The sequence below is a fragment of the Rhinoderma darwinii genome, chromosome 2 (assembly GCF_050947455.1).
Source record: "Rhinoderma darwinii isolate aRhiDar2 chromosome 2, aRhiDar2.hap1, whole genome shotgun sequence".
Classification (NCBI taxonomy): domain Eukaryota; kingdom Metazoa; phylum Chordata; class Amphibia; order Anura; family Rhinodermatidae; genus Rhinoderma; species Rhinoderma darwinii.
The window spans coordinates 37000610-37052536 of record NC_134688.1 but is presented as its reverse complement, the minus strand read 5'-3'; the positions used below and the strand labels follow the sequence as shown (position 1 = coordinate 37052536).

Genomic DNA, 51927 nt, shown 5'->3' with positions numbered 1-51927 from the left:
AGAGACAACTACTGCCTCCCCTACCTCGGGAGAGCATCTCAATACAGTCATTAAGATCAATTGCTGTTGAATTTTTCAATAAAACCACCACTAATGTAACAAACAGAGAGTACACATTGGAGTCTCTGGAGGTTGTACAGCACGGTGGAAATGACAGTAACAGGTTGCTCCATGACTTCATCCCACATTTTGAAACTTCAGCTTTAATGGGGTTCTCCGGGACTTTTATATTGATGGCCTATCTTTAGGATAGATCATTAATATCAGATCGGTGGCGGTTCGACATCCGGCACAACCACTGATCAGCTGACTCAAGGGGCCATAGCGATGAAAACTGCAGCCTCTTCATAGTTTACCAGGCACAGCACCGAACACTACCGTAGCGGCTGTGTCAGTAATTATATTTCCGATCCCATTTACTTGAACTGCAATCGTAAGCACAGCTGTTATGGAAGTTTACGGCGTTTCACGCTGCAGCCTCTTCAGTCAGCTGATCGTGGAGGTGCCGGGAGTCAGACCCCCACCGATCTGATAATGATGACCTATTCTAAGGATAGGTCATCAAAATAAAAGTTCTGGAGAACCCCTTTAATCCTGGTACTAAGCTCAAACCCTTATACTCTAGTTGATACAATTGTTCTTAAAGACATAACGTATTACATAAGTCCTTGGCAGTGAAATAGTTTAAGGGATTTTATGTTCTTTAACCGGTTCCTGACCGCCGGCTGTATATAGACGTCTAGCGGTTTAGGTCCTTCCGGGGACCCTGAAGAGAGGATAGAAGCAGCTTTCGCTAAGTATACCAAAGCATTATATATACGATCAGCAGATCGCATGGTGAAGCCCCCTGGACTAAAAAAATAAATGTAAAGCAGTTAAAGTTTGTGGAAAAAATTACAGTCAAAATCAAATAAAACTACTTTTTTTGCCCAAAAAGTGGTTTTATTCAGTAAAAGTGCCAAAACAAATAACACATACACATATAAGGTATCGCCGCGATCGTAACGACTTGAACAATAAAATGAACTCATTAATTAAACTGCCGGATGAACGGCGTCCAAAAAAAAAACGCCCAAAAAAAGGCAAAATTCTCTATTTTCTCTCACTCCCACAATAAAAATTAAATAAAAGTTAATCTATAAGTCCCATGTACCCCAAAATAGTACTAATGAAAACTACACCTTGGCCCGCAAAAATCAAGCCCACATACGGCCACATTTACAGGAAAATAAAAAAATCACGTCTCTTGGAATGCGGCGATGCAAAACAAGTAATTATTCTCTAAAAGGGTTTATATTCTGCAAACGTAGGAAAACATAAAACCTTTACATATTTGGTATCCCCGTAATCGTGCCGACCCATAGAATAACGTTAACATGTTATTTATGCTGCATAGTAAACGGCGTAAATTTATAACGTGAAAATCAATGCTGGAATAGCTGCTTATTTTCAATACTCTCCTAAAATAAAGTTAATAATAGTTAATCGATATATTATAAGCATCTAAAAATGGTACAATTACAAAATACAACTCGTCCCGCAAAAAACAAGCCCTTATACGGCTATGTCGACGGAATAAAAAAAAAGTTACGACTCTTGGAATGCGACCGTGAAAAAACGAAAAATAATCCTTAGTCATTAACGCGCAAAATGGCCTGGTCATTAAGGGGTTAATTTAGTTTTAATTACTATTGTAAATACTATAATATTACAAGTGCACCAGTAAAATAGACAACTAAAGACACAGACACACGAAATGAGATGTTTTGTTTCGCTCTTTTGCCCTATCTATACTGAATCATACGGTTAGTATTTATATATGAATAGACTGTGATTTAATGCTGATATATTTTTGATGTTTTTTAATTATAGAGGTAAAATAAACTTTATTACAAGTATCAGACGCTACCTAAATAGCTCTAATGACGTCATAACGTCTGGATTGGAACGCACACGTACCACGCCCTCACGTTTGCGTTTCACTGTTGACGTGCAGCAGTCACGCCCACCCGAGTCTCAGTGCGCAGTCCCGGCAGACAGAGGGCGGTGTGGATGTGCAGCACTGCTTGTGTTTTCCTCGGTTACGCGGCTGCCGGTACAAGATGAAGTTGTCTGTGGACTCCCGGCGCTGGCTGTGGACGGGACTTCTGCTCCTGGCTGCTTCTTACACGATAAAAGCGGCGGATAATTGTAAGTAGTGGTGGTGAGGCTGGTGCCGTGTTATGGAATGTCGCATTTTATAGTCTTTGGACTTGTGTTGATTGCAGCCGGGATGTCGCTGCTGTAGTCCCATGTTGGTGGAGTCACATGAAGCAGTGGCGCAAGTGTCCTGAAGTGACAACAATGCAGGAGTAGCTGAGTGAAGTAGTTTGGGCTCTGCTCAAGATACTTGAAGTGGCGGTGGCACATAAGTTGGAGCTGCAGGTGTCCTGAAGTGGCGGCGGTGGCGCACGTTAGGTGTCCTATAGTGTTGTAGGTGGCGTTTCCTGAAGTGGCTTGTCCTGTCCTATAGTAGCGGTGGTGCAGGTGGCGTGTCCTATAGTGGCTGTGGTGCAGGTGGGGTGTCCTATAGTAGCGGTACTGCAGGTGGCGTGTCCTTTAGTAGCGGTGGTGCAGGTGCCGTGTCCTATTGTAGCGGTGGTGCAGGTGCCGTGTCCTATTGTAGCGGTGGTGCAGGTGGTGTGTCCTGTCCTATAGTGGCTGTGGTGCAGGTGGCGTGTCCTTTAGTAGCTGTGGTGTAGGTGGCGTGTCCTTTATTAGCGGTGGTGCAGGTGGCGTGTCCTGTAGTGGCGGTGGTGCAGGTGGCGCGTCCTATAGTGGCTGTGGTGCAGGTGGGGTGTCCTATAGTAGCGGTACTGCAGGTGGCGTGTCCTTTAGTAGCGGTGGTGCAGGTGCCGTGTCCTATTGTAGCGGTGGTGCAGGTGCCGTGTCCTATTGTAGCGGTGGTGCAGGTGCCGTGTCCTATTGTAGCGGTGGTGCAGGTGGTGTGTCCTGTCCTATAGTGGCTGTGGTGCAGGTGGCGTGTCCTTTAGTAGCTGTGGTGTAGGTGGCGTGTCCTTTAGTAGCGGTGGTGCAGGTGGCGTGTCCTGTAGTGGCGGTGGCGCGTCCTATAGTAGCGGTGGTGCAGGTGGGGGTGTCCTTTAGTGGCGGTGGTGCAGGTGGCGTGTCCTATAGTAGCGGTGGTGCAGGTGCCGTGTCCTGTAATGGCGGTGGTGCAGGTGGCGTGTCTTGTAGTGGCGGTGGTGCAGGTGGCGCGCCCTGTAGTGGCGGTGGCGCAGGTGGTGCGCCCTATAGTGGCGGTGGTGCAGGTGGCGTGCCCTATAGTAGCGGTGGTGCAGGTGGCGCGCCCTATAGTAGCGGTACTGCAGGTGGCGCGTCCTATAGTGGCGGTGGTGCAGGGGGCGTGTCCCGTAGTGGCGGTGGTGCAGGGGGCGTGTCCCGTAGTGGCGGTGGTGCAGGGGGCGTGTCCCGTAGTGGCGGTGGTGCAGGGGGCGTGTCCCGTAGTGGCGGTGGTTCAGGGGGCGTGTCCCATAGTGGCAGGGGGCGTGTCCCATAGTAGCGGTGGTGCAGGGGGCGTGTCCCGTAGTAGCGGTGGTGCGGGGGGCGTGTCCGGAGGCAGCGGAGGCATAATATTCGGTGATTCTTAGAGCAGAAGCACAGGCGGTGTGTCCTATTGTAGTGACGTAGGTGGCATGTCCTGAATTGAAGGTGGTGTGTCCTATAGTGGCATTGTAGGTGGCGTGTCTTGAAGCGGTGGCACAGGTGGTGTGTCCTGAAGTGGCGACAGTGTTGCTAGTGGGCGTGAAGGCTTAGCGTCTCCGTAGCGTGGCCTTGGCATTGCCCAAGTTACTGGAAATGGCTTGTGCAGCTGTTCAGTTGTGTGACGCGGCAGTTAGCGGGTCTGGTCGAGACTTGTCACTTATGTCAAGGTCACCCGGGAGACGACTTCATGGCGGACATTTCATCAGATCCTTTTCTTAGGGCCAGCTTTTCTGCCTTGTGATGTTTTTTCCTGTAAACTACCAGAGCGTCAACTATAGAGGTGCAGAAACACCAGGAGGATTGTAGCAGTCGCCCATAGCGACCAATCACGTTATGCCCATAGTGCAGTACATAAGCCGCGCTTCATGGCGCCTGTTGCAAACCGGTTTTTGGTTTTTTTCTCCAACTTTTTCCCAGTTTCTTTTTTACCCCTGAGGAATGTCTGTCGTTACATTTCCTGAGCGGTCTCTGAGTTTAAGGCCTGAGGTGAAAATGTAGAGAGGAAGTGACAGAACTGCACCCCAACCCCCGCCAGCTGAAAAGGAAATAAACGTTGAGATTGGCGTTGGGGGTTTCCCATCTCAGACATTCGGGCTACACCAGTTGTTTCACATAGAGGAAGATTTAGGTCCGTTTCTGATATAACCGGGTGACGACATTCGTTGGCACCGAGCCTTCACTGACGCCGGATATGCAAAGTGTCCCCTCTCCTGACTAGGTGATCTGTAAGATGGGGCTGATGCAGCTGCACCCTTGAAACATTGTCTTAAAGTCATATTAGGGGATGACGGGGCTGAGTATAGTCCAGGTTATGAGCCCCCCTGGCCCTCACCTTGAGGGGTTACTTGACACCTTGCCCGAGTGAGGGTCCTCTCCACACACTGTACTATTCTCAGCTCCGCCCGATCAGGATGTTTCAGCTTTTCCTGTGGCTTATTCCATTGTACATCATTTTGAAAGATCCCTTTAAAATACCGTATTACCTGTACTTTATGCTGCAAGCTTCATTGTGGTGCGGCTTACGGCTATACCGCTGCCAGCACATGAGAGCGTGCGCCTACTGTACATGTGAAAAAGCTCAATGATTAATAGTCGCAGCCCCCCTTCCCCACACACCTGTCCCTAAGGCCTCATGAACACAGCCGTAAAAATTGTCCGTAACTGCGGACTGTGTCGGAAGGTGTCCAGGCTGTAGAAGTGTTCCCGGCCGTAGGAAGGTGTCCGGACTGTAGAAGTGTTCCCGGCCGTAGGAAGGTGTCCGGACTGTAGAAGTGTTCCCGGCCGTAGGAAGGTGTCCGGACTGTAGAAGTGTTCCCGGCCGTAGGAAGGTGTCCGGGCTGTAGAAGTGTTCCCGGCCGTAGGAAGGTGTCCGGGCTGTAGAAGTGTTCCCGGCCGTAGGAAGGTGTCCGGGCTGTAGAAGTGTTCCCGGCCGTAGGAAGGTGTCCGGGCTGTAGAAGTGTTCCCGGCCGTAGGAAGGTGTCCGGGCTGTAGAAGTGTTCCCGGCCGTAGGAAGGTGTCCGGGCTGTAGAAGTGTTCCCGGCCGTAGGAAGGTGTCCGGGCTGTAGAAGTGTTCCCGGCCGTAGGAAGGTGTCCGGGCTGTAGAAGTGTACCGCAAAAGATAATGTCCATTCTTTTGCTTTTAACAGGCATGGGAGCACGGGCCGAAAACGTGGGCGGCTGTCGTCGGCCGGCCGTTCCCGCGATCGTGGCCTGTGATCACGGGCACGGCCGTGTGCGTGAGGTCATAAAGGTCCTTATACACCTGCCTATTTAGGCTATAGTAATGAGCCCCGATCAATGAGACAGCTTGTTCATCGGCACTCGTTTGCTTCTTTCGCAAGGAGCAATGATCAGTAATGTACGGGGACCAGTGATTATTACGATGATCGTTGGTCCCCATACATTATTATCATGTCGGCAGCACGTCTCTGTTTACCCTAGAGATGCGCTGCCGACAACGATAATATTTTCAGCTGCATAAATGATGCGATCAGTGTTTGTTCGGCTGATCGTTGCCCTGGTTATACACAGCAATGATCGGGAACGAGCGTTCACATGACTGCTCGTTTGTCCAATCGTTGGCCCATGTAAAAGGGCCTTAAGGCTTCATTCACACGTATTATATTTTTCTGCCGTTTTTGGTGGCTTCTTTATTCAGTGTCATTTTGTGCATGCTTTTTTTTTTGGGCGCTTTTGAATTCCTATAGAGAAGCCTTTCTCTGGGATCTGTTCTTAAAAATGCTCTCTCTCTCGGCGCTCTCTCGCTCGCTCTCTCGCTCGCTCTCTCTCTCTGGCTCTCGCTCGCTCTCTCGGCTCTCGCTCGCTCTCTCGGCTCTCGCTCGCTCTCTCGGCTCTCGCTCGCTCTCTCGGCTCTCGCTCGCTCTCTCGGCTCTCGCTCGCTCTCTCGGCGCTCGCTCGCTCTCTCGCCGCTCTCTCGGCTCTCGGCTCGCTCTCTCGGCTCTCGGCTCGCTCTCTCGGCTCGCTCTCTCGCCGCTCGCTCGCTCTCCCGGCTCGCTCTCTCGGCTCTCGCTCGCTCTCCCGGCTCGCTCTCCCGGCTCGCTCTCCCGGCTCGCTCTCCCGGCTCGCTCTCCCGGCTCGCTCTCCCGGCTCGCTCTCCCGGCTCGCTCTCCCGGCTCGCTCTCCCGGCTCGCTCTCCCGGCTCGCTCTCCCGGCTCGCTCTCCCGGCTCGCTCTCCCGGCTCGCTCTCCCGGCTCGCTCTCTCGGCTCTCGCTCGCTCTCTCGGCTCTCGCTCGCTCTCTCGGCTCTCGCTCGCTCTCTCGGCTCTCGCTCGCTCTCTCGGCGCTCGCTCGCTCTCTCGCCGCTCGCTCGCTCTCTCGGCTCTCGGCTCGCTCTCTCGGCTCTCGGCTCGCTCTCTCGGCTCTCGGCTCGCTCTCTCGGCTCGCTCTCTCGCCGCTCGCTCGCTCTCCCGGCTCGCTCTCTCGGCTCTCGCTCGCTCTCCCGGCTCGCTCTCCCGGCTCGCTCTCCCGGCTCGCTCTCCCGGCTCGCTCTCCCGGCTCGCTCTCCCGGCTCGCTCTCCCGGCTCGCTCTCCCGGCTCGCTCTCCCGGCTCGCTCTCCCGGCTCGCTCTCTCGGCTCGCTCTCTCGGCTCTCGCTCGCTCTCTCGGCTCTCGCTCGCTCTCTCGGCTCTCGCTCGCTCTCTCGGCTCTCGCTCGCTCTCTCGGCTCTCGCTCGCTCTCTCGGCTCTCGCTCGCTCTCTCGGCTCTCGCTCGCTCTCTCGGCTCTCGCTCGCTCTCTCGGCTCTCGCTCGCTCTCTCGGCTCTCGCTCGCTCTCTCGGCTCTCGCTCGCTCTCTCGGCTCTCGCTCGCTCTCTCGGCTCTCGCTCGCTCTCTCGGCTCTCGCTCGCTCTCTCGGCTCTCGCTCGCTCTCTCGGCTCTCGCTCGCTCTCTCGGCTCTCGCTCGCTCTCTCGGCTCTCGCTCGCTCTCTCGGCTCTCGCTCGCTCTCTCGGCTCTCGCTCGCTCTCTCGGCTCTCGCTCGCTCTCTCGGCTCTCGCTCGCTCTCTCGGCTCTCGCTCGCTCTCTCGGCTCTCGCTCGCTCGCTCTCCCGGCTCGCTCTCTCCTCATTGGTCTCTTTGATTATTGCTGTCAGTAGTCACAGCCCGCATGTTACTACAGTAATAGACACACATCTGCTTGCTGCACTGTTTCTCGTGGATGTGATCTTACTGCTCCTGAGTAATGACTGTATTCGGGGAAAGTATATAAACTTTGGTGAACAGTGCTGGGAGCAGCGTGGGTTGTAGCGTGCAGGAAACCCAGTGATCAATCTCAGGCTTCTCAGTAGGAAGTCATTTCTCAGCGCTCAGTGAGGGGAGGATTACACGTTATACAGCAGCTCTGAATATAAGGTCTGGTTACAGCTTTCTCTGGGATCAGAGTTCTTGTGGATCCTATCCGCTATGTACAGAATAGCTGAAGAGTAAAAACCTCTACATGGAGCTCTGTCAGAGCTCTGCTGCATTCGTTGTGATGCACATCCTAGCCAAAAATGAATACTAATACCCATATAAGTTACTTTTTTAAATCCCTCATGTTACAAGGTGAAGTTCGGTTGCGGTAAAGTTTCCTAGAAGTCCCATTACAGGGGGTGACCATCGCAGCTTATAAATATTGTAATTTCAGACCATTAGGCCGGGTTCCCATGGGACAGATACTCTGAGTAAAAACCATGCAGCGTATCCGACCTGGAACCCAAAGTACGTTCCGTCCGAAAATGGACGGAATTTCTGTTGCGCAAAGCAGCAGCAAAAACCGCTCATACTTACGTAGGTCGTTTGTTATGGCGACGCGCCTCTCCATCACAGTCCGGTCCCGCCTGCCTGGATGATGGAGCAGCCCATGTGACCGCTGCAGCCTGTGATTGCAGCAGTCACACGGGATGCAACGTCCTCCCAGGAGGCCGGACTGCAGCAAGGAGGAGGACGTGCTGGGTAAGCATCTGGTGACTGGTAACTACATGAAGAGCCAGCTCTGCGGGTAGAAGTGGTCACAGACCGCTCATTCTGGGCACACGGCTCACGGTAGCAGGCTACTCGCTACCTGCATCACGAGGTGCATCACTGGATCATGTTAAAGAGGAGGGGTTGCTGTGACTATTGAGAGGAGGGGTACTGTTGTGAAAACCTGTTGAAGTAGGCTTGTGTGTTTGTACGGGGTCCTGCTGTGAATTCTGGGAATGTGTGGGGATGCCGCGACTACTAGGGGGGGAATTGCATGACTACTGAAAAAGTGACGGGGACTGCTGTGATAGCTGGGGGTATAGGGGGCATGCGGCTGTGACAACTGGGGAGTCCAATTTTTGTTATGGGGGGGACTCAATTCCGCATAGTGTGGAGGCAGAGCTCCAAGTCACATGAAAGGTCAGACTTGCAAATATCAGGTTGCTACATGTTTAAAAAAAATAAAAATAAATGTCTATCAGCTACTTGTCAACCCTACAACGCGTCATTGCTGGCTCCTAGATCTGACGAAGATTTGTTCAGACTTGACTTTTGGGATTTTCCCCTATAGGACCAGAGTAAAAAGGACTGAATTATTTATTTTTTTACCCAAAACTCGTGCTTCACTGATTTATTAACTGGTCACAATTAGGATGAAACGGGTGAACTCAAAGAATACGCAAACTTATTCTCCCCTTGTATTCTACGAGCTGGTGAATCCGTCAAAAAATTGTCATATTGACAAGGGACTGATCGGAGAATAAACCAAATATCCAACTGATGCTAAGCAACCACCATGACGCTTCAGCAGAAGAAAAAATTCCATACTATTGGCACCATATATATGCAAAGGACTGACTCCTAACCATGGACTGAACAAATGGCCCCCTGCATGGCTCCGGGCACGGGAACGGCTTGTTTTCGAGGTTATCTCTGTAGGTATCTCATGAGGCTCGGTAAATATTTGAGACCGGGCTGTCCTCTCGTTCCCACAGGTATTTTATCACTTTGTTTTGTAGGCAATTATTCACAGGGCTGTAACGTGGAGGATAATCCGGAGGTGAAGCGTTCCTAACGTGACTGTTTTATTGCACAAGATTTGACATACACAGGAGGTTTATAGAGGACTTATCACCAGCGTGTGATCCTGTCCTTACATTCCTGGTTTAGCAGTAACTGAAAAATATTGTGGAGCAATTTACAGTACAATTCAAGAGGACGGGGTTTTCAAAACGCCATCCACACATAGTGGAAAAATTCTGCATGAAAATCAGAACACGCTGTGGATTTTCAAATCCAACGCGTGGCTCTGTCTGTTGTGGAAATGCCGCAGATTTTTTGTGGACGTGCAAAATCAGCAGGTAACACATGGCCTTGTACCGGTGTCCATCTCGTGACCAGACATATTGGCTACTTGGCTTATGAGGGTCGTCCAAGTTTTGTATTAAATCTATATCTGTTGGGAAAATTGGGTGCCCACCAAGGCTGTATTATATCCCGGTTCGTGATTACGGCCGTGGACAATCACCCACATTTGCGGGCCTTGCTCTTATTATAAAGTATGGGAGCACTGTCTGTAAAATAAAAAAATAGGACATGTCCTATTTTTTGCGGAGCCTCTCTACAGCCTGGACACCTTCCCGTAAGTATACGGGAAGGTGTCCGTGGGAAATAGAAATGAATGGGTCCGTACTTTGATCTGAAATTTTATGAAATGGGGATTTTTAGATGTGACGGCTTTACTAATCAGGGAGGATATGTACTCTCTCTCTGACATTTAGGGGTGAGACGACTTGTAGTTGCACAAGTTATCACCCCCTGTGCGTGCCGAATTGAGACATTTGTAAACTCTGACTGAAACGTTTACTATCCTCTGGCTCGCAGAGATTTTTGGTCTTCAGTTTTGTGAAGACGTCCTGTATGAGCTCTGCACAACGTTAACTTTTATTATCAGGAGGTGTTGTGCGTCTCCAGCTCTGCTTGTCAGACTCTTCGCTGCAAAACATAAGTTTTTATGCGGTTTTTACTAAACGTTACGCTTTGATGCAAAATTGCATGAGGGCGCCCTTAAAGTGTGAAGTGCCGGGTAGCATTTTTACAATGTGGCAGGCTTTTACTTTCAGTAAATATATGGGTACGGGGTATATTATATTTTTGATTATCAATTTGTATAGTGTGAAAATTGGCCCAAAATCCCCGGCAAAGGTTAACGGAGAGCTGCGTTTGTGTATGGCCAGCTGTCTTATTTTATCTCTCCTGTTTTTCAGGGGACCCCAGATCTGATAATTGGGGGCCCTAGTGAAGTGGACTCGTCTCTGACATTTATGGCAAATACTTTGGATATGCCATAACTGTCTGGAGTGGAAATACCCCTTTAATAAATTGTGAGGCGCAAGTCGTACTCATCTATGCTCCAATCTCTGGTGACCACTTTGCTTGTTGGTTTCTGTTCTCTATTATTGAAGGCCGTCCTCTCCGTTTCATCCCCGGGTTGCTATATGGAAAGTTTCTCCCACATGTCCGCTCTTCAGATTGTATCTTGAGGCTTCTTAGGACAAAGTTTGTAGCGTCACATAGCCGTAACCTACATTTAGTCAAGAAGATCCTTGTTCCTTGTGACTGTTGATGCTTGGCAGGATCTTGTGATAGTTGTGCTTGCTTTGTGGTCTACATGAGGTTTACATCATTGCTGCACGTCACGTTTTTTTTTTATTGCATTTATTAACTTTTGTCATATGATGCAGTGTAAATACAATTTTGTTTTCATGAGATAGACAGAAAATGGAGTTTATTTTGAAGGATGTACTGACCCCTTTGGCCCTGTTCACAAAGAGTTTTTTTGCAGCTGTTCCTCTAATTTCATACTTTCTGAAGGTGCTTTCCAGCCTTTTAACAGTATCTGCACTTCCATCAAACTTTTGATATGTCATAGAGACGTTTCACATGTTTGGATCAGTGGGGGTCCGGGTGCTGAGACCCCATCCGTTGCTAAAATGAAGGTGCAGAAGCGCTTGTCTGTGCTTTGCACCTTTGGCTGTAGACATAGAACGTCGGAGAGCCGTCTTCAGGCTGTCGAGGAGCGCTGATCACAGCCGAAGGTGCAAAGCACCCAGATACGCGCTTCTGCACCTTCATTTTAGCAACGGTCTCTATGACCAATCAAACTTTTGATAAATATATAGTTACCCTTTTAATTCCACATTTGGGCAATTTTTGGCCATTATATAACCTACGTGTGCCTCTTGGGCTTGGTGTACTCTGGGGTTGACAGCGAGAACATCTTCCTAATTGGGATGTATTCACATGTGGCAGATGTTGTTGCAGAAATTTCTGCCACTGAACATCTATTCCATTCAGCTGAATGGAACGTGCAGCAAACCATGCACCTTCTGCAGAAATAAGACCAGTTAGACGAACGAAACTGATTTGCAGTTGCAAAATTTCCTGCAACAAAATCTGCTGTATGTGATTTCACCCTTATAAGAGGGACAGGTAATATTCAGAGACAGATTGCTGCTTTGTGAGGTTCAGTACACAGAACGCAGGGCAGTGTATTTCCTGCATCAAGGTTGATGTGCTGTCAGTGTTTTGTGGAATATCATCTACGTTCTTGTACAAGACAATTTTTTCCTAATTTTATTTTCAATGGAGATTTACCTTTAAAATCCAGCTAGAAACCCACAATCTGGACTCTTAATCTTCCTGCACACCCCCATCCTTATACAGTGTCATCTATTCGAAGGGAATCTATTGGCTAGATTTTTTTCTTTTTTTTTTTTTTTTTTTTTTTTTTTACTAATTGGAAAAAAGTGAAACATAACCTTTTTGTGTGTGTATGTATATATATATATACACACACACACACGCGATTATGGGGGTAGCCATCTTGCCTGAACTGCTGCTCTTCTCTGTTAACAGCATTTTGAGAGATGCTTCACAGCAGCCACATGGACCACAGGAACCAGTAGGTGTTGATTGCCGTCTATGGGAGAGTTTTCTAGGCATGCTCTGTGACCTGTGCAGAGGTCATTGTGCAGGGAGGGGGGAGGAGGGGAGATGTGTCCATCACCTATTGTCAATGGTGGATCCTGTGTTCTCTATATAGAGGTGTTACCTGTCCTTGTAATCCTGCCTGTGATAATGAGATGACTGTTGAGAAGGGATCTCTACAGAACAGGAAGGGTCAGTCTATTATGAATGGTGGCTCCGGTGTTGGCTATATACAGTTGTTACCTCTGAGGGTATGAAAAACGGCCGCGAAAAAGTGCAGGTCACTTCTTGGGTCGTTTTTGGAGCTGTTTATCATAGACTCTATTGCAAACCGCTCCAAGAACGGCCGTAAAAAAACGCAGCGAAAATCGTGAGTGGCTTAAAATCGTATGATAATCAGGTGCTGTTTTCCCTTGAAAACAGCTCCGTATTTTCAGACGTTTAGGACTCAGCGTGTGAACATACCCTTATTGTAATCCTGCCTGTGATAAGTGATCTCTACAGAACAGGAAGGATCAGTCTATTGTGAGGCTCTGTGGTCAGAGTGAAAACTGCAAGATTTTAGGGTTATTTTTTTAATAGAGATTATATCGTAGCAATAAGAAAAAGATCACCATCAATTGTTAAAAAGTATGTTTAACATAAAAACTTTATTTTAAACAATAGGTCATTTTCTGATCCTTTTTTAAAGTTTTGTTTTAAGTCCGCCCAGTCCATGTGAGTAAACCATCGGTTAGTGAGCTGGACTCTACGCTTTCTGCTTTGTGTACTGGAGCTGGCAGGGCTCCACTACTCATGATAGGACTCTCTAAAGCTTCTTGCACAAATGAGGTTTAAAGTTGACTAACCCATAGGTCATTGGACTGTACTTTTGGGCAATGCCACCACATGAAAAAATTGATATATTTTACTGGGAACAGAAAAGAAAAACAAAATCTTAGTAGTTTGTCGCTAACCGGTCATTTCTCCGAAGCCTATTCAGGACTAATAATTGTCCAGTGGGTCCCCTAAGTTCTTAAAGGGGTTGTTTGAGAGATGAAGAAAGTAATCCAGCTGCGTGAAATATTATAAAAAACATTTTTCAACTGTTAAATCCCTCGCCGCTCCAGCGCCGATGTTTTGGTGGTCCTTGCTAATCTTTGTTTATTTTCCTGGAGTGATGACTTACCGTACAGCCACGTGACCGCTGCAGCCAATTACCGGCTTTAGCAGCCAAGTGCCGTACATGAGGCCAGTGATTGTCTGCAATGGTCTGGCAGATGTAAAGCACCTTATCGCACCAGAAGACTAAACAAAAGAACGGCAGGGGGCATCAGCGCTGGAGCGGACCAGCCTATTTTAAACCTTAACCCCTTCCCGACATCCGCCGTATATATACGGCGCACGCCGGGTGGGGGAATATGGAGCAGGCTCACGGGCTGTGTTACAGCCGACACTTCCGGGTTACGAGCGGGATCGCGCTTGTTTAACCAGTTAAATGCCGCGTTCAATAGAGATCGCAGGATTTAAATTACTAAAAACAAGGGGGCGACCCCCTGTAACGTCCCAACGGCTCCCCCGCGGCGAGATCGGGGGGAGCCGTTGGTTCACACGGCTGCCTGGGGTCTGACTAAGTCCCCCAGGTCCGCCATCTTGGTACTCCTATGAAGCTCTGCCTCCGGCAGGGCTTCATAGGAGACTGTCAGAATCACGATATACTGCAATACATTAGTATTGCAGTATATCGTGCAAGCGATCTAACGATCGCTGGTTGAAGTCCCCTAGGGGGACTAATAAAAAAAATAAAAATGAGTTAAATAAAGTTGTTTTTTTTTAAATATTAAAAGTTAAAAAAAAAACTATTTTCCCATTTTCCCCCTACAGCATAGTAAAAAATTAAATAAATAAACACAATTGGTATCGCCGCGTCTGTAAAAGTCTGAACTATCACAATATATCATTATTTAACCCGCACGGTGAACTCCGTAAAAAAATAAATAAATTGTGAACGCCAAAATCTCTATTTTCTGTTCTCCTAATCTCCCACAAAAAATTAAATAAAAAGTGATCAAACCGTCGCATTTACACCAAAATGGTATTATTAAAAACTACAGCTTATCCCGCAAAAAATAAGCCCTTATACCACTTAATCGACGGAAAAATAAAGACGTTACGGCTCTCGGAATTTGGCGAAACAACAAAATAAATTTTCTTTTTTACACTTAGGATTTTACTTGTAAAAGTAGTAAAATATAGAAAAAACTACACATATTTGGTATCGGCGTAATCGTATTGACCCATAGAATAAAATGAATATGTTGTTTTAATTGTACAATGAATTCCGTAAAAATGGCGCGCAAAAAACCATGGCGGAATCGCTGTTTTTTTCATTTTCTACCCCACAAATAATTTTTTTCCCGTTTCCTAGTACATTATATGGCAAAATAAATGGTGCTACGAAAAACTACAACTTGTCCCGCAAAAATCAAGCCCTCATAGGACTATATCGACGGAAAAATAAAGGCGTTATGGCCTTTGGAAGGTGGGGAGGGAAAAACGAAAATGAAAATCTGAAAAAGGGCTGCGGCGTGAAAGGGTTACGTTTTTCCATCGTCGCATTCCAAGATCTATAACTTTTTTTTATTTTTGCGTCGACATAGCTGTATAAGGACTTGTTTTCTGTGGGACAAGTTGTATTTTTTAATAGCACCATTTTGAGGTACATATTATTTATTGATTAACTTTTTTTTGTGGGGGAATAGAAAAAAACCTGAAATTTCGCCACTCTTTTTCGTGTCTTAAATCTACGCCATTTACCGTGTGATATAAATAACACAATAAGTTTATTCAGCGGGTTGTTACGATCGCAACGATACCAAATTTATATAGTTTTTCTATGTTTTACTACTTGCACAGTAAAAATGCTTTTTCAAAATTATTTGTTTTTGTGTCTCCATATTTGAACTTTTTTTTATTGTTCCGCCGATGCAGTTGTAGGAGGGCTTTTTTTTTGCGGGAAGACTTGTCGTTTTTATTGGTACCATTTTGGAGTAGATGTGACTTTTTGATCACTATTTCTCAAATTTTTTTTAAAGTCAGGATTCACAGAAAACAGCAATTTTTCCATAGTTTTTTTTATTACATTTTTTACGGCGTTCACCGTGCAGGTTAAATAATGTGATAGCTTTATAGTTGGGGTCGTTACGGACGCGGCGATACCAAATATGCGTAACTTTTTTACTTTATTTTGGGTTTTTAATAGTAAAGCAGTTTGTAAGGGGAAAAAGTGGGTTTTCATTTTTTTTTTTTTCAAATTTCTTTTAAAATTAACTTTATTAAACTTTTATTTTCACCTTTTCACTAGTCCCACTAGGGGACTTCACTATGCCATCCTCCGATCGCTATTATAATACACTGCAATACTTCTGTATTGCAGTGTATTATGCCTGTCCGTTTAAAACGGACAGGCATCTGCTAGGTCATGCCTCCGGCATGATCTAGCAGGCATTCGCTACAGGCAGACCTGGGGGCCTTTATTAGGCCCCCGGCTGCAATCGGAGACACAGACACTCGGTGATCTTATCGCCGGGTGCTGGTGGGATGAGAGGGAGCTCCCTCCCTCTCTCCAAAACCACTCAGATGCGGTGCACGCTATTGTGCACCGCATCCGAGGGGTTAAATGGGTGAGATCGATACTTATATCGATCTCACCCGGCAGAGCAGGGACGCTCCCAGCCCTCAGCTGTCTCTGGAGTATAAATGGAGTACTGCCATAAAGCTATATTAAGGAATTGAAGGGGTTGTTCCATCAGGACAACCCCTGTACATGTGCTGTATTATTGTATATGGACTTCATAGAGGGGGTTCCCTGGTTGGGACCCCCCTCCGCCCCACTAGGTGCCAGAATGGACAGCCGCTCTAACTCTGCCCGTCCTTGCATTAGGACAGTCATTCATTTACATCGCCATCATGTAATCTACAGCCTCTGCAGGGGAAATGTATGCCTTGCTGCTGCTTCGGAATAACAGCTGATCACCAGGGGTAAAAAAAAAAAAGCTGGACCTGCGACAATCAGATAATCGCAGCGCTGACTTCATTTTGAAAAATCTGCAAATAATTTTTGCCCTAAAAATAACATGATGATAAAAGTTGTAAATTAGTTTCGTGTTATTTGTAGACAACCCTTGTAAACGCTGATGGTTTTGTCTGCTCTTCTGCACAACCATCCTCCACCTCTGGACACTCGAAGGGCTGGATTTTATAAACGTGGGAATATTCATATTTTTTAATAGAAAAATGATTTTAATACTCCATATTTTTGCTCATTTACAGCATCTGTGACGACTGCTGCTCCGGATACAAGCAAGGAGGTCCCATCACTCAGCACCACATTGTCTTCCACTGTGAAAGAAACCAGCAACAGTACCGCTCCCGTGCCCACCAACTCTTCCAATGCCACTAGTCCTACGCCAGCTGCAACTCCTACTCCTGCCACATCCCACACTACACAAGGTAATCATTCTTATAAGGGAATGTTTGAGAGTTGGAGGATCTGATCTTATTGAATATTAACATTGATCCTTTATACAGATCTGCAAAGAAAGTTCTACAGAAAGTTCCACCGGTCTCCTGCATTACCTGTCATTGGAACAGAGATTTCTCTATAAACGCTCATTTGCTTGGCTGTATATTTAGTGCCAGGCACTCGATCGGACCACGTCATGTGAGATCGGGATCTTTGGGAAAGGCTTTTCTGATCTTCCTGGATGGAGTCCGACCCCGTGCTTGGTACTAAATACGTAGAGAGTCCTAATCCAGCCATGTGCATGAGCCATAACGCCGCCTCTACTGATGTTTACACAGGCTCTTTGAACAATTGAGTACAATTTTAACAGGACCAGTTATCAAGCCCAAAGACCTTGTGGATGTAAAAAGGCGTATGGGTCAGGCAATACGGTAATTCGGCCTCCTGAGCTTCAGTAGCATATAACGCATTGATCTCTCCGGACAGCCTTCTAAGGTTAGGTCAAGATAACACTAGGAAATTAGACTCCCACCTGAAGATTCACCATGAAGAAATAGTTACACATTTTTGCCCCAAAATAAGTACCAGAGGTTTCAGACGCGTTTTTCTAGTCTATTCGGGGAAGAGACTTTCGTCTGGTGACTCTGACCGCTGCACATGACGTCCTCGCGTCTTTATCTGCTGTGTGTTCTGTTTTCCTGCTCCGGTGTTTATTTGGTAGATGTCCTCCTTCTTTTCGTCTGAGCGGTTTATCCTGAGCCCTGATGTCTGTTCTCTTCATTATCTTTTTATCACCGCAATGTTTCTGAGATGTCTGTGTTTTATGTGTTCTGTTGGGTCCACGCGTCCGTGTCCTACGTGGGATGTAGACGTATGTCGACCGCATTTCCCAGACCGAACGCAGTTCAGGGAGCCGGACTTCTAGCTTCGTATTCATTCGTGACGCTGGGAGTCACTGCATCCTTCTGGGACTACTGTCCCACACTGAAAACATAATTATAGTATTGGACAGTATTCCCACAGGGAGGCAGGGACTCCTAACATCATACATAACTATGCTGCTAGAAGTCCGTCTCCCTGAACTGTGTTCGGACCCGAAAAACCAGTTGAATAAGGCATTAAACTCTAAAGTTTTGACATATGCCACTGTATATGTATATAATCATCCATAGGCGACCATGTTTAAAAAAATATATATATATATAGACATACACATTTCTGTGTATATAAAAGCATAGTCGACTATTCTGTTTTCTATGCAGAAAAAAAAGTATACCAGTCTGTCCGAGGCCAGAAAAGCTTCGGTCAGACTGGTGAATGGAGCCCTACGGGTATGTTTGCCAAACGTTGGGTTCCAATGTGATGTAAACAGTCTAACAGAAACATGATGATACTAATGAAACATTTTATGTTTTGACCTACAACATAGTGTTTTATACTTGGAAACATGAGGCTGGCAGTAATCAGTTGTAGCTGGTTCCTTCTGAACACTTTATAGTACAGTGACCTCCTATAAAATATCCTGCCGGTTGAGTTTTTGACAACTTTGCTACATATATCATTTAGGTTTTACCCTTGTTACTACATATCCTAGTCTCCTAGAGAAATTTGCATTGTTCTAAAGACATTTGGCCCAAATACACCCCAAGGCCAATGTTATCCAAATTCATTGAAATAAGTCCAGCACCAAATGAGTCATAGGTCAGACATTGACTTACAGGGTAGCTACCTATAGATGGCACTAGAGAGACGGTTTTCTTTCTTTTGTAGGAGAGCTAATTTGCATACTTTACCCAGGGACCATTGCCTGTCAGACTCCCTACACCAGCTGGATCTCCGTGAGGAGAATCCGTACCTTCCAAGAGTATCAACCTTGTTTATTCAATTGCAGACATTTCACTTTGGGCCTCAAGCAGAGGAATTATCCCTCTGGGGGGCTTTCTGTGGACTAAGTCGAAACAATACCTCTATAGGGTACAATAAGCAATAGATATATTCTGCCCCTACACAACAACCTGTATGTCCAGGAGACTTTAAAACAAACTAAGCTCATGCAGCAGAATATAATAATAATATATCTGGACGCGTTTTGTTTTATTCCATGTTATAATCTGCATTGGTGAGGATTGTGTGATGTTGAGGCTTATGTGTCACAGGCGTTCTGATGTTTTTTGCATTATTTGCTGTTTACACGTGATTACATGCGTTCTGTGTTCTGCACATGCTTCATGAAGGACCTGACCCCACAGACGTTACAAAGGTAAGTGCAGGCATACAAGTGTTCCTATTTTCCATTAACCACCTTCACCAGAGGATTCAAACCGCCATTGGGTTAGTACGAAAGTCCTTTTATCTGGGGTTCTAAATATAGAATGATGCAGCCTGTGTGGATGTAGCAGAGCTGAGTTTATTTGGCACATGCGCTTTGATATGCTGTGTTCTGTGGTTTATCATAAGGCTGCATATAATTTTACTGAGGTGTGTAATCCGTGCCCAAAATAAATTGTTAAATCACAAATTTAGCTCTACTACATCTGTGCAATCATCTTTGAATTGGGAGGGGGTTAGGAGTTACTAAAACAAATAGCTAAATTAGACAAGTCTATAGCCAACCGTAAGTCTCCTCTTGCAATGCTAATCTCGCCATTTAGACATTAAAGGGGATCTCCGCTTTGGACAATCCCGATTTGTTCAGAGTCCCTTGACAATAAGCTGATCGCAAAGTGTCCCCATCCTCCCCCCAGCGATCCGCTGCAATCATTTTGGAAACCTGGCATCTATATATAAGAACAGGAGTTGAGATCAGGTTCGCTTTCCCTTAACGTGCTTTGAGAAAGGCCTGTGTCCTGGGTACTAGATACCAGGAAGGGGCCAACAGGCCACTCTGCCTTGGCAAGGGTATTTAGATTAGAACACCGAACTGAAAGGGTAACTAAACTTTTAAACATGTCAAGTTTTGATCGGTAGCAGTCCGAGCACGGAGACCCCCACCGATCACTCAAACAAAGTAACAGAAGTTCTCTGGTGAGCGCTGTGCTGCTGAGTTTCTGATCCGCTTTCCCCGGAAAGCTGAGTGAGCGGTGTATGGGTTCATAGTCTTTACTGAGCCTGAACACCGCTCCGAGGAAAGCCGATCAGAAATTAAGTGGCACAACGCTCACCCAAGCCCTTCTGTTGCTTTGTTTCGGCGATTGGTGGGAATCTCCGTGCTCAGACCCCCACCTATCATGACTTCTGACATGTTAACATTTTTGAATCTTTGCCTTGGCTAAAGGAAAACCTAACCACGGCTCCATGTCCAATCCTATTGTTTTCCTGAGATTCTGGCAGTCTTTGACCTCAGTTTTTCCATAGAAATAACATGAGCTGAATGGGGGACTAAGCGGTCCTTTATATTCTTATGTCTATGACCGGCTTTAGGATAATTGCAATAAAAAATAATAATAAACCATGGTATATTAGAAAGACCACTTAGTCGCCTGCATTATATTTCAAATTGATTTTTTCACATTATTTTTAAGAGGACCTGTCTGTCCGCTCTCCTGACCTGTCTGTCCGCTCTCCTGACCTGTCTGTCCGCTCTCCTGACCTGTCTGTCCGCTCTCCTGACCTGTCTGTCCGCTCTCCTGACCTGTCTGTCCGCTCTCCTGACCTGTCTGTCCGCTCTCCTGACCTGTCTGTCCGCTCTCCTGACCTGTCTGTCCGCTCTCCTGACCTGTCTGTCCGCTCTCCTGACCTGTCTGTCCGCTCTCCTGACCTGTCTGTCCGCTCTCCTGACCTGTCTGTCCGCTCTCCTGACCTGTCTGTCCGCTCTCCTGACCTGTCTGTCCGCTCTCCTGACCTGTCTGTCCGCTCTCCTGACCTGTCTGTCCGCTCTCCTGACCTGTCTGTCCGCTCTCCTGACCTGTCTGTCCGCTCTCCGGACCTGTCTGTCCGCTCTCCGGACCTGTCTGTCCGCTCTCCGGACCTGCCTGTCCGCTCTCCGGACCTGCCTGTCCGCTCTCCGGACCTGCCTGTCCGCTCTCCGGACCTGCCTGTCCGCTCTCCGGACCTGCCTGTCCGCTCTCCGGACCTGCCTGTCCGCTCTCCGGACCTGCCTGTCCGCTCTCCGGACCTGCCTGTCCGCTCTCCGGACCTGCCTGTCCGCTCTCCGGACCTGCCTGTCCGCTCTCCGGACCTGCCTGTCCGCTCTCCGGACCTGCCTGTCCGCTCTCCGGACCTGCCTGTCCGCTCTCCGGACCTGCCTGTCCGCTCTCCGGACCTGCCTGTCCGCTCTCCGGACCTGCCTGTCCGCTCTCCGGACCTGCCTGTCCGCTCTCCGGACCTGCCTGGTTTAGTAGATACTTGCTTCATAATTTCATAGAGAATACATCTTATCTTGGAACTCTACATTGTGCCACCCCTCTGTTGTTCTCGTTGTAAATGATTGAATAAATTGACAGGTAGGCTTTACCATTCCCCTTGCCAATAGGGTACACAATATGATGGGATTGATTGGACAGTCTCCGTGTGTAGGGTCCTGCCCGATTCACAAAATGACTAAAAATGTCCATCTGTCAATTCATTATTTCCAGGAACAACAAACTAAGAAAAGGTGCTCAAGAACTATCACAAGGGGAAGTATTTACTAAGGCTCTGTTTACGCCTCGTCATCTGAAGATGTACAACGTATACGCCGGGTGAACTCCTAGGGCATACGCTGAACGTATTCATAGGGCCCAATGCACCCGGCGTTTACCAAAAGTGTCTTCCAGAACAGCGGGCTTTTTTTTTTTTTTTTTCTTTTGTATAGGAAAGCGTAGTCTGCTGCTTTTTTCTTTTCATGGGGATACAGTACAAATGTGTGGCGCTCGGTATAATTATTATTTTTTACAATGGGCCATGTATACAGTGGCATACGTCACAGCCTTCAGTCAGAGGTATACATGTGGGAATACTCTGATGTACACCGACGGAAGACGAAAATGAACATAATCCGTCTTAAACAGACCTGTCAGGAGAGCTGACCATGCCTCTTTAAATCCATTTTATATAGACCACATAGGTGCCAGATTATCAAATATTCTGGATTATCAGAGTTTTAGCAAAGTGTATAAAAACGACAGTACCTGTAAGGTTATGGAACGTACAGGAAGAACGCCGCTTCTATGAAGTCTGCCGCTTTTATTGTTTTAATCATTTATCTGTCGTCTGCTTCTCGTCTTGTGACATTTCAGATTATTTTGCTGTTCTGTGTTGGATTGTCAAGATTCATTAGATACAGGGTTAAAGTGATTTAACTGTATAAATGATAAAACGTGTAAGGCCCCCTCCAGATCACATTTTGACCTTTCAGCTCCTGACATACACAATAAATGTGTCCATAGAGCTCCATTAGTCCAACGGAGGCCAAATGATTGTCTTTTTGGCCTCCGTTTGGCTGGTACGTCGGAAAGCTCCAGTGACGCAACTGTCTATATATGGTCAGTTATATCACTGGAGTGTCCTACACAGGGCCGGAGGAAGCACCACCGTCCTCCGGAAGTGCTCTGCCCAGGGACCATATATGGACGTGTTGTCAGGAGCTTCCCCAGGGTTGGTGTCTCCGGGCACTCTGCAAGGGTGTTTTGGCTCTTCAGGCAAATTATCCCACTGTATGCATAAACAGTGGGTTTCATTGCAGCCTTCCGCCAGAGGTGTACGCCGTACCCTCTATGTATATCTCCGATGCAAGGCAATTTAACATGTGAAGGGGCCTAAAATGTTAAGGTTTGTGTTCTATGACCTGCTGTCAAACTTATTGTCCTGTGGTCTCGCACATGATAGATTTTCGTTTATGTGGGATTTCAGGGCGTGTTATAAAGCAGTTTTGGATTTCTGGAGCCAAGGGTGTGGATTGTACAGCCCTTGAAGAGAGAGGGCCCAGCCCTGGTTGGTCCCATCCCTGTTATCAGTGGGTAGGGAAAACCTGTGCAGGACTATCCTCTCCAGGATCAGCATTGTTAGTAAACAAATCGCTTGGGGAAATTGACTGAAGGATCTTGAAAAGAGCATGGAGGGGGCATGAAAAATGTCAGGCTTTTCTATCTTGATAGGCAAATGCCGGCACCGTAATGGTGAGCCCATTTTGATCATTACTTTGGAGCCCCCTCTCTTCTATGTTCCCTTTTAATATGTATTGTATTTTATAGGATGGATGGACAGATTTACTGTCTTTTTTTTTGCTTTTATTTTTAGGACCTCCTGTGACAAATGCCTCCACCACAACAGTGACCAGTAAAGCAACGGTGACGACCCCAGCTGTGACCGCCACCACCTCCAGTCCTGTGACCAGTATGTATTTCTGTAAATATATTGTAATACATTTCCTTGGACCGCATATAAAAACACATATTTTCCGCGCAAAAATCCCTGACGCATTTTTGCACGTTCATTATTCTGCATGGATATTTTCCGGAGAGTGTGAATGGGGTAAAAAAATAATATACCCTATTCACATACATTGCCTGCAGAATGTTAGTGGATTCTGTCAGGATTTAGATGAGGCGTCCCGTGCCTAAATCCTGACCGAATCCTCAGCGTGTGAACATGGCCTTACAAATTTCATCAGGTGATTGTAAGATCCACTATGTTCATGTGGAAAAACTCAGAAGTTACCATCTTCAGCAAATTGTAATATACTAGCAGAAGAGGATTCGGAGGATTGGCTTACCTATGCTGATTTATTGGGTCTAAAGGAAATAGTCCCCTGAAATGCTCATAAGTAATGAGGTGACAAGTCGCGTGCCTAGATGGCTTTCCTGCCCACTGCCGGCTCTCGTACATAAGACGCTGCCTAATGTCAATTTTATATCATAACGCTATAAGTACATTGTATTCCTCTGGAGAATCGGTTACCATCCCCCCCAGGAGAGATTTCTGTTTGCTAAAGTGATTATTGGCTCATTGACAACACATTTGTGTGATGCAAATTGGCTAAAGTGTCTGTTTCTAGGAAACGCCAAAACGTTAAGACACGGTCCAGCAAACACAGCACATAAAATACAAGATCTACATAATAAATTATTACAATGGCAAACGGTTTACAAATTTCCTTTTTAAAGGGGGCCTAAAAAGCAGTATGAGAGACCCATTAGTGCATTCTGCGGTGTTCCGTTAGACGTGCAGCTCTGGTAACATTTCTGGTAGGTCATCATGACAACCCTTCCACCGCTGTGCTCTTATGTTTCATAGCGTTCACACAGACTTTCAGTGCGTTCAGATAACATCATTGTGCAGGTACATTTACTCCTGAAAAAAAAGACACACGCACAAAATCATCGAGAGAGTCCGACAAACACTTCATAGGAGCACAGAAGTCAAACTCAAAATTAAAGGAGATATTTCGCCTAAATATGATGACCTATTTAAGGGGAGAGCTGCTCCCGTCCTCACCGATGACTGCAGGTGACTTTGTATACATGGCAGCCGTCAGTCACTGGTGAGGTGGGGGGAGCACTCCCCTCATGAATACAGCAAACTAATAAGTATGAGAATCTGGATTAACCCCTTAATGACCGCCGATACGTCTTTTTACGGCGGTCATTAGTGGGCTTTATTCTAGAGCGCCGCCAAACTACGTCGCTGCTGTAGAATAAAGTAAACAGAGCAGGGAGCCGTGAAATCTCCCTGCTCTCAGCTGCCAGAAGCAGCTGAGGGCTGGGGGCGTCCCTGCTCTGCCGGGTGAGATCGATATTAGTATCGATCTCACCTGTTTAACCCTTCAGATGCGGTGCACAATAGCGAGCACCGCATCTGAATGGTTTTGCAGAGAGGGAGGGAGCTCCCTCTCATCTCACTGACACCCGGCGATAAAATCGCCGAGTGTCTGTGTCTTCTATGGCAGACGGGGGTCTAATAAAGACCCCCAGGTCTGCCTGCAGCGAATGCCTGCTAGATCATGCCGCAGGCATGACCTAGCAGATGCCTGTCCGTTTTAAACGGACAGGCAGTAATACACTGCAATACAAAAGTATTGCAGTGTATTATAATAGAGATCGGAGGATAGGGAAGTCCCCTAGTGGGACTAGTAAAAAAGTAAAAAAAGTTTAATAAAGTTAATAAAAAAAAAAAGTGAAAAAAAAAAAATGAAAAACCCAGCTTTTCCCCTTACAAAATGCTTTACTATTAAAAAAAACTACAATAAAGCAAAATAGTTACACATATTTGGTATCGCCGCGTCCGTAACGACCCCGACTATAAAGCTGTTACATTATTTAACCCGCACTGTGAACGCCGTAAAAAAATAAAATAAAAAACAATGGAAAAATTGCTGTTTTCTGTTAATCCTGACTTCAAAAAAATGTGATAGAAAGTGATCAAAAAGTCGCATCTACTCTCAAATGGTACCAATAAAAACTGCAAGTCGTCCCGCAAAAAACAAGACCTTATACAGCTATGCCGACGCAAAAATAAAAAAGTTACAGCTCTTCGAATGTGACAATGGAAAAATCTAAAAAATGGCTTGGACATTAGGGCCCAGAATGCCAGCAGGGGGAAGGGGTTAAGATTATAGGTTGGACTTGATGGACCTGAGTGGTTTGTTTTGTTTTTGTTTGTTTTTTTCCAATCTCATCAACCATGTAACTATTTACTCTTTGATCACTCTTATTAGTCAAACACTATTTTTTTTGTGCCATTTGAGTCAATAATACAGTGAACTTGTCCCCATACCATCCCGCCCTTCAATAGGAGAGCATAGTCTGATGACCGATCCGCATGAAGTTCTATTAAAATTTCAGATTGTGGGTATTTGAGAAACGTCATGAAGATAGACTGGCACTTCTGCAGGGGTTAAACAGTCACTGCACGTAGTTAGCATATATTCACCAGCCTCACCGGTCAGATGTCCGAATATTGATACCGAGCTCAGCAATGGTAGACTCCAGGGAGCAGTCAATATCTGCAGTTCGGGGCAGTCCGTAACGTTCTGGTTGTCTTTGCGTGGAGCAAGTAGGACGATGTTCTTATTACATTATTGGATGTGGCACCCAAAGAACGCCAAACTCCACATGTATACACTTAACTGACCATGTGCAAGTTCCAATGTGAGCGTTGATGTAAATGGTGATTTGGATCCTCTTGGAACCACCAGAGTACAGAATGTGCCCAAATTCACTGACCGTTTTTCTTTAATTGCTGATTCTTCATTGTATTTCTGCAGGTTCGATATCCGCCTCATTACAGGAGAAATCTGGATTTGACCTGGGCAGTTTCATAGGCGGTATCGTTCTGACACTCGGCATCCTGGCAGCGGTCTACTTTGGTTGCAGATTTTATAATTCAAAAAGAGGCGTCCGCTACCGCACCATGTACGTAAATCATTTTTAATGAGCTTAGGATAAATTTGGTTAGCCCTGCGGCTTTAAAGGGGATCTGTCTGCAGTTTTAAGGGTATGTTCACACGCGGAGTCAAACCGCTCCTGATTTTCAGAAGTTTTTTAAGCCACTTGCGATTTTTATGGCCGTTTTTGGAGCTTTTTTTCAAAAGTCTATGAAAAACGTCCCAAGAAGTGATCTGCACTTTTTCGCAGCCGTTTTTTTTACGCAGCTGTTTTTAAAAACGGCTGCATAAAAAAACGGCCCGTCGGAACAGAACGCTGTTTTTCCCATTGAAATCAATGGGCAGATGTTTGGAGGCGTTCTGCTCCCGATTTTTCGGGCGTTTACAGCCCAAAAATAGGCCGTGTGAACATGCGATATAGGGGCTTGTAATGATGACTCGCTTCTTACTCTGGTAAACTTATTCCTCTGTATTGCATAACATGTGATATAGTTTGTCCTGCTTCTGATCTGTCGTCTGGCTGCGTTATGGCTCTGCGCCTGCACTCTATATATTATTAGTTATGGTAGCGATGTTATAATATCCATCCGTTTTTAAAAAATAATCTGGATTATCCAATAGCACTATACTAGCCACATATTACACTCATGGGCACCTTCATGAAATTTGACATCAAATCGTAACGTTAAGTAAAAAATGCATAAAAATTCATGTTTGTGGCTAAAAGTCTGACCCCACCAAGCCCTGCGAGGCACAACGCCTCCAAAAATAAAAGTTTAAGATGTGCACTGTTTATTCATGCCACACACACACACACACACACACACACACACACACACACACACACACACACACACACACACACACACACACACACACACACACACACTCCTCAACATTGAAATTACAACATCAGGAAGGACACGCCGGAAGGTTCTGCAAATGGAGGAAGTAGCAGGTGTCGCCAAGATCTGCAAATTCTGAAATGTTCAAGCGCCGAGCTCCAATCTGGGGCATGTGTAAAGGGCATAAAAGCCAGATTGAAAGCAAAAATCGGATCAAGTGGTGTGGGATGATTGTGCGATGCCTCCTGTTCGTCGACCAGTTATCGCCACTTGTCACTACTGAGAGGGACAAAATCCTTGAACTGAGACCTTGGTTTATCACTCCAGGAGATCGCTACGCGCCTAGGCCGAGATGTCAGCACTGTTCAACGTTGCGTGTCCCGGAGGTTGGGAGAGCAACGAATGGGAATGACCGCAAGAGGTGCGAGGAGGCGAGTCACTGCACGGACAGATCGTCTGATTGGAAGAATGGCGTGTAGTGATCCATTCTCTACTGCAAGTGAAATTGGACGTCACATTTCAAGCCTAGGACGGCAACCAGTGTCAACACAAACCATCAGTAGGCGTTTGCTTTACATTGGGCTATGAGCCAGACGTCCAGCCTCAGGTGTTCCATTGACCACACGCCGCCGCTCTCAAATGCTATCATGGTGCAAAGCAAGATGGCAATAGAGGTCTATCCTTTTCAGCGATGAGTCCCGCTTTTGTCTCGGATGCAGCGACAGCTGCAGATTGGTCTGGAGACTACGTGGGCAACACCATGAAGAGGCCTTGACAAGGGAACGTCACACCGGTCTTACTCCCGGGATTATGGTGTGGGGTGGCATAATGTACGGTAGTCAGACCCCTCTAGTCTTCATTTCAGGTACACTAACAGCTCGGCGTTACATTGATTTGGTTGTGGAACCAGTGGTACGGCCATTTCTCCAAAGTGTCCCAGAAGCCGTGGACAACACCACGTCGCATGTTGCTCGTATTACTGTGAGCAGCCTGCGTGGCCTAAACGTGCTTCCATAGCCTGCATAGTCTCCGGACTTGTTTCCCATCGAGCACATCTGGGACATCATTGGATGGGAATTGCAACGGGAGCAGCCAACAGCGAGTCTTGATGATTTGGGTGCCACATGCATTCAGCGTGGCATAACATTCCTCAGACCACCACTAATAACCTCGTTGATAGCATGCCGAGGCGTGTAAGTGCCTGTATTTCTGCATGTGGCGCTCCTAGTCAATACTGAATAAATCAAGATCAAATATTTCCATTTTTTTATCATTTGCTTATTATTAACACGTCTATCGATCCTGTGATTTCCACAATTCCAAAACTTTTCCTTCTTGGTGTTGCAATTTCAATGTTGAGGAGTAGATCAGTCGACACGCACATAATCACCAGAACTGCCGGCACCAAAGATCTCCGTGGCCTAGATGCTGGTAAACCTGAGTCCTGGTGTCTGTCCATATTCTCACCCCTGTAGTCGGGGGGGGAAAAAGCACCCCCCCCCCTAAATGTGATAGTCATAGAGCACATATAACGTGATGAAAAGTTCCTGTAACGCTGCCTGGGGTCACTGGTAAGCTGTATAGGGGAGAGATGACGGTAACAGGCTGTGATCTTGTTATCTTTCTGTCTGCTCTCACTTCAGTTGTCACGTGATGACGTCATCGCTGGAGGCCTGGGTGTATAGAGATTAAGGGCAGAATAGGGAGCGCCAAGGGAGGGGGAGAATAGTTTTAATTTATTTTTGCAGACCGCTGTTTTTCTGCAGGCAAATTCACACCAAAATCCCCACGATTTGGTTTCAGATTTTTTCTTGTGGCTTTCTGCCTCAGTTTTCCGAAGCAAATCCGCAACGCGTGGACGTAGCTTTTATAGAAAAAAAAATTGTTTTAACGTTTGAAGCCAGTGTAGCGTGCCAGTCTCCGAGAGAAGTGTCCTCTGGGCAACTCCCTTCCGGCTTCCTATTTGTGTATAGAAAGACACCTGTCAATCATAGTGAGCTTGACAGGGAGAATTACCCAGTGCTAGAGGTTTTCCCATCAGAGGCCTTTGTAGCATAGACAATTGAGGTGCCATAAATGTCTGAGGTGTGTGGTATAAGCCGTTCAGTCTGCCCTGGCAGAGAGGTGGTCATGCATAATTGGTCATTACATTGATGGAGAGTGACTACGTGCCCGGCCATCTCTCTGCCAAGATTCCCAATGTCGGTAATCAGAATTTTATAGATTAGGCCATAAACTTCTTTGAGAAAACTGCTGTATAAGATTTCCCAGCATTCCTTAACACAGCGAGTTTGTCAGATGCGTCAACCGAGAGTTGTAAATGTTATGCAGCGAATCTCCGTGAAGGTGGCCGTTCCTGCAAATCGTGTGTACGCTTGGGTTTACGCAGTACTCTGCTCCACCAGCAGATGTCAGTCAAGTCATTGCTCACGAAATGCTGCTTCTAGATATGGACGTTGTTATATGGACGTTGTATGACGTTCTTTGTAGTTTGTGACCTACTAGAAAGTGTGGACGATATCTTGAGCTGTTCATACCCATTATAGTCCGAAACATTGCCAATATCGTTGATCTTCTGTATATGGGACAGTCTGACACAGGAATAGGGAGTGTAGGATTTCAACATGCCCAATCCTTTCTTCCCCCTAGATATCTTCCACTGGCTTGCTCAGTTGAGTAGACATTTATACCGTCTATGGCACAGATTTTTTATTAGTCTTTTGGTTTTTAACCCGCAAGGGGACTTTTAATTAACTTTTTTTTTAATTCTATCTAGTATATTATAATCTCGCTTGAATTGCAGGAAATTGAGTTTTCTTTGACCCCAGTTCCTAAAGGCGAGTGATCATAGTGCCGTGTATGTACGTTGCTGAGCGTTCAGTACCGGCTCCTGGCTTGTACATTTGCGGCTGTGGTCAAGAAAGGTTAAACCCCTTTTACTGCCAAGTACGGATGGAATATGATGTGACTTTAGAACGCTTGCCACATCTACAATATAAGGAATAGAGCGAAGATCTTCTATTAAATCTTCGCTTTCAAATGATACCATAGATCCATCCAGGTGCAATATTTGGGGTGCAGCACTCGTTTGAATTAATAGCCAGGATAATCGAATACATTGAGGATAAAAATACTTTGGATTTTATCCCCGATTTTTTTTTTTAAATCAAACTTCACCTCTTCAGTCACAGATTTCGCCAACAATCCCGGACAGAATATTGCAGCATGCGGCGTTATTTTGTCCAGAAAAAAAATGACAGAACCCGTTAAAGTATTGTCAGTCATGTGATGGAACAGTCACCGCTGTAACTTTCGTTATCTGATCCTATGACTGAACAGAACGGAAATGAAAAATGGCGATGTGAACTTAAATCTAACGGTTTACTGGCTGAATCTTCCCATTTAGGGGGGGGGGGGCTTTCTTTTTTTTTTTTATACTAAAGGGGTGATGAGCAGTTCTCACTCCCACCACTTAATTACGACATCTTTAGACTTTGCTACTTGTTTACCGTCCTCCAGATCGCTGATATTTTTGGTCCTTTCTTTTCTGGTTATTAGGTGAAGATATTTGCATGGAGACAGAAGTGACCTGTATGAACTCTGGACATCTTGTACTTTTGAGGAGGTCTTGTGTGTGTCTCTATGCTTGGCTCAGACCTTCAGTAAGGCTCCCACGGGCGTGCCCATAATCGCAGCCCACGATTGCAGTCGCTGAAGGCCGCCCACATTTTCGAAGTATTACACAGTATAGGAGCACGGCCCGTGAAATACGAAAAATAGGACATGCTCCGTAATTCCCGGCACGGATACGCATCCGTAGCTCTACGGAAAGGTGTCCGCAACCAATAGAACCGAATGGGTCCTTAAAACCGCGGTCGTGTGCCTGGCCTCAGATTAATTTTCTGTGCATTTTTTTTTTTTTAACAAAATGCTTCGCTTTGATGCAAAATTGTATGATGGTGCCCACGATTGTAAAGTTCTAGGTGGCATTTTCATGTGCCAGGTGTCTTCTTTCAGATAATATATTGGTATGGCAGGAAAATATTATTTCATAATTCATGTTTTATTTGTGTTATTCCTATAAATAGTCCGTCTTCAATGAGAAGGGAACAGCCTATGGCTCCCAAATAGACGTGATCTAAACCAAAATAGAACAAAGTGTGTGTGTGTGTGTGTGTGTGTGTGTGTGTGTGTGTGTGTCTGTCAAAAATATGTTTGTTTATTCATTTAAGCAACAACAAAGATAAAAACACAAATATATAATGTATTACAAAAAATACCAAACACCAAATATACAACGCCACATTGGTTTCCATGGAGTGAGATAGGATATTGTTTTGCTACATTAGGTAAAAGCAGCATGGCAAGGAATATACGTCTATAAATAAAGGTCAGTGCATATCACAATAGAGGTGTATGGAATCATCACCTTACATGCATATAGTACTGAAACCTTGCCAGGAAAATAAATATTTAAACTCTTCCTGAGGAGAACTAAGTAGAAACGCGCGTCGAGGCGACATACGCGCCAGTTACTGCGCTGCGCTTTATTTCATGTGGGTGAGCGTTTAATGTTTTCTTTTCCTGGCAAGGTTACAGTGCTATATATATACATATTTGATGTCCGGTTTTTCAAGGTGATGATTCCATACACCTCTATTGTGATATGCACTGACCTTCATTTATAGACGTATATTCCTTGCCGTGCTGCTTTTACCTAATGTAGCAAAATAATATCCTATCTCACTCCATGGAAACCAATGTGACGTTGTATATTTGGTGGTTATTTTTTTATTTTTTTTGTAATACATTATATATTTGTGTTTTTATCTTTGTTGCTTAAATTAATAAACATTTTTAGAATATATATATATATTAGTCTATATGCTCCTTTTGTTCGATTTTGGTTTATATCTGGTTTTATTTGTATATCAAAAGTGTAAAAATTGTTCTGGCCGCAGAAGGGATGAAGAGATTATTCAGAACTTAGAAGGGTTTTCCCATCAGAGACATTTGACATACCCACAGGATATGTCATAAATGTCAGATAGATGCAGGACACACCTCTGGGACCCCCACCAATCTCTAGAACGGGGCCCCATAAACCCCGTTCTACCGCTCTGTCTTGTGGCTGAATTCCGACCATGAATTGCAGAAACGGCGTAACCCCCATCTATCTGACATATGACACATCCTGTGGATATGTCATAAATGTCTCTGATGGGGAAAACCCCCTTAAAGAAAATAAAACGGAACAGTGGAGTCATCTGCACACGATGACGTTAATGTATTACTTATATATTGGCATAGTGAAGAGTAGAAACTGGAATACCCTTTTAACCCCCGACATGGAAGCCAGTAATGTAAATGCTTTCAGGGATTTGGTAACTAAATAAATATTGTGCAAGGTGCATTATTTCATTTGTCCATTATTTGAAGTCTGACCACAGGATAAGTCATCAGTATATTATTGATGGGGGTCTGACACCCGGACCCCACACTGATCAGCTTCCTCCTGTGGACAGGTCATCAGTAAGAGAAACCGCCCCAAGCCCGGACAACCCCTCTAAATGCCAAATGCATACAATGCGCATTATGTGTGGATTTGTCACGTGTGTTCTCCTACAGCGAATCCGCAGCGTAATACAACGCCAGCAAAGTAAATGAGATTTCAAATAACCTCATCTACACGTTGCAGAATTTTTCTGCAGGTCAATTGGCCTGCGGTGGATTTTGTAAAATCCGCAGCAGGTCAATCTATCTTGTTTCTTCTTGCGAATTGTATCTGATAAGTTTATTAACCGCACCAAAATCCGCAGCATAAAACCGCACCTATTGAATCGGGCATATATACTACAGACTGTTGCCGCATATATTTAAGGTATGTATATTATGTCTTATAAAAATAAATCCTATTCAGATATTTAGATCTGCGGCATCAAGTGTTGTTGCAAGTTCATTTATCGCGGTCTTCAATCCAGAATCCACAGGTGGCGCGTCCTTCAGGAGGGAACTGCGCTCGATACAAGCAAGGTCATGGGAGACTCTGAAATCCTTGGCTGCTCATAACTACTGTAGACAAGGAGGCTCCGGGAATATGGGCTTCTAAGTAACAGTAAATGTTTACCGACCGGGGCCAATCAAGATGAACTAATATAACTAATACGCAAGACTGTACTTGTAAAAGAGTTTCCAGTCTACTGTGTGATTGGGGGGGGGGGGGGTAATGCAAAGAGATGGTGGTGCTGTCAGACACAAGTATCTCGCTGTTTACAGAACGTTTTAAGGTCAGATTCACATTTAAAAGGGTTGTGTTACTAAGACTTCTTTCCATTTGCTTTATTGGGGCATACGGACGTCATACCATCCCGGATGTGCGACAGTTGGCTGATCGTTGCATCGGCTCCATTTATACAAGTTGTCAAGATCTGACAACCCAGTTGTTTTGTAGCACGAGTGCTGAGAGGGGAAAAAACACAACTGCTGTGACCCAGCTATAAAGAATTTTTAGTCTGGTCATTGCTAATTTATTATAATTTAAAGTTCTCCGTCACATAGCCAGGGAATGTACACGGAAATCATAAAGGCCCATAGCAAAGCTTGAAGACTCCACCAAATGTACTACGCCTTTATTCATGCTTGTGTCCACCATTCTTTTTTCAGGTAAAATAAAAACCTTATGCTGATTAATTTCATAATATCTCTGTATAGGGGGCTCTGTTTTTCCAGCTTGATAAGTTTTATTCTGCATTCGGTCACCACCAGGGGGAGCTAACTCATATGGATTCATACAGGTGGTATTGAACGCGATGTATAAATCCTTACATAGTGAGCTCCCTGTAGTGGCAGCTGCTTTGACCGTTTCACGTCATGCATTGAAAGCCATCGCTGGACCTGCGTCTCATATGCCACTGTGAAGAGCTTTTAACATGAATACGTATGTAATATAAACATATGTCTCCACAGGGAAAATTATTATACGGGCTAGGTCACCAGCAAGTGCGTATTTAGACTTCCCCAATGTCAGAATAGAAACTCCAAAATACATTAGAAAAAACACAGAGAATAAGGCCCCATGCACACGAACGTGTTTTTGCGTCCGCGATTCCCCCACAAATCCACGGGAGAATTGCGGACCCATTCATTTCTATGGGCCCATACACACTATTCGTGTTTTCACGGGTCTCCGCAAATCCGTGCCGCAGAAACTCAGGACATGTCTTATTACGGCCCGCAAATTCGATGCGGACATGCCCATAGAAGTCAATGGGCCCGTGGAAAATGCGGGTACACCTCCGTGTGTCAACCGCAGTTTGCGGAAGTGTTGCTAGTTCTGTCGTCGTCCTGTTTTACCTAGGCTTTTTTTTTTTATCCGCATTTTGCGGATTACATACGGATGAACTGCGGATTACATACGGATGAAGTGCGGAGGACATTTCAAGGAAAAACGGTCCTGGAATTTGTGGACCAGAAAAACACTACGGTCGTGTGCATGAGTCCTAAGGAGTCATGTACTATTAGAATATGATTTGCCAAGGGCATAGAAAAATAAATTTTATTAGACAATACAGATTACATATAGATTAAAAGGTAGACTACAAATCAGACAACTGTATACCTCCAATAGCGTAGGAGGACAATAGGAAACCACTAGTATATAGCACAACAAAGGAAGAAAAAACTTCCAACAAAGGAGGCTGTGTGAACTATTCTAAGGCAGAAGTCAGATAGCAATGCATGACTCAAAGCAAAAAAGCAAAGTAAGGTGTCTGAGTTGATCGTACCACAGGTACAATCAATCTCATAATAGTGTTGATATGAAACAGAGTAAGAGATGAGTACTGTCAGTTACATAGGCCATATTTGCATATATACAAGGCGTCAATCATTAGGTACAGAATATCTAAGCCTCAGTGAAGCACACAGAACTTCCCAGAATGTAGGTATAGGTATAAAAAAACGAGTGAGTTCTATAGGGCACAAGTAGCGTTACTAACCCATGTGATTCCTATGATCCAGTAACTTTCCAGGTATGGAGAGACCCCAACGCGCGTTTTGCGTGGATGGCTTTTTCAAGGGGTATACTACAGTATACAGTTGTCTGATTTGTAGTCTACCTTTTAATCTATATGTAATGTAATCTGTATTGTCTAATAAAATTTATTTTTCTATGCCCTTGGCAAATCATATGAATACGTATGTGCAGCTTTTTTCTTTGTGGGAATTATTCGCTTCATGTGAACACCCTCAAAAATGTTTTGATGTGAACTGGTAAATGTGCAGTTATCCCATATCCTGATCTGCTAGTCACCTACTTAAATGGGTTTGGCGTAGCCAGACAGGACTTGCTTTTGGGCGTGTAGTAATAAAAACAATCTTAAGTTGAATAACTGGGTGTTGACTCATAAGATCTGGTTTATTTCGGAAAATTGTATAGATCTAATGAAAGGGTGACCATTCCTGTACAATACTGTCACGTAAAGCTGCTCATACAAGATAGGACGTCTATTACCCAGACCAGAGTATGTAGGAAAGATCAGTATATAGTGGAGCAGTGACTTATCCCCCTCCGTCGTCCCCTCCGTCATGTGACGCAAGCACTTAGTCGGCAACTCGGGCAGATCTTCAGAGCAGGACGCTCCTCATGCGTTACCTGGAGACAATGGCTGGTGTGTTGATGTTTTCTGAGCCAAATCATTATGGAGTCTGACGTCCGGTTGCGGTAAGCTTTAGGACTGGCTATGAATAGACTGGAATGGAAAATGATATAGCCGAGTTAGATAAGTATTGTTTACAGTGAAATGATCTGTCGCAAGGGCCGCCCGAGTGTGGTCTCTGCTCCTAGCTACAGAGATACAAACACGTACACCCATGTGATAGAAATACATAGGGAACTGCAGCACTCTTGTGAAAAAATGCCAAAAATCTACATTCACCCATTACTGCGACTCTTCAACCTTCTCCATGAGGACTTTTTCGAACAATGGAGACTATTTAACCCTTTAATGACCGACTGATTTGATTCATTTTAAGATCTGGTTTAACAGCTATAAATTGTGTTATTTTACAGACAAAACATACCTAAGTACGCCACAACAATAGGGATGGGCCCCGGGCTGTCTGACTTTTGATAGTATGGGCTCAGATGGCGTCGCAGGGATTATATCTTCATGGGGATTGTGAGATCATATCGTATAATTTCACCTTTATACATATAGTACAATCATATTTAATACTTAAATAAAAATACCAGTTTGATACAAGTATGAACAGGTGCAAGTCCTGAATGCAATAAGAGTACGCAAGAGGATTAGGGTTGGCACTACCGCACGCCGCAATAACTCCGAGATCTGTGCACTGCTGGGCTCTGTGGTGCTTTAGCTGACTATGCGGCGGTGCTCCATACGGACAAAGTGTCAATTCTAATTTAATTCAAGAATGAAGAAAAAATGCATGGCACTCTCTATAAGAGCTGCTCCTTTAAGAAGTTTTGCAAGAGGACTGTGTTGAAACGAGAACAACAAATCGTTCAATCTTGGACTTTCTATGATTAACAAGTAGCAGTTTATTTCTATTCTGATTAATTACTCTAGTAAATGACTCGGACCATAATGTTTCTCCATAACCCTTTCCCTTCACCCCTATCCATAAGCTCCATTGACTGTTCCAGGAACGTATCATGGTTACTATTAATTCTCCAACCATAAGAATTGGCCATATGGGAGTGACCATTTTACATGTGGGGGTTGGTAACTCTTAAAATGTAGGAGTGCATTCGAGGCTGTTGGCTTCGTATAGCCACTCGTCTGTAGTCCCACTCCATCTGACATGATCTTAACATCCAAGAATTCTACCTGGTCCTCCAAAATTAGCCGTAACCTTCATATTTAACTGGTTATTATTGACATAAGCTGTAAATTGCCCAAACTGCCTTTTAGTCCCTGACCGCACTAATAAGACATCGTCTATACGTCTGGTCCGGTATTGAATAGACTGGACAGATGGATTGTGAACGTTGCATATGCATCTTTCCTCCCATAACGTCCAAAACAAATTTGCAGATGTCTGTACTATTGGCGTCGCCATCGCTGTCCCGGTTCACTGCACGAGCTATTGGTCCCCAAATTTGAAAGCTTTGAGTGAGCACATAATCGGAGACTTCACAGATATAACCGACACACAAATCCCCTTTACCATTGCTTGCCAGGTATATTTAATGGCCTGTATAGCGGATTCTAGGATAGAGACTGACCAAATCAATTGTGGCCAGACTGTATGTCATTCAAAAGGTGGCAAAATTTGTAGTAATGCATTCACATCGAATAAATATCACTTTTAAGTAGGGGGGGGAAATACCAATCCAAATAGCACAACTGGTTCAGTGTTGAACTCCTACCTGCCACGAGCGGCCTCCCAGGGGGATTAGTACGTTTCTTATCAACTTTGGGCAAAAATTAACAATAAGGTTTGGCCGGTTTATCTGACCAGAGACTATCTGCCAGTTTGACAATCTCTCACCCTCGCAGGAAGACTCTCTTCATTTTAAGAGACCGGTTTCCTTTTTCTATATTGGGAAAGCGATTTGCCCAGTATTCAAGCTGTTCCGCGAACATATTTACTCTTTGGGTAAAGGAAAGCCAGCACTAAAGTAGATTAGCCATATGAAGGATGTGCACCCGGGTGATCCAAAACTATTATCGTTTGTAGCTTTCCAGTGAGAGTTCACCCTAGTAGATGGTAGTGACTGGCATGTCAAACTGCTGAGATGTGAAGCCATTGGATCATTAGAACGGAGGCTTTAGGACTTTTGGGTCCGAATGATATAAATTACCTATCGTCTTTTCTTAAATCCGCTCCATCAGTTCGTTTGACTTGTTTATTTGTATTATAATAATAATAATCTTTATTTATGTAGCGCCAACATATTACGCAGCACTTTACAATTTAGAGGGGACATGAAACAAAACAATATCAGACATTACATAGTGACAAAGTTCATTTACAATTCAACCAGAGGAGTGAGGACCCTGCTCGCAAGAGCTTACAATCTATGAGGACATAAGGGAGACACAAAGTGTAACAGTGTTTGTTCTGTACAATGGTCCGGCCATTTTTATACACCTGCGGTGGTGACATAAAGCTGCATGAGCCGGTCACCAGCCAGTATTCGTGTATGACGGACATGAAGAGGAGTGTGAGGGAATCTTATTCTGATGACTAATCTAAAAGGAGGGCCATGGAAAGGAGTCAGATTAGGGAATGTTATAGGCCGGTCTAAATAGATGTGTTTTCAGGGCACGTTTAAAACTGTGGATATTGGAAATTAATCTGATTGTCTGGGGTAGCACATTCCAGAGGACTGGTGCAGCACGAGAGAAATCCTGGAGACGGTAGTGGGAGGTTCTGATTATGGAGGATTTTAATCTAAGGTCGTTGGCAGAACGTAGAGCCCCGAGTAGGGTGGTAGACAGAGATGAGGGAGGAGATGTAAGGAGGTGCAGCACTGTGGAGAGCTTTGTGGGTGAGAGTAAGAAGTTTACATTTTATTCTGAAGGGGATGGGCAACCAGTGCAGTGACTGGCACAGATTAGAGGCGTTGGTGTAGCGGTTGGTCATAAATATGAGCCTGGCTGCTGCATTTAGGATAGATTGGAAAGGGGAGAGTTTGGTGAGGGGAAGACCGACTAGTAATGAGTTACAGTAGTCAACACGAGAGTGAATCAGAGCGACAAAGAGTTTTGGGGGTTTCCTCCATAAGAGAAGGCCGGATTCTGGAGATGTTTTTGAGGTGAAAAAGACAGGAGCGTGAAAGTGATTGAATGTGAGGAGTAAAGGAGAGATCTGAGTCAAAAATATCTGTATTCTGGACTTGTTTATCTAGATTGTTACACTTTGTAATTGTTAGCGCTTGTGCATGGCTGGCTATTTAATAATCGGTACACTTGATCCCAGAAGACCTTGAGAGAGTCTGGAGTAGGTGAACCGGCCCTAGACTGACTGCTATTTGCATGTCTCCTATTTTTAACCGGCCTTGTCACTTGCAAATAAAGAGCAGAGATTGATCTTTAAAGGGTGAGTGCCGTGCATTTCTTCTTTATTGCCAAATTTTTTGAGTTGATTTACCGGCTCCCCAGGAGTGAAATCCTTGATTCACACTTACTAGAAGTGTTGCACCACAAAAACCCTGATGAAATGGCCATGAAATACATGTTTCCTGGTACGTTCCAGTAACCTTTTTATGTTCCTGGAACTTTGTTGGCTGCCATCATAAAATAAGTGCTGTGCGGTATACATTTTGGCAGCGTAGTCAACTTTGTTATTCTATACAACCACAAGAAAGCTATGCTGATGCATACCCGCTTGGCGTGGGCCTACGTATACGTTCCGTGTATGTTTCAGGAGTTTTCTCAGTGCATACGCCAAACATAGGACTCTAACACTGTGAATAGAGACTTAAAGAGGCTCTGTCACCAGATTTTGCAACCCCTATCTGCTATTGCAGCAGATAGGCGCTGCAATGTAGATTACAGTAACGTTTTTATTTTAAAAAAACGAGCATTTTTGGCCAAGTTATGACCATTTTTGTAGTTATGCAAATGAGGCTTGCAAAAGTCCAAGTGGGTGTGTTTAAAAGTAAAAGTCCAAGTGGGTGTGTATTATGTGCGTACATCGGGGCGTTTTTAATACTTGTACTAGCTGGGCGCTGTGAAGAGAAGTAACATCCTCTTCTCTTCAGAACGCCCAGCTTCTGACAGTGCAGACCTGTGACGTCACTCACAGGTCCTGCATCGTGACGGCCACATCGGCACCAGAGGCTACAGTTGATTCTGCAGCAGCATCAGCGTTTGCAGGTAAGTCGATCTTACCTGCAAACGCTGATGCTGCTGCAGAATCAACTGTAGCCTCTGCTGCCGATGTGGCCGTCACGATGCAGGACCTGTGAGTGACGTCACAGATCTGCACTGTCACAAGCTGGGCGTTCTGAAGAGAAGAGGATGTTACTTCTCATCAGAGCGCCCAGCTAGTGAAAGTATTAAAAACGCCCCGATGTACGCACATAATACACGCCCACTTGGACTTGTACTTTTAAACACACCCACTTGGACTTTTGCAAGCCTCATTTGCATAATTACAAAAATGGTCATAACTTGGCCAAAAATGCTCGTTTTTTAAAAATAAAAACGTTACTGTAATCTACATTGCAGCGCCTATCTGCTGCAATAGCAGATAGGGGTTGCAAAATCTGGTGACAGAGCCTCTTTAAACACAAAAACAGATGTGACCGGTTGAGCCTAATTCCAGTCTATGCAGAGCTTGGACTTAAACCGAGGCGCTAAATATTAAAAAGAATGTCATCTGAAAATTACACATTATTGAAATCCTGGCTTTTTTATTAACTTTTTTTATTTTTTTGGTACTATCCATATAAACAAGTCTTGGAATATTTCAGTTTTCACACTGGCCACTAGAGAACAATAGACTGATACTTGCTGCAGCTCACTTATCTGCTTTTCTGTGTAGACTGGGACAGAGTCCGCAAAGGTGGGGGATTTATCGATGGCTGTATTATACTGCAGGGGGCATAGATAAGGCAAGATAGCAACACTGTAAAGTACTCCATCACTTCCTAAAGACTGCAATAGTTTGACCTTTCTCTGTACATTAACTCTTACTCATTTTTGCTGCCATAAAGCGCACCATCCTGCTGCACTAGCTTTACAGACCATACAAGAGAAGTGTCTCTCCAATATGGCAGTTCCTAAGGAAGTTTTTAATGCTAAAAATAAATAAATAAATAGGACGTTTAAAAATAGAACAAACAAGTTCTTTCTCCTACAGATTATATCAGAATCGGATTAATGAAACCATTAATAAGGAGATTATTTTCCACACTATGGCTCGGCTTCTATTGCTGCAGACAGTACACCATGGTTTTAGTTTAATTGGACCAGGTCCTGAACCTCCGGCTGCTATATGTTCATTGTCACTCATTCTTATTTTTTTTTCTCCTATTTCAGAGATGAACACGAGGCCATCATTTAAGGATTTTACTTATCCCCATCTGGAATGCTCTTGCTTCATTGGAAGATGCTGTTGTACAAATATAAGCTTCAGGTAAACGCTGCAAATGGATCCAGTTGTACTTTGCATAACCGGCTAATGATACACGGGACTATTTGTTTTGATTAAGACCTTCAGGACAATCTGTACTCAGGCCGGCATTGCACTCGGCTGAGACACCGCTTACCTTTGCGCTCGATCTTGGGGACTGTGCCATAAGGATGAAGGTTCCTGCTTTATGGGTTTCATCATCGTGTATTCTATACAAAATTTATTTCAGTTCCCACATTTATCACTGTGTGCCAAAATAAAGGCAACAGTCCACTGCTGTGGCACATTTGGGATAGCAGTTGTTTAGCAGTGGAAGCATTAACGGGATGAAACCACTTCCCGGCATAGTTTATAGTTCGTCGCTTCCATATCTTAACAAAATTACACTTGGGGATTATCATATACAGCAATTTTCTTCACAAAAGTCCTTTATAGCTCCACATATGAAGGACACCATATCTCTCCCCACTGAAGCTTAAAACTGACAGCAGGAGATTCTGCTGTGGATGTAGGGTGCGCCAATTGCTAAGGAAACTGTCCCACGCTGAAGCCTCAACTGCACATGAACTTTGCCTTCGCAACCGTCTCCGCCCCGTTCTAGTTATTTGTGCTCACGCTGCCTCCCGGTCAGTTATTACATGGTCCGGAGTTACGGAAACAGCTTAACCCCCATTACACTGAATAGTTACGGAAACAGAGTCGCTCACATGCTTCGCTTTTTCTGTAGCTCCTAACCATTTAATCGGGAAGTGGCCGGCAGGCAGCGTAAGCACAAAAAGCTAAAACAGGGTTTAGGGAGCCCAGTCCTAGAGATAGGTGCGGGTCCCAGAGGTGGGACCCGCATCTATTTGACATTTATGGGAAAACCCCTTTAAGGGCTTTAACTTTGCATGCACTTAAAGCGGCTCTGTCACCACATTATAAGTGGCCTATCTTGTACCTGATGTGATCGGCGCTGTAATGTAGATAACAGCAGTGCTTTTTATTTAGAAGAACAATCATTTTTGACTGAGTTATGACATATTAGCTTTATGCTAATGAGTTTCTCAATGGACAACTGGGCGTGTTTTTACTTTTTGACCAAGTGTGGGTTGTGGAGAGAAGTGTATGACGCTGACCAATCAGTGTAATACACTTCTCTCCATTCATTTACACTGCAGATAGCTATATCGCTATGTGCAGCCACATAAACACAGTATAACGTTACTGCAGTGTCCTGACAATGAATATACATTACCTCCAGCCAGGACGGGATGTGTATTCAGAATCCTGACCGGTTCTGTAGCGGCTGTGATATATTTACAGCAAGGCCAGCGTAATCTCGCGAGATTACGATGTAACCTGTCATTTCAAATGAGATTATGCTTGCCTTGCTGTAAATCTCACAGAAAAGATTCAGAAGTGTCAGGATTCTGAATAGACCTCACGTCCTGGCTGGAGGTAATGTATATTCATTGTCAGGACACTGCAGTAGCGTGTTAGTGTGTTTATGCGGTGCACATTGCGATATAGCTATCTGCAGTGTAAATGAATGGAGAGAAGTGTATGACGCTGATTGGTCAGCGTCATACACTCTTCTGTACAACGCCCACTTGGTCAAATAGTAAAAACACGCCCAGTTAGCCATTGAGAAAGTCATTAGCATAAAGCTAATATAGGTCATAACTCTGCCAAAAATGATCATTTTTCTAAATAAAAAAACACTGCTGTAATCTACATTACAGCGCCAATCACATCATGTACAAGATAGGCCACTTATAATGTGGTGACAGAGCCGCTTCAAAGCATTCTGTATGGACCGTTATTTGAGAATATTTCATGGCACGCTGAACTAAAAGCAAACTAGGAACTGAATATAATGCAAGCCTCATTTCCCTTTTTGCAAGAATATTGGTAAAATGAGCTGCAAGAGAAGGAACAGAACGTTATGTGCTAAGTGTAACGTCTCACATTAAATATTAAAATAAATAAAAACAAAATATTCCTTTTATGCACAATTGATTTGTAATGCTAAAAGTCACAAACCGGACAACTGGCTGTTTCTGGAAAAGCTGGGTGACCACATGGCTGCCATTACAGCTCAATCGGAATGGCTCATCCGGCTATAATGCAGCAGGATTTGCTCTAGGCAGACGTCCTATTCTTGCTTCCAGCATTGCTGGGTGATGTCAGCCCAGCTTTTCCATAGACTGATATAAATTAGAAACTGTAAAGGTTGTGTTTTTTGGGGTTTTTTTTCTACTTTTTATTTTGGGAGTGAATTTTTATTTTTGCTGTTAACAAGACTGTTGTAAATAATTTTCAGCATCTGTTAGTACGTTGTCATAGCATTGGATTTGGGGGGTTTTCGTCATGATTTTGGCTTTATGATGTTTATTACTTTTGTTTTGTTGTACTATGTACTAGAGAAGCACGTCTTTTCTGTATATGCCCCGGCTTTATAATACTTAGGTACATAGTGCAGCAGCGTTACTCAGTCTTTTTTTTTTTTTCTTTTATGCCGTCTTGCGTTCTATATAGTCATAATAAGATGAATTGAGGTGCCTGAACTTCCATCCGTTTCAGTCATCCGCTTCTAACCCACAGCCCACTTCTTCAAACGTTCATAAGACCTCCTGCTTCAGATCACTAATGCATAATACGGCAGCAGGCATCAAAGGAGCATGGATTATATAGTTGTGGCCACAAAAAGCTCCACTTTGGAATACTATCGTTTGAATCGACTTTTCAAATACTTTACTTCTTTTATACGAACATTTAAATTGAACCTTGAGTTTCATTAAATATTGTCTTCTCATCCAGTTGTACTAATGCTGCACTCCGAAATCTACTGGGTCCTACCTGGGATCAGTCAGCAGTGTTCACACGTACAGAATGGACAACTTGGGCTCTGTTCACACTAGTGCCATGGCTTAAACTTATAACGGAGCATTGACCGCTATGCCGGATCTGTTTTTGAACCGATACCTGCAAACCCTGACGGACCCTATTGACATAAATGGGAGCTACAAGAAGCGGAAGAGAAGCCGTGATGCAGCGCAAAATAGTTTAAAAGGAAACACCGTTCCAATTTTATTTCAAAACGTCTTCAAAATATATATCCAATGCAGGGGTGGTTAGCGATATTAGCTGATGCCTACGCGTTTTGGACAACACTTATGTCCTTATTCATGGCTTATCAAGATATATTTTTAAGAAGTTTTGAAATAAAATTGGAACCGTGTTTCCTTTTAAACTATTTTGCGCTGGATCACGGCTTCTCTTCCACTTCTTGTGGACCCCACTGTGTGCCGTCATGGGGATCCGGGCGCAGCCTGCACTGATCTGCTAATGGTGAGCTGGAGGATTTCTAACACAATTTTTCCTCTACTAATGGGAGCTATCGGCAAGTATAGCACTGCGGAACCCTATTCACTCTAGTGTGAATAGAACCTTAAGGCTCTATTACATGGGCCAATGTTCGGTAAAACCAGCATTCATATGATCGCTCGTTCCTGATCATTGCCCTATGTAAACGTGGCAGTGATCGGCTGATGAACAAGCAAACGCCCGTTCATTTGCTGATCTGCTTGTTTAAGCAGCATTAAATATTATCGTTGTCGGCAGCACATCTCCTTGTGTAAACTGAGACGTGCTGCCGACATGACAACGTATGGGGGCGAGCAATCATAGTTATGAGCTCTCGTCCCAATTCATAAGCAATCATCGCTTCTTGTGAGAGGCGCAAACAAGCGCTATTCACCAAGATGTCTCGTTGATCTGCGCTCGTTTTCACGGTCCACATCGGGCAATGTAATAGGACCTTAAGTATATAATGCAATGGATTGTGGGAGAATGTAGTATTTTATCTCCCCCAACTTAGGAATTCCCCTACAATCACTTTACTAGCAGTGGATTACAGCGAGATGTAAGACTATACAGCTAGATGTGCAGGCTGCTGTATGGCAGCACATGGAGTCCCATCACTTTATATAGCTCCATGTGTCGTCATGATACTTTTAGTGCTGTATGTTGGAGACATTCTTCCATGGAAGCAATACAGCATGCGATGGAGCCACCATTTTTCATATGAAATCTGAGGCATACTGGGTCAGTACATGATATGTAACGCAAAGCTCGTGGACATTAGGTGTAGACTGCACAAGGGACAATGTTGGTTGGTAGCCTGTCTCCTTTGGTTGTAAAACTACGACACCCATCAGGGCATCTTAGGAGTTCAGTTTTTCCACAGCTGGGAAGCCAATTACGTATCTACTACAATTGCTTGATATACAAGGTTCCTGGTGACTGTTCACATCCAAAATTTGACCACTGAGGAATGTTTAAAAATGTCCCTTTCCCTTTAAAAAATCCTTTGACCTAAAACCAAAATGACAGTAAGAGCTTTTATGGAAATGGTTGTTTTTTTATTGGACTGTAAATTCTTCTTTTAAATACTCGTTTTTCTTTTGTAATGATCACTGTTAAACTGAAGAATTTTGCTTTGGTCACATAGTCATGAATATGACGTTTGCTTTTGTTACTTTAAAAAGAATTTCTATTTTTAATGTGCCTTTTTGTCTGGCTTGAAAAAAGAAAAGCTTTGAATATATTGTGAATCTGAATGTTCTGTTATAAAAAAATAAAAATAAAAAGGATGATTTGCACTATTTTAAGGACTTGTTTGTGTTCTTTATACTTTTTCATGTGTTACAACCATCAGTGATGACGTATTTGGGATATATGTCTCCTATAGGAGGGTGAGATTGGGGCGCTCCTGAAACATAGGTGTCCAATTGATGGTTCATGGGCTGCGTGCAGTGGTCATTTGCTGACCATGTCTCTTGGGTCACCAGAGGGGGTGAGTCAGGCCTCACTGAACCGAACGTGCAAAACTGCAATGAATTCCATATTTTTTTAGGCTTCTCACAGTGGGTCAGATTGACTATCACAGGCAAACTAAATAAATATAATGGGAGGCAATGACTTGTGTAACCAGAAGTAGCCATTCAAATGAGCATGATGAAGGCAGCAGTGCAGGACTGTGTTGATCTTACCGGAGGCAGTGACTTTTCCATTTATGTGGCTGCATTAGAGAAAGCATTACTGCTTATGTGGGTGGGCAGTGTCATAAAGTGGGCAAGAATAGAAGACCATTTTGCCAATCGCATTCTGAGAATGATGACCGCAGCGGGAGAGGAATGTGCTGACCTTACTGGAGGCAGTGACCTTTCCATTCATGTGATAGCAGAACTGGCTCTCATGCAAAGCAGGATTCAATGAGTATAGAGCAGATCCCAGCAACAATGTAAATCCCCAGCATGTTTTTGTTATATGTAAAAACATAGACAAACAGAAAATAGTTTGTGGTCACTACACAGCCTGCTCTAATATATAGCTTTCCAAATTCTACATTTAGGAGTGTACAGAGAACTTGCTGGCTGCAAACAGAAGTATTCACCTTGAAAAAGATGCAATCCCGCAATTTTCACTAGATTCTTATATACTTTAAAAGTAAAAGCATGTTGCAAAAATAAAAAGCCTCTAGTGATGGCCAATACAGTCGTCTCTATTTTGGAACAGACTAGGGGTTAACACATTACCCAAAGTTCTAGCTTTTCTTGTAACACAACGACCTCCTCCTTCTTCTAAAATCTCCTCTAAAGTAGTATCCTGGTTAAGGATAGCCAAATATTTGTAAACTATGTTCTTTATATCATTAAAATGTTGGCTGTAAGTCGTGGAAAATACAGGACACTTTGTCCCGTCAGTCCGCTCCCCTGAACCAAACAGACGTGTCTTTAGCATCCGCTGTTTATATCCTCTCTGTATTAATCTCTGGCAAATTTCAATACATTGTGCAGAATAAATGTCATCGGCAGAACAGGTTGTTCTGTTCCTCGTAAATTTACCAATTGCTATTGCTCTTATGGTGTGTTTAGGGTGACTGCTTTTTTTCTATAATAGTACTGCCAACTTTCGGTCTACTGTAAATATTATTACCGTTCCTAGTTGGCAGTCACCCAGTAAACTAATCTAAAAAGGACGCTCTGTCAAGCTGCTGCCTGTAAATTGTAATCTGAAAGTTAATGTACTCCAAAAGCTGACACACAGATGCCACATCATGAACCCAGACCAGCAAGAGGCAGTCTATGTAACGCCCATACCACCGTATGGAGTCCTGAAAGGAGTTGTTCAAGGAGAAAATAACGTAGTCTTCCCACCATGCCATCACCAAGTAAGCAAGAGACGGGGAGAATTTTGAACCAATTGGGATTCCAGCTATCTGCAACACCGTTTCTGCAAATTTTCCAAAACAAAAAAAATAAAATATTGGTTAAGAGGTATTTAGTAGCCAGCACAATAAATTCCGTAGGTGTGTGATGTATGAGCTATACTTTCTAAGATGAAATTCCACCTGTTTGATAGCCAGGTCATGTGGAATAAAAGAATACAAATAGACAACATTACATGTCACCCAACTACAATCCTGTGACCAAAGAACATTGTAAACCATCTTACCTCCGTCCTGTATGTCTTCTGGAATATAGGAGGGTGACCTGTGTGAGAATGGTGTGCTCCGAATACATTGGTGTCCAATTGGTGGTCCATGGGCTGCGTGCAGTAGTCATTTGCTGACCATGTCCCATTCCCTCTGGTGACTCAAGAGACAACAGGTAACCAGGCCTCACTGAACCGAATGTGCAAAACTTTAATGAATTCCATATTTCAGGCTCATCACGATGGGTCAGGTTGACCACCACGGCGTCAAACAAACTAAACATAATTGGAGGTAAGAACTTGTGTAACCAGTAGTAGCCAATCAGATGAGAATGATTAAGGCAACAGGAGAGGAGTGTGTTGATCTTACCGAAGACAGTGACTTTTTTCATCCATGTGGTTGCATGAGAGAAAACTACTGCTTACAATAGGGGCGGTGTCATAAAGTGGACAAGAATAGAAGACCCTCTTGCAAATCAAATTTTGAGAATGACCGCAGTAGAGGAGTGTGCCGACCTTACCGGAGGCAGTGACCTTTCCATTCATGTGATTGTTAGCAGAACTGGCTCTTTCCTGCCTATAGCCCTGTTCTCATACAAAGCAGGATTCAGAGTATAGAGCAGATCCCAGCAACAATGTAAATCACCAGCATGCTTTTGTATAAGACGTATGTTATAAAACGTAGACAAAGAGAAAGTAGTTCATGGAGTATTTCAAAAGAACATACACCCCTCAGGCTGGAGCAGGTAGAGGCAGGTACAGCCCAAAGTACCTATAACGCAACCTCTATAATGTGTACTTAACTGCGCTTAACTGCCTGTTTTAGCCTCAAACCATCCAGTCTCCTCAGATAACCGTTGTTTCGATCCGGACTCTACCATCAACGAGTAGGCGTCCACCTGCGCAGGTGTTGCTCTGTGTGGTTCCACACAATATCCACTCCAAAAGAGGTGTAATACCACTGAGAGATCAAGGGTGTATAGAGCAGCGCTGCGGGATCGTTTCAAGTTAGAAATGTTTTATTTATACTCACAAAGTTAAAATATAAAACCAACGTATCTAAAAACAAGTAGCATGCGGATCGCCAAGGAATAAGGGCTGTAAAAATTATGGGTTAAGAGGTTTTCCGTGACCATCCCAATCCATTCTGTTGGTGTGTGTATGAACTATACTTTTAAAAGCTGAAATTTAACCGTTTTGATAGCAAGGTGGTGTGGTATACAAATAGACAAAATCACATGTAACCCAACTACAATCGTTACCAAAGAAAATCATTCAAAATCACCCGCCTTACTGCCCTTTATATAGACAGGCGTTCTATGTACGAATGCGTGCAAGTGGTCAACAACCCAAGCACGGAGTGTCTCATTAAGACTCTGTGTACATCACGGTTCTGGCCTACGTTTTAACGTATACGCCGGGAAAATTCCCTGACATACATTAAACATAAGGCTGTGACCGATACCTTAACAGTGGTATCCATCAGCATAAGTTTCATGGTGTATGTCATGAATTTCCTCTATTATGCATCCGTTTAACAAGTAAGTTGCCCATAGACTATAATGGTATCTGTTTAACGTAGAAGTCATTAAAGGTTATTGGAAAGCCCATGACATATACTTTAAATGTACACCTGTGACGTATGCCATTATTTATACCAGCCAAACTGAGGCCAAAAGGACATTCTTTTGGCCTCCGTTGTGCTAATGGAGACCTATGAACTTGTGAAGTGTGTCGTCTGGGACCTTTCCCAACAAACACGCTAAACGCAGGGCCAAAACGTGATGTGAACAGAACCCTAGAGACTCCATGCCTGTGATAATGGGTCGCAGTGGAAAGAAACTTTATTCGCATCACATGAGAAATGGAAACCACCGGATGATCCCCAAATATATATTATATTTATTTATTACTCAAGACCAAACCCATCTAATATTATTTAGTGAGGATTTAAAAGTGAGGGTGGGGTCCCCTGCCAATTTTCAATGGGATACTGTACACATGCTTGGCATACAATTACTTGTCAAGAACTACCACTGATCTCTGCTCTACGTATAAGGCTCTGTTCACATTTGCGCCACTATTTAAGATTTTTTTACGTTCTGTCATAGGAACAGAAAAATAAACAAAAGTGGCGGTTCCGTCACTTGACGAAACTCAACAGCGCCTGACCGAACCCATTCACTTGAATATGTTCGATCGGGTTTCTGCCATTTTGCCTAACATAGCGCTGTATGCTGTGCTAATTTTTCCAGCAAATTTGATGGAATCCGCAACGGGGGCTCCTGACGGAAACTCAGTGCAACAAGTTCATCATTCATGTTTCAGATCTTCAATAGATTTATACGGTCTTGCTGAAAGATATTTCTACTAATAGGTCAGAATTTGGCAGATTCTTATCATGCAACAATTTAAGGTCCTTTTCTACCAAATACTGGCATACAGGGATCAGAAGGAGCTTTCTTGCCTGCTAAATTTTGCCTTGGTGATATCAGTTTTGACTGCACAAGCCAATTTAGAGAACCATGTACTTGTAATGACATATATTGGCTGCCAGTGGTTCTTTTCTTTAAAGTTCAACGTCACTTCACGTATTTGATTTTGAAGAAATCCCCAGGAGAGTTGAACAGTGCAGTCTAATTCCAGAAAAATCTACGAAATGCAGGTACACGTACAACCTAGTCAAAGAACATACCGAGCTTTCAGCATATTTCATTGTTCTGAGTCAGGGTGTTGTTGTTGGGTTCATCTTTGTGTGCTGAATAATTTCATAATGATCTCCTGGCTCCTCTTTACCTTGATGTCTGTAACTCCATCTCCTCTGCTTCCCAGTTCCCACCACTATCTCTCCTTGCCCATGTCACAGTCCTCCCTAAGCCCGGGAAAGAGCACTCCCAACGTGGTAATTGCCGCCCTATTTGCCTGATTAACCTCGATTGGAAATTCTATACTAAAAATGATTGCATCGCAACTCCAGTCCCTCCTGCCTTCTAAAGTTCACACTGACCAGGTAGGTTGTGTGTTCATGATTTCACGGGCTCGGGAAGGGTAAACTCGCTTGTGCCTTTTATCAATTAATGCTGAAAAAACATTTGAGCGAGTTTATTGGGCGTTCCTATCTCAATCAGAAACAGTACCAGGCATTAACGCTGTTTTTTGGGAACGCTTCATTTCCTGAGGGTAGGTGCAGATTGTCTATCTGTTCTTAAATCAAATCCCTACACACAACCATCTGCCACTTTTTTAAAGCTTCTCAATTGTTAACCTACTCTGTCCTTGCTTCCGGTGAGTCCTCTGGTGGGGATTGGCTTCTGTACCAGCATTTTGTACCGCTCTCTAACACCCAATACACTCCTACTTAGAAAGCTCAAGTTCTTCGAACAACTTTGCACCCAAAAGACTATGCCATCACATACTGTCTCCTTGATCTATGGATGGATGAGATGACTAAAACTGAGGCCCCAGACCCTTTTGTTTGGGAATGCTGACCACTGCTGAATGGTATAGGGTTTTTCTACTCACATAAATCTTCTATACCAGGATACACGCAGAAAAATAACTATAAGATGTTATCCAGGAGGTATAAAACGCCTGATTTGATTCCTAAAATGCACCCGTCCACTCTTAATACCTGTTGGCGGTACAAAAACACATCTGGGACATACTACCCTATTTGGTGGGAACGACCTGACATTCAAGTTTTACAGAAGAGGGTTTATTCATTATATAACACTTGGCTAAAAATGGGTTATTCCAGCGCTTTTAAACACTGTAGTAGAAGCAGCCACAATGCCCTCATTATAGAAGCAGCAATAGCTATTTTGGCTAAGAAGGAAGTGCCAGCGTTGTGTTGCACCGTGTTATTTTCCTCCGCTTATCGAAGTCGAAGAGTGTCAGAAAATGTTCATAAATGAGTCACACTTGGTGCCACTACAATCTTCATCGGGTTGTCTAGACTTCCTGTCCAACGCCTCATGCACAAGACCGTGTGGGCCGGGCCGAGTCCCGTCAGTGATTCGAGGAAAGATAGAACATGTCCTATCTTTCCTCGGATCGGAGACTCAGATAATTTTTCGTGAAGGCTATCGTGTGCCACTCGGATGCCGTCAAAAACTGCCCGAGTGGCACAACGGTCGTGTGCAAGAGGCGTAAGGCTGGCCATGCACATGAAATAGACACTGCTATTTCTCTCGATTCCACCATTAACATGCACGACTGAGAGTACATGTTTATTTTAATGGGAAGAGGGGAAAAAGACTCTACTAGACATCTCTGTCAGCAGATTATCTTCGTGGACACAAAATATTAGTTCTGCCCGACCGCTCTTTTCTCCGCCATCTGCTGTCATGGGACAGGCCCCATACATACGAGATTGTCGGCTAATCCTGACTTTTATCTAGTCTTTTTCTACCACTAAAGTAAGTTTAGTAGTAAAGCGGACACAGCAAGCTCAGTCTGCCATTAATAGGCTTCCTGT

At 44.4% G+C, this 51927-nt stretch overlaps 1 protein-coding gene across 1 annotated transcript; it reads left to right on the top strand.

Annotated features, from left to right (window-relative positions):
* Nucleotides 1-2007: 2007 nt before the first annotated feature.
* TMEM123 (transmembrane protein 123) lies at nt 2008-41894 on the top strand. Its single transcript, XM_075851533.1, has 5 exons — nt 2008-2190; nt 16520-16699; nt 22929-23024; nt 25894-26041; nt 40877-41894. The coding sequence occupies exons 1-5, from the start codon at nt 2103-2105 to the stop codon at nt 40899-40901; spliced, it is 537 nt and encodes a 178-aa protein (XP_075707648.1). The 5' UTR covers nt 2008-2102; the 3' UTR covers nt 40902-41894.
* Nucleotides 41895-51927: the final 10033 nt, after the last annotated feature.

Bases quoted from the DNA above. Each gene is read 5' to 3' on its own strand.
- TMEM123 (XM_075851533.1), top strand. From the start codon at position 2,103: ATGAAGTTGTCTGTGGACTCCCGGCGCTGGCTGTGGACGGGACTTCTG. The intron at 2,191-16,519 runs GTAAGTAGTGGT...GCTCATTTACAG, and splicing joins GATAAAAGCGGCGGATAATT to CATCTGTGACGACTGCTGCT. The intron at 16,700-22,928 runs GTAATCATTCTT...TTTTATTTTTAG, and splicing joins CACATCCCACACTACACAAG to GACCTCCTGTGACAAATGCC.